General features: G+C 41.3%; 1 protein-coding gene and 1 pseudogene across 6 annotated transcripts; both read right to left on the reverse strand.

The window, feature by feature from the left end:
- Positions 1-1,447: 1,447 nt before the first annotated feature.
- LOC121138495 lies at positions 1,448-2,264 on the reverse strand (annotated as a pseudogene).
- A 116-nt stretch (positions 2,265-2,380) lies between these two features.
- On the reverse strand, positions 2,381-29,776 carry LOC121138496 (polypyrimidine tract-binding protein 1-like). Of its 6 annotated transcripts, XR_005875469.1 has the most exons (5): positions 29,406-29,776; positions 15,385-15,441; positions 15,026-15,120; positions 6,352-6,463; positions 2,381-3,142 (listed from the first exon to the last, which is right to left on the reverse strand). XR_005875469.1 is itself a non-coding variant. In XM_040741179.1 (4 exons), exons 2-4 carry the CDS (start codon positions 15,400-15,402, stop codon positions 2,545-2,547), a joined length of 495 nt encoding a protein of 164 aa, XP_040597113.1. In that variant the 5' UTR covers positions 15,403-15,441; positions 29,406-29,776; the 3' UTR covers positions 2,381-2,544. The 6 variants fall into 6 exon arrangements, 2 of the variants coding, with proteins under 2 accessions (XP_040597113.1, XP_040597114.1); XR_005875468.1 differs by lacking the exon at positions 6,352-6,463 and having other exon boundaries at positions 2,381-2,901; XR_005875470.1 differs by lacking the exon at positions 6,352-6,463.
- Between the last annotated feature and the right edge of the window lie 36,311 nt (positions 29,777-66,087).

Consider the following 66,087-nt stretch of genomic DNA (forward strand, 5'->3'; position numbering starts at 1 on the left):
TTTTGGTAGATTTATTTTTAGCATTTCAGGGATTCTACATACTGACTTCCAGAGTGGTTACACCAATTTGCATTCCCACCAACGGTGAACGAAAGTTCCTCTTTCTCCTATCCACACTAGCATTTGTTGTTGATGGTTTTGTTAATTTTAACCATTCTGACTAGGGTGAGATGAAATGTCAAAGTTATTTTAATTTTCATTTTCCTAATTGCTAAGGAAGATGAACATTTTTGAGGTATTCAGCTATTTTTATTTCTTCTGTTGAAACTTTCTGTCTACAAGCCTAGCCCACTTTTTAACTGGATTGTTTGTTTCCTTGACTCTTTGTTCTTTGGGTTCCTCATATATCTAGATATTGATCCTCTGTCAGATGTAGCTGGCAGAGACTCTCTCCCATTCTGTGGGCTTCCTCTTCACTTTATTGTTTCCTTAGCTGCAACAGAAGCTTTTTAGTTTTATAAGGTCCCTGTTGTCAACTGTTGATCTTGATTCTTGAGCAAACACAGTCATGTTCAGAAAGTTCTTTCCTTCACCTCTACTTTGTAGAGTACTACATATGTTCGCTTGTAACAATTTTGATGCTTCTGCTTTCAAATTGAACTTGTTGGTGTACTTGGATCTTACTTTTGTGAAGGGTGATAGGTATTAGACTAATTCCATTCATCTGTATATGGTCATACAGTTTTCTGCCAAGTGCCACTTCTTGAAGATGCTGTCGTTTCTCTGGTGGTTTTTTTGTTTCTGTTTTTGTTTTTTGCCTCTTTATCAAATATCAGATGACAGTAGTTATTAGTACCCATGCATGGGTCTTCTATTTTGCTCCATTGGCATACTTGTCTGTCTTTATGCCAGTACCATATTGTTTATGTTACTATACCTCTATAATATATCTTGAATTTGGGAAGAGCAACCCCACCAGCATTGTTCTTTTTGTTCAAGATTATTTTGGTTATCCAGGGTCTTTCCTGGTTCCATATGAATTTTAGGATTTTTTTCTATTTCTGTGAAAAATGTTGTGGAGATTTTAACTGGAATTCCACTGAGTCTATAAATTGCTTTTTATAGGATGATCATTTTCACAATATTAATTCTACCAATCCATAAGCACAGAGTATCTTTCCACTTTCTTGTGTCTTTCTGGATCTCTTTCTTCAGAAAGTTCAAGTTTTTATTATATAAGTCTTTCACATCCTTGACTAGGTTTAATCCAAGATATTTTATTTCTTTGGCACTGTTATAAATGGGAGTGTGTCCATGATCTTTTCCTCAGTGTGTTTGTTTTTGATACATAGAAAAACTACTGGTTTTTGTAAATTGATATCATACCCCACCACTTTGCTGAAATCGTTGGGGGTTTCTAGAAGTTTTCTGGCAGAATTTGGGGATCTCTTATGTACAGTGTCATCATCTGAAAATTCAGATGATTTTTAAAGTGACTTGGAATGACAGAAGCTGTTGTCCAGTAACCAGACAGTGGACTTGAAGGATGCTTGCAGGCAATGGTGCTTGCCCAGGTTGTGAATGTGCAGCTTGGCTGGGGCTTTCTCCACTCCTTCCAATAGACTTGCCTGGATCAGAGCATCGTGTGGTCCTTCTGCTGGAGGTGATGGGTCAGAAGGTTCAGGGTGGAGTGAATGAGGCAGAGAGCAGGAAGCCAAGGCTGCAATCACTGGAAGAATTTGAAGCCCTTGGCCATGCCCCTGTTGCTTGAGAAGAAGTTCTTGAGGGCCTCCTTCTGACACTGAGGGAGGGATGTTGGAGAGGTATGGTAGACAGCAGGTAGAAGTACTTGAAGCCCAGCTGCTCGAAGCAGCGCAGTGGTGAGCTGTCAGAGTACTTGGCGAGGCTCCAATCTTTCTGACCCTCATGAGGCAGCAATGTACTTTGATGCATTGATGTTATAATGCACACTGGCTTTCCATGCAGCTGTGGCTTGTTCAAGGTGGCTCATGGCCGGCTGGGTCTGGCTGCTGTCTTCCCTCTGCACGAGCATATTCTCTTCCTTGTTGAACAAGATTTCCGCATAACCATAGATAGCAAAGAGAATAAAGGGATTTGGGTGTGTGACTTTCAATGTTCCGGTTGTTGACCAGTAAGGTGGAATCCCCAGCACCTATCAGACTTGGAATTGCGATGGATGCAGCCTGCTACAGCTACAGCTACTGCCAATAGTATGTGTAATGGAGGTTCGAGGGGAAGCAGTCAGCAGATATTAGGGTCAAAAAGGACAATGTTGTAGCCATGACCTGGTCCACAAGTACCATCTGTCTCCCCCAAGGCAGGCCTTGCAGAGCATAGTTATGACTGTTGTGCTTAATGTTGCAGATGGTGTCCTAGTCAGTATTCTGGCGCTGTAATAAAACACCATGACCAAAAGCAATGCAGGGAGAAAAGGCTTTATTGCAGCTCACACCTCTAAGAGAAGTCAAGGCAGGAACTCAAGGCAGAAGCATAGAGGCAGAAACTGAAGCAGAGGCTATGGAGAAACACTGCTTACTGGCCTGCTTTCATGGCTTTCTCAGCCTGCTTTCTTAGAACCCAGGATCACATGCCCACAAGTGGTATCACCCACAATGAGCTGTGTCCTTCCACAACAACCAACAGAGGAAGTCTCTCAACTAAGATTCCCTCTTCCCAGGCGTGACTAGGTTTGTTGTCAAGCTGACAAAAGTCAACCAGCACAGTGAGCTTGGAAGAGTTGTTGTGTGGTATGCAGCAGTCGCTGTAGATGTTCTGGCTGTCCAGACGCAGTTGAACATCCTGGATGCCCATGTGGAGGGTATAGTGCAGCAGCACCTGGGACTGGCCATCCTTAGTGAAGATGGTGATCTTGGGGAAAGTGCCAAACTTGAAGAAGTTCTGGTGCAGAGCATCCAAGGTCGCTGGGTAGCAGAGATTTTTCTATGATGAAACAGAGTATAGGCCTCTGGTTAGCCATCACATCTTGGTGTCCATGGCCTAGCTGGACATAGTTGTCTGGCAGCACAGCACTGGCACCACCGATGTGTAGTAGTTGATCATGGTGTTGGCAGTTTCCTGCACGTTCATCTCCATGAATGCTTCTTCCCCTTCAGTATGAGAAGGCTGCTGAGCTTCCAAAGAGCAGTGTCAGGTGTGGTGGCATACAGCTACAATCCCAACACTTGGGAGACAGAGGCAGGAGGATTAGGATTTTAAAGTCATCCTCAACTATGTCTTCTCTCAAAACACAACCAACACAAGGACCAATTCAATATGTAGACCAGGATAAGATAACTTCTGTCCTAAGGTTACACCATATGTAATTTTAAATACTTGAGACAAGTTTATAGATAGCTCTTAACTATTCGAGTTTTTATGCCATTATGATAGATCCACTACTTCCTTATTAAAAAATCTATTATCTGAGCAAAGTTCAGCTTCAGAGACAAACCTGACCCCAAAATTTCCAATAACCAGATGTGATCGCATTCTCTCGATCATCTATGACTCACAATTATCAGTATCTTTTTTGGGAAACACTTGTGAAAATTAATTTCATTTGCACTTATGTGACAGCATTTTGTTAGCAATATTTGGTTTGTTTGGGTTTTTTAGCATAGTTAGATAAAATTTGTTTTGCCTTTAATTAATAATTGTAACAGCTGCCCTTGAAATTTTTTCATAATTTGTTTCTCAGGGAAATGAGAAAACGGTGAGGCTCAGTCATGTTTTTAATAAAGATGGCTAGAGACATGACAGTAACAGTCAGGAATCCCAGCCAACCAGAACTACACAGGAAGTTTGAGGCCAACCTGGACTACATGAGACCCTGTCTGAAAACAAAAACAAAAACAAAAGAACAAAGAAAGATGCCTAAAGCTACAGGCTTTCCTGTCATTGTTGGTAGTGGTTACTCAGAGTGGGGGTATTGTTTTGCCTGACTCAGGCCTTGTTATGTTTAGCTTGAGAAGGGAAACAGCATGAAATATCTACATGTGGTTATGTCATTTACACATTAGACTAAAGATGGCTCGCTGTATAGTAACATTCTAAACTTAAGGAAGAAGACACTAGTACATATGAATTCATCTTCCAGTTATTCAACAGGGATTCTTTGTGCCTTCAAGATGTCTTAAAGGAACTTTATTTTCTGTTCCTTGAAGTGTCAGTGTAATATCATCATATTATTTTACTCACTCATCCATAGATTTTTTTCTAAGAGATGCATATTTTTCTGTATGCTAATTGTATTTGATAAAATCGTGTTTTTGACCCTGCATACCAGCTTGACTTTGCTCTAGTTCTAGGTTAATTATTTGAAATATGAATTTTTCCATAGAGTGTGACATTTTTTAATACAAATAATATGGTTTGCTGATGGTGGGACAATAGAAATTTTAAGTAAAACCATCAAGGTGTCATATAAGTACCGTGCGCTAACAGATTGCGCCACTAGAGAGAGTTGGTCATGGGGGAACAGGAAGTTGAGTGGGGGGGTAGGATAGGGGGAAGAGGGAGTCATAGGTTAGAAGACAGATCAGGCACCAGAGTGACCTCTAGTAATCTAAAGGGATGACACCAATTGGCAAGCTAAGCAATAGTGGAGCGACCACCTCGAATGCCCATTCCTGATAGTGAACTTGATGTCTATAACCATCCAGGAGCCTTCATCCAGTGACTGATGGAAGCAGAGGCAAACACCCACAATTATTAAGCACTGAACTGAACCCAAGGAACCCAGTGACAGAGAGAGAGGAGTGATGAGCAAATTGGCAAAGAATGGGCTGGCAAAACCAGCAGAGACCAGGGGAGAGCTCTTGGACCCCAGACTGACAGCGGGGAGGCCAGCATGGGAATGATCTGGACCCCCCCCCGAAGATGAGTGTTAGTGAGAAGGCCTGGGCAACCTATGGGGCCCTGAGCAGTGGATCAGTGTCTATCCCTGGAATACAAACAGTCATTGTGTGCCCATAGCACAAAGAGGGATGCTCTCTCAGCCTGGACTCTTAGGGGAGTGCCTGGACCCTACCCTGAGTGAAATGACAGACTCTAGATATCCCCTATGTGGAAGGAATTAGCAATAGGGTAGGAGGCTGGGGGGGATGGGGGAGTGCGGGAGGAGGGGAGGGAGAGGGACCTGGGATTGACATGTAAAACAAGCTATTTAAAATTAAAATAAAAAAATTTTTAAAAACCATCAAGGTGAACTGAATCCTGCAGCAGGGGTACCACACTTGTGAGCTTTACCCGTAGGAGTAAAGGGTGATTCTCACAGTGATCATCCGTGGTAAAGTCCCGTGTTTCTGGCAAGAAGAACAGGACAGAGGACATTTTGGAATGTGGCAGATCATTCTGTTCTTGACAGAATTTTCCAGAAAGTCAAACTGTTTTACCAGAGCCTAAGCTATTGATGTTTCATGAGAGTCCAAGCAACCTGAAGGAAGGAAAATGCTCAACTCCTGTTCCCTTTGTGAGGAGGTAAATATCAAACTTCAAAGTTCAGAGACAGGCTCACAAAAAGACTGAAATCTTATCATAGGAATAGACTACGTGTGTTCTCCCTCCTCCACACTTGACCACCATAACCCTGAAGGACTGTTTACAGAAGTTATGACCAGTTTTACAAGGTACGCTGAGACAAAAAAGAGAAACACAGATTGAAGATACGGGAAATTTAAGAAACAGACTCAGATATGGCAAGGATGTTGGTATTGTTAAAACAGAATTTTAAAACTTTTATAACTAATAAGGTTTGAAAGTCAGTTTTACATACAAACTTTGATTGGAACAAAGGATGCCCAGAAATCTGGTTAGATCTTATTGTAGAAAGATGCCTTTGAAAGTGAAGGATTGTTTCATGATCTTGATGGTGATGGTGGATTTTATGAATACATACAAATGTTGAAAGAGAAAATGGTACACTTGAAAATGTATAATTATTTATAAGGCAATTGTGTCTCAGTAAGCAGCATAATTGTTCTAGTAGAAGCAAGTTTCTCATAACTAAAGGAAGCATTTACTGTGTATGTATTGCAATAGAATATTGATTCAGAGTTGGAGTTACTGGCATAACCCAATGGACAAAAAGACAGAAATAGACATGTGCCCAGAGACACATGCACATGGATTCCTTTCATTCACAGAGACATCCTGAAGCAATGCACCCCAGAACATACCAAGTACTGGTATTAGTATTTACGTTTTTGTTTTGTTTTGTTTTTGTTTTGTTTTGTTTTTTCTTTGTTTTTGAGACAGTCTCATTTCGACCAGCCTGACTTGCAAGTTGCCATGTGGTCATGTCTAGCCTTGAACTCCTGATCCTCCTGCCTCCATCTCCCAAGTTCTGGTGTAACAAGAATATGCCACCATACCTGGAGTACTAGTACTTACAAATACCATTTTATGCTAGAAGAAACGGGATTTGCAGGAAGTACTCAAAGACTAATGGCAGCATGGTAAAGGAACACTCAAGCTAACTTGAAGGATCTCCTCTTTACCAGATCTGGAAAATTAAAGCATCAAAATATATAATGATAGAATCCAATTATAACAAATTTAACAAAACAATAAACCACAAGTCAGTATATATGAACACAAGTTTTTGATGGAACCATAGTTTCAAAGCACCTTCTAAGAAGATTCTTACCTTTATTTATTTTGTGTGGGGGATGCTGGAGAGATGGCTCAGCCGTTAAAGGCTAGGCTCACAACCAAAATATTTTGTGTGGGGGAGGGCAGTGGGCATGCACATGCCATGGCACAAGTGTGGAGGTGAGAGGACATTGTGCTTGCAAGTTGGTCCTCTCCTTCTAGCATGTGGGGCCTGGGGTCAAGCTCAAGGGTTAGGCTTCAAGGCAAATGTCTTTACCCACTGAGGCATCTCACCAGTCCCAAAACTCTTTTTTGTTTGTTTTTGTTTTCCAACACAGGGTTTCTCTGTGTAACAGCCCTGACTGTCCTGGAACTCACTCTGTAGACCAGGCTGGCCTGGTACTCACAGAGATCCACCTGCCTCTGCCTCCCAGGTCCTGGGACTAGAGACATGCACCACCACTGCCCATCTGTGCCTCCAAATTCTTAATGATTGCAAGCATTGTCATAGAACCTCCTGTATATTCCATGCTGGTAAGGTGATCCAAGTAACATCAGCAGTAATAGGAAGTACTTAACAGTATAGCCGCTGATAAGGGCAATTACAAAAGCACGGCATGCCTATGATAGCCCTGCCAAGAATTCACGACTTCACCTTGATTATGAGCAAACCAAAACTAAAGCATACTTTACAAAACAATTAGCCTATATATTCAAGAGTGTTGAGACTATAAAAGTCAAGGAAAGGAAAGACAATGGAATTATTCTCAACTGATGAACACAAGATAAATAAAATCTTACTATGTGCCACATGATTGTAACTTAACCCTTTCTATGTGAAGAATATTATTGTGGCAATACATGAAACTGAATGAGTGATAATTACACAGTGACAACACACATTAATATAATTCACTTCGGTGGTTGCACTTGAGTTGTATAGGGGACTGTCCTAATTGTAAAACATCGATGTTAAAGTATTCATGCAGAATTGGACAGATGTCATATGATTTTAGTTAGTAGGAATAATTTCGAGATTTATTTTACATAAAGACTATCGTTAAAATTGTTGAGAGTAAGTGTTATATGTTCTCAACACAAATAATAAATAAATGGTAATTCTATATAGTCATTCTATAATGTGTGCATATTTCAAAATAACATGTCACTATACCATAAACATACACAATTTTTATTTACTTATTTATTAAAATTAAAGCAAATAAGATATAAAACACTTTAAGCATCACAGAGTAGAATTCATTGTCCCTCCAAGACAATGACAAGTTCTTCTCTACTTTTTAGTGCTGGGAATGGAACCCAGGGCCTCATGAATGCTAGACAAATGCTCCTTCACTAAGCTATACCTCCAGATTAGATAATTGCTAGTCTTACTTTTATCATGCATTGATTTACCTGTTTTAGGCTCTCATGGAAATGAAACTATGCCACAAAATAAAAGTATTCAGAATTATACAGTATCATGTTGACAACTTAATTGCAAGTGTTTCAGGGAAAAACATTCCCATACTTTCAAATATTATTTAAGTTTGCAACAAGTGACAAGATTAGAAGTCTCAACAAATACATAGACACTGTTAAAGAAAACCAAGTAACAATTTTAAATAAATTTTTATTTTTTTAAAATTAAAATATTACATAATTTTCTTGTCCCTTTCTTCCTTCCAATCTTTCCCATATGCCCTCCTTACTACCTATCTTTCTTTAATCATCTTGTTGCAGATATATATATATGCATATATATAGATACATAAATTTGTAAATCCAACCTGCACAGTCTTTTCATTGTTACATGTATGTATAGACTATCACAGCTGATCACTCACTGTTGGATAACCAATTAGGGAGCTCATCTGTGGGGAAGACCATCTTCCCACTCTCAGCAGTTCTTAATTGCCAAGGTCCTTGTCTATGGACAGGGTCCCATGGGATGTATTTACCCCTTCCATGTTGGTATGTCTATTAAAGGTATACTTGTTCAGATCTTGTTTGGGCAACCATATTGTTGAGATATCATGGGTAAGGCTTTGCTATCATTTCTAAGAGACACGATCTCACAGCATATTTCCTGGTCCTCTGGCTCTTACACTATTCTTCAATGATCCCTAAGCCTTGGATGCAGGAGTAGTGTTCTAAATATGTCAGTTTGGTCTGGGTACCCCACAATCATTTGTTCTCTGCATTTTGGACCAGTTGTGACGTTCTGTAATAATTTCTCTCTGTTGCAAAGAGAAGTTTCCTTGATGAGGGATGTGATGGTTTGAACAAGAATGGCCCCCATAAACAAATCAATTTAAATGTGTGGTCATTAGAGAGTGTTGCTACTTGACAAGGATTAGGAGGTATGGCCTTTTTGGACTGGGTGTGGCTTTGTTGGAGGAAGTGTGTCACTAGAGATGGGCTTTGGGGTTTCAAATGCTCAAGCCAGGCTCAATGTCTCTCTTTTACTGCTGCCTGTCAATCAGAATATAGAACTGTCAGCTACCTCTCTAGCACAATGTCTGCTGGTATGCCACCACACTTCCCACCATGATGATAATGAATTAAATATCTGAACTGTAAGCCAGTTCCAATTAAATGTTTTCCTTTATAAGTGTTGCCGTAGTCATGGTGTCTCTTCACAGCAATGGAACATTGACTAAGACAAGAGGTAAGAGCTAAACTTATCTGTGTGTATATAGATGAATATTTAGAATGTAATTAGAAATTGTAGCTGGTCCACAGGGAGGGGGATTTCAGGTCATATCCAGCTCAGATTCTTCAGGGTCTTTTCTGAAATGCCTGGTATCTTCAACAATAGGGACTTCCATTCAACCTCTAGTAGACAATCAGGAGCAACAGCAGTAGCCTACATTGTTTGGGGGAGTCTCTTCGTTTTCCCTGGCCAACAACTTGAAAGGGGTTTCTAATGCCTGGTATTAGGAATTTTGTTAGATAATCTATGGTTCTTGTGGAGATTGTTATCATTCCAAGTGCCATAACTTCCTATTTTATCCAATTTCCCCTTTCCCTTCATATCACTTTAAGTTGTTGAACATAAGCGATTGAATGGAAGTCCCTATTGCTGAAGACACTACGAACTTCATACAAAGGCCCTGAAAACATCTGAGCTGACTGTGCCCCAAAATTCTCCCTGTGAACTGTTCCTGTGTCTTGTACTACTGTCCCTCTCCGAAGTCCTCTTTTACTTTGCTGGTTTCTGCAGTTACTCCACGATATAAACTCACATCTGAAGATTTGGAGCTAGGAGCATCAGATGAGAGAGAACATGAGATGTTTGTCTTTCTAGGTCTGTTACCTCACTCAATATAGTATTTTCTAGTTTCATCCATCTACCTGAAAATTTTGTGATTTCATTTTTCTTTACAGCTAAATAACATTCCATAGTGTACATGCACCACATTTCCGTTATCCCCTCATCTGTAGAAGGACATTTAAGCTGTTTCTATTTTCTGGCTATTGTGAATAGGGTGACAATGAAGAAGCTTGGGCAAGTGTCTGTGGAGCAGGATGTCAAGTCCTTTGGGCATAGGTCAAGGGTAGTGATACACACTTACAGCTTCAGCTACTCAGGAAGTCACAGTGAGTTCCAAGCCAGCCTGAGCCACACAGTGAGACCATGTCTCCAGAAAAAACTGAAACGGTGAGCCACATCACCTGACAGGATACTTTTGTCATACTTTTTTTCCTTTACTTTAAAAAATGTGTCTTACTTTAGTGCAGTGGTTCCCAACCTGCCTAATGCTGTGACTCTTTAATCTAGTTCCTCATGTTGTGCCGACCCCCAACCATAAAATGATTGTTGTTGCTACTTCATAACTACAATTTCGCTAGTTATGAATCATAATGCAAGTATCGAATGCACAGGATACTGATATCCCAAAAAGGTTGCAAGCCACAGTTTGAGAATCGCTGCTTTAGTCCTTTAAATATATTCAAAAGACAATTTGAGCCCAGGAGTTGTGTGTGTGTGTGTGTGTGTGTGTGTGTGTGTGTGTGTGAGAGAGAGAGAGAGAGAGAGAGAGAGAGAGAGAGAGAGAGAGAGAGAGAGAGAGAGAATTCATTCTGTAAGTTCTGTTATTCTAGAGAACCCTGACTAATACAGATGGTAAGGCTCTATTACTGAAGACACTGTATAGTTTGGATGCAGGGAATAAAGCTGAAGGACCCACACAAGGGCAGGGGTGTATCTGTTATCCTAGTGCTGGAGAGGCAGAGACAAGGGGCCCACTGGAGCCCATTGGCCCACCAGTCTAGTAAATCAGTGAAAGACTCTGTTTCAAAACCCGAGGTGAAGAGCAATCAGGGAGACCTTCCGCATAGGCCTCCGGCCTCTGCACTGACTGGTAGACAAGTCATGGAGATCCCCTCTCTCTCCACCTCAGCACTTAGATTACAGGTGTGCTGGGCCCAGCTTTTTATGTGGGTGCCAGAGATTTGAACTCGGGTCCTCATGCCTGTGTGACAAACATTTTGACTAAGTTATCTCAGCAGCTCCCAATATTTTAAAGAATAAAATTATCATAATAGATACCAAAAAGAGCATTCAAAAACTCCAAACTCCATGCACAATAAATGTTCAACTAGGAACAGATGAGGTATGTCGATGAGATGAATGGCATACATGAAAACCCACATAAATAAGAAAGAAACATCTACTCTCGAAACTCCTAGTCAATAAAACAGAAGTTCTAACTAGTGAGATAATGCAAAGAAAACAAATCCAGAACATTCTGTTTAACTGGTGGTGCACACCTTTAATCCCAGCACTCGGGAGGTGGAGGCAGGCGGATCTCTGTGAGTTTGAGGACAGCCTGCTCTATAGAGCTAGTTGCGGGTCATCCAGGTCTAAACAATGAGACTTTGTCTCAAAAATCCAATTTAGAAATAAGAAAACTTTACATCTATTCCATGCCAGTGTGATCCTTATTTTTAAAATTCCCAACAGTTTATCCAGGAAAAAAAAACAATCTAAAGGATGGATTGAAGAAGATGATGTTTAAAATGCAATTTGTAGAAGCAGTGGATAGAAAATCATCAAAGATGTATAGAAAATGAAAACAAAGCACAACTGAGAATATTCACCAATTCTAACATGTTGAGAACAGAACACTCAGCATCAGCATACACATCATCTTCAATTGTGCAAGAAACACTGGTCCAGGAAAACCATACTCAAGGTTATTAAATAATCTTAAAAATAAAAGAATAGAAATCATACAAAGTACCTTTTCACACAGCTGAATTAAAGTAGAAAAAATAATAGAAACATAACATTAAATTTTGCAAATACTTGTGAACAAAATACTTCTAAACAATCCACAGGTCAAAGAGTACACAGATGAAGTAGAAAATATTTTGACCTTTATAAAAATGAAAATGCAGCATTTTGCAAGTTGTATGGTTCTGCTAGCCATATCTTAGAGGGAAAAAGGAAAAAACAAATCTAAACCAAGCTAAAGAGGTTAAGAAATAGGGTTAAGAAAAAAATAAGTAAAATTTAAAACCAGAAAAACACTGAATAAAATCAATTACAGGAAACACTGACTCTCTGAAAGAATTAAAAATATTGACAAACCTGAAAATACTGACCAGGAAAACGAATAAAGGTCCAGTTAACCCAAATCCTGAGTGAAATGGGGCATATATATCATTACAGAGCCTGAGGATATTATATGCATAATTAAAAATACTTTAAATATATTTTGCACTTAAATTTGAAAAGGAGAGGAAATGGACTAATTTCTCAGATACTATAAATCACCAAAACTCATCCATGTCAAAATAAATAAATCATTCTATAACTTGTAAAAATAAACTCTTTACTTCCAAGTGGCTTCGATAAAGCTACTAAATATTTAAAGAGGATATAATCTCAATTCTTCCCAGTCTCTACTAGAAACAAAAGAATTAATAATACTTCCTAGAAAAATGTATGGGGCCAATATTAACTTAAACATACAAAGGCATTACAGAGTAAAGAAAACTATATTAAAATCTCCCACACTTACAAATACAGAAATCTTGAAAACAAAAGGTAGCTAATTACATACAGTAATATATAAAAATAGTAATATCTCACAAGCAGAGATTATTCTGTGAATATAAATTTGTTTTAATATTCTCAAAGTAATCAATGTAATCCACAACATTAGCAATGTAAATAAGTCAAATCATAATCATATTAATTGGTGCATACCAGATTAGAATAAATCAAACATTTATTTATGAAAAAAAACTCCCAGCCATCTAAAACTAACTGAAAACTTCTTCGTCATCATCATGTCTCCTCACCTTCTTATGTCCAATTCACACTCGGATTTTAGCCCCAAGTAATGAGGAAATGTGCCACATCAAATAATTTGCCCTCAAAAATCTAACAGTTGGAAAACCTATTTGAATGTTTGGTGGATCTTTCAAGATCCACTTGGAAACTCAGTTCCAAGGAAGTCAAAATGAAGAGGTAAGGTTAAATGAGAAATGTCCTGGTGTTTTACAAAATGATCTACCCACAAGGCAAAGTGGAAGAAATCTTTGGGGCCCGGTAATGACATAGGGCCCACTGAGCAAAGAGAAGCACATAAATGCAGAAGACGATATAAAGGTGTAAGGCGAAGTGCTGAGAATGAAGTGCATTCCAATCCTTCTGAGCTTTCTTTGCAGAAGATCTAGTTTCTTCTCTTTTAGATTTCTTTATTACAGAAAAATAACGAATACAAGCTCAGTCACTCCCTCACACACCAAGAATGTCGTCATTCTTCTTGATGACATAAACAATAGCTCCTTCCTAAGAAGACAGTTTGTCTTCCTTGTCTTTTGTCTAAATCGCTACAACTAGCAGGGGCAGGAAACAAAACAGGATGTGAACAAGAGTACTATCCCTAGAAAAACAAAACTAAATAATCACTCAAATGCAGCAACCTTCTAAACATAGACTAAAACTTATATGTATATAGTTTCTGCTTTATGACCATCCCTATAAAATGAAATCAATTTTCCAGAAGCTGGCTTGTAAACCGAGTATAAATGCAAAAAGAAAAAAAATAAGAAGAGGAAAAAGGAAAAGGCACTGCCATCACATTTAGTTAAACTTACATTCCATAGGTGATGGGGAAAGTACATTAGTGTCGACAAAAACACATAATGTGTAAGAAATGTTAACGTTTAAGCGTTATAATCACCCAAGTGTTGTGAAAAACGAGTGAGGGATGAGGCAGGCTAAAAGAATGGCAGATCCATGTCTCCTCTCTGGAGTTTACTCACTGCATGATGGTTAAATCCCCACAACTTAAAAGCATGAATGAAAGACAATCTACTAGTTTTCACAAAGCCCAGAGGTTCCTCTGGAAAATACCTATTGTAGAGACAAGGGTACTGAAAAATCACAATAAGCTAAGTAAGAGTTGCTCTATTCTTCAACATGAAATGATGCTTTATAACAGATTGAGGAGACTGGGCTTTCTTGGTCCCAGGAGGGAGGGCCGTTGCATGCTGCCTGGAAGATACACGAGTGGAGAAGGCCCAGCTTCTCCTCCCCATCCTAGCCCACCCCCTTCTTGGGCTCAATCTGTCAACAAGGCCAGCTAGTCCGGAAACTAATACTGACATTAATTTGGGCAAACAGGTTAGTCAAGATCCCATAAATCCTGGGAGTTTTAATCAACTCAGGCTAGTTCAGTTGCCATTCAATTTGCACTGGGCCTCGGTGCTGACAAAAGGGGAAGGGCTGTACTACAATCAGAATTAAAGGGGTCAATGGTCCTGGACAGTGCAACAGCAGCTGTAGCCCCCACCAGGGTCCTCTGGTCCCAGGGTACAAAAGACAGAATGTACCCCAACTCCTGGAAGGGTTCCAAGCACAGGGGCAAACCCCCATCCCACACAGGCACTGCCACAATTTCTGTTATCGGCAAGAGCCAAGCTCTGGGCATGTGTCCATGTTCTAGTTGTCCCTGTCTTCCTAAACAAACCCACATGCCCTATACTACAGCTCCGTGGTACTGTTTTGTTTGTCTCTTCCTGACTTTTGACATCACAATGCTCAGGAGACAAAAAGCAATGAAGCCTAGTATAGATGCTGTGCTTCCTAGCTGTGTGGCATGACACTGCTCCTCTGCTGGATTGAAAATGGACTAGCTGACAAATAATGGCCTTCTGAGATCATGGATAATATTTATAAGCATCACAGGTAATAAATACTATGTTCATCCTCAAAAAAAGAAAGACAGTCTACTACATATTCTTTCAAAACATAGATCTAGGCTGGGAGGTTGTGGCTCACACTTTTAATCCCAGCACTCAGGAGGCAGAGGCAGGCAGATCTCTGTGAGTTCAAGCCCAGCATGATCTACAGAGTGAGTTCCAGGATAGGCTCCAAAGCTACAGAGAAGCCCTGCCTCAGGGAAAAAACTCGATCTAGTTGTCAAAGAAACTGGCAACTAAGCCTGATTACCTGAGTTTCATTCCAAGTCCTGCATGGTGCAAAGAGAGAACCAATACCCATAGGTTGTCCTCTGACCTCCAAATGGGCTCCATGGCACATGTGCCCTAAAAAGTAAATAAATAAAATGTAAAAATTAAAAATGTATACTGCATTATGTCACCAATTTAGTTTATCCACAATAATAGTGTAAAAGTGCTAAGAGAACGAAGATGCCCCCACAAGGTCTTCTGTGACTTTCCCCCCCTTAAATCACTTGATATGGGTCTATAAACCATTAGCTCATATAATTTCTCATTCCCAGCATTAAATTTACCTACAGTTTGGTTACATTTGGATATCTTACTATCACTTTGTAAAATCCACCCAACCTTTGCCGTCTTCATCATTTATCTGTTGCTGTGACAAAGCTCCACGATCAAGGCAACCTATAAAGAGAAGCATTTAATTGGGCTTACCATTTCAGAGGGTTAGAGTCTGTAATTGCAAAGCAAAAGCATGTTGGCAGGAACAGTTGAGAACTCACATCTTGATCCAAAACCACAAGGCAAGGAGAGGGTACTTGGGATGGCAGGGGTCTTTTGCAACTTCAAAGCCCACCCCCAGGGATGAATCAGTTTCTCTTTCTGTTACAGTTTTTTTGTTTATTTATTTTTTGCAGTTTTTAATTTATTTTTCACATTCCAATCCCAGTTCCCCCTCCCTTCCCTCCTCCTGCTCCCCCCATTGCCCCCTCCTCCCATCTGATGCATGGAAAAGGTAAGGCCTCTCCTAGGAAGTCTACTAAGTTGAGGCAGGACCAAGGCACCTCTCCACTGCCATACCCCTGTGTCTACGCTGGGCATGGCATCTCTCCATACAGAATGGGATCCACTAAGTCAGTTTGTGCATTAGTGTTAGATCTTGAACCCACTGACAGTGGTCTCATATATTGTTCCAGTCATACCATTATCATCCATATTAAGAGAATATAGTTCAGTCTTATTCAGGTTCCCCATTTGTCAGACCTGAGTCCGTGATCTCTCACTAGCTGGGGTCAGCTGATTCTGTGGGTTTCCCTATCATGGTCTTGACTCCTTTGTTCATATTATCACTTCTCTCTCACTTCGATTGTATTCCAGGAGCTTGGCCCATTGGTTAGTAGTGGATTTCTGCATCTGCTTCCATCTGTTTCTGGAAAAGGGTTCAAGCTTCTCTGGGGTTGTGGATTGTAGGCTGGATATCTTTTGCTTTATGCCTTGTATTCATTTACTAGTGAGTACTACTATATTTGTCTTTCTGGTTTTGGGTTACCTCACTTAGGATGTTTTTTTTCTAGTTATGTCCATTTGTCTGTGAATTTTGGGATGTCATTGTTTCTTAGTGCTGAGTAGTGCTTGTGTAAATATACCACACTTTCCTTATCCATTCTTCAGTTGAGGGGCAGTTGCATCAATTTCTAATTCTTCCCAAATAGTTTCACCAGTTGAGGACCACATATTCAAATGCATGAGCTTATAGGGGCCATTCTCATTTAAACCACCACATTCGTCTCAATTCAGTGAGTAGATGTAGACTCCAGAAAGGAGACATAGATCTGCTGTTCCTATAGCCTGCCTCATTTCTCCAGCCATTTGCATGTACAAACCATGCAAAATTCCTCCTGGAAGATAGATGTCTTTGATTCACAATTTTCCCTGGTAGAGGCAACTCCAATGGCTTCCACTTGGCCTTTCCAACCAAAATAACCTTCACTCCACAGGTCAAGGAACCAATGTGGGAATTCTGCTAAGTTCTAAGTATATCTATCCCAATTATGCATTCTGGGACTGGAGAAGTAACCACAGGATGAGTTTGGGGACCCACTGGAACTACTGTGAGTCAGACTTCAGACACATCTCCATCAATAACCTGACCTCTATAAGCCCCTACTTTAACTGGAGGGCCACAGTCTTGAGGACTCCCGGAATTGGAATCAGCATCAATTCTAAACAATTATCCAATAGACCTCAGAAAGTCTGATTGTTTTCTTTTCCCAGTGTACAGTTACCCTTATAAAGAGCTGTAGGTCCCTCTGGGAAAGGATGAGACAAAGGTATTTTTTATTTTTTATTTAAATTATAAACAAGCTTGCTTCACATGTCAATCTCAGCTCCTTCTCCCTCCCCTCCTCCCTTGCCCCCACCTCCCCAGCCCCCACCCAATACCCATTCTGCTCCCCCCCAGAGTTTGTCATTTCGTTCAGGGCAGGGACTAGGCCCTCCCCTGTGTGTCCAGGGTGAGAGAGCATCCCTCATTGTGGGATGGGCGCCCAAAGTCCATTTGTATGGCAGGGATATATACTGATCTACTACCCAAGGCCCCATAGATTGCCTAGGCCTCCTCACTGACACCCACATTCAAGGGGTCTGGATCAGTTCCATGCTGGCCTCTCAGCCATCAGTCTGGGGTCCAAGAGCTCCCCCTTGTTCAGGTCAGCTGTTTCTGTGGGTTTCACCAGCCCAGTCTTGACCCCTGGGACAAAGGTATTTTATCAAGATCCTTTCTCTAGGGGACCTGGGTGTCCCTTCATTTAAGGGATTCACTTTGCCTACACTGACCATTGCAGGTTAAGTCATGTGGACACTGTGTTGTCGATGCTGTCCATCCTGATAACTATGATCACCTTGCCTTTGACAATTCAGTGCTGCCACCTGACCCTTGCTACCTCAGGGCCCAATTAAACCCATTGCGTTTGATTCATCGAAGTGAGCAGCAAAGCCTCCGGCCATAAGGTCTGGCACAAGGAAGAGTAACAAGGAAACACTTCAAATGTGCTAGTGCTCCTCTCACCATTTTGCATCTTACAAGATTAGTGAAGGGTATGTCTTCTAGGCCTTCCCATTGTGAATGTTAGGATTTACACAGCATACCCGCTCTAGCATTGCAGTTTCTCTAAGCCTTACAATACCTTCATTAACACTAGGCCAAGGGCCATCAGGCACCTCCAATTCCTTTTCAATAGGCTATCTTTTGACAAATGCTTCATCACACAAACTTTTGACACGTTTTTAACTGTGTAATCTTCCATATTAGACCTAGAATCTGTCGTGGGACATTTGTACACTGTGTGAAGGTGTATTGCTGTGATTGGTGTAATAAAAACTGAATGGCCAATAGCTAGGCAGGAGGTGTAGGTGGGATTTCCAGGGAGAGAAAGGAAGAGGAGGGGAATCTAGGTGGGCAGGAGTTGCCAGGACACAGAGAGGAAACAGGAGGTGCAAGATGGAAGAGAGGCGATGCCATGTGATAGAACGTGGATTAACATAATGGGTTAACTTGAGTTATAAGAGCAAGTTAGGAACAAGCCTAAGCTACAGGCTGAGCATTCATAATTAATAAGTCTCCATGTCATTATTTGGAAGCTAGCTGGTGGAACAGAAAAAGACTAGTTACAAGAATCTCCACTCAGAGGGCCCATATCAATAAACTCAGCCTGATCCAGTTTTATGTTCCTTCCACCGTTATCCCACATGTTTAAAATCCGTTCTCACATTCATTCCCCAAACTTATGCTTGAATTAATTAGCAAACTTGTTAAGCTCTTTAGTAGGTAGCTTTACCTCCTCATGGATTATACTTTCTACTTCCCCTCAAGGAGCCTTAAGTCTGGTTACAGGTCTAGAGAGAACTATTGATGGGCTCTGAGGGACATCAGTATTGTCTTACCTGATATACTGCTGCTTTAGCTGACAATGGAAGATTAATTTCTTCAGTCAAAAATGAGAGGGCAGCCGGGCATGGTGGTACAAGACTTTAATCTCTGCACTCAGGAGGCAGAGGCAGGCAGATCTCTATGAGTATGAGGTCAGCCTGGTCTACAGAGTGAGTTCCTGGACACCCTGGGCTACTATACAGAGAAACCCTGACTTGAAAAACGGACTCCTAACTGGTCAACCTGCAGAGATTACCCTTAAATAGGATAGGACCTCTGTGTCTCAAGCCCTGCAAGGCTCAGGGATCATCACAGGAAAGGAAGAGAAACGAGTCACATACATATAGGAGACAGAGCAACCTGGGGAGAAGGGCTTTGAAAGTGTCTGCTGCACACAGCAGGCCCATTGCATGTAAGAACTCACAGTGACTGTGGCTATACACAGGACCTACATAGGATTAGAATAGTCACCATTCCAGCAATAATGAGAAAGGGGCTTATGAACTCCCACCCTTAACTGTGGAAGTATTGACAGTTGATGCCTTCTAGGTGAGGGAATGCCAGTTCTCATCAGAGATGCAGCCCTGGGTAGGTTGCCCATGCTCCAAGAATGGATGGCCCTACATTCATGCCCATACTGGCAGCACCAACTGGACATGAGGACATGAGGAGAGAACACTACAAACTTCCTCCAGACACAGGTGGGAAGCTGACTGCTTCCGTGCCTCACCAGGAAACTGCTAAGGTTCCTGAGGAATCAAAGGAAATAAGAATAAAGTGGACAGGGGAAGAAAAACTATGGTGGCTTCGAAGGTGCTAATATATGTCAAATTAATAGCTTTTGATGGTCCCGAGGTTATTGTAAAAAGAGAACACACTAGCATCAGGAACAGTAAAGGCCATGTTGAGGGGACTTTCTTCCTTTTGTTCCTCTCCTTCTTAAGGAAAATTTAGTGGTGTGCTGTCTTAAACAACAAAATACAAAGAAACCATTCACAAATACTGACATTCATAATAACAAAGAAAATTACTCCATTGACTGACCCAATCCTTTTACAAGACAAATGTCTCCCATTCTTTTGCTTTTAGAAGAACTTCATAATGGAGTTATTAGCTGACACATAATAAAAAAGATTTTTGAAGACAAAATATTGGAAGTACAGTCAATATTGAAAAAATTACAGTACCTTATACAAATTGATCAGTATAAGGTGAGTGAGTGGTTTTTAACTTATTATTTGGCATGTTTAAATTGTTATTACTACTTAATTCCTGACACTGTATTTTCTAGTATTTGGCTGACTTTGATGGCTCCAAAATAGAACAACAGAGATACCACTAATGACAAGAAAAATCCAAGGTCTTATGAGAAATTGAAATTTGATGTGCAGTCCTAAACAGGTTCTCTATTCCATACCCTTTCCTCCCAAGACTTGGGGCTTGCAAAAGAGATGGCAGAAAGGGTTATTAGAGCATAGATATGGGTGACTTAAAGCAAGCAGTATTTTCCAAACATGGCAGAGCAGTCATACATGTGAATGTACAAACTGTGCGTGCTCAAGTCAGACATAATCCCAGCAGGAAGAAGAGAGGAGGTGGCCATGAAGTCCCACCCCTAGATGAGCCACTATTGGCAATGGATAGCTGCTAGGAGAGGAAGAGTTGGTTCTCTTTAAGAGTATGGCCTCTGGTAGGATGACCACAGTCCAGGGGAAGGTCTAGAGATTTTGCAGTGGGTAAGATCAAAGATGTTCAACAAACCTGTGATGATGACATGTGCCTTTAATCCCAGCACTCAGGAGGCAGAGGCAGAGTTCAAGGCCATCCTGGTCTACAGATTGAGTTCCAAAACAGCCAGGACTTTACACAGAGAAGCCCTATCTAGAAACAAGCAAACAAAATAATCAAACAAAAGACTTCCAGATACAAAGATCTGAGTATTCTGTCGCTGTCAAAGCTATCACGCCAATATCTCACTGACCGGGGGTCAAAAAAAATTCTCAATTCCTTGTCACCCACATGGAACTTTCACTCAACTTTTCAACACTTCTTCCTACAGAAATGACATGTTAAGGTTCTCCTAAAATGAGAGACAAATGCAGGCAAAATTAAGGCAGGAAGAGACAGAATAAATTCAGCAAGCGAGAGCAGAAAATTTTCCAAGCCTTTAATAAGTATCCTTATAGAGGACAAACACTGTGCCTCTGAAACTACATCTAGTGGCATTCTTAACTAAATAAGCAAGCCAGAGAGGAATAGAAGTAGTGTTATCAAAACAGAAGAAAGTGTTTCAGAAAATAGTAAAACTAGTTAGATATATTTACTTAGCCAGGCATTGGTGGCACACGCCTTTAACCCCAGCACTCAGGAGGCAGAGGCAGGCGGATCTTTGTGAGTTTGAGGCCAGCCTGGTCTACAAAGTGAGTTCCAGGACAACCTCCAAAGCAATACAGAGAAACCCTGTCTCTTAAAAACAAAAAAAGGATATACTTATTTATATCCTTTATGTGTATAGATGTTTTGCCTGCATGTATGCTTGTGCATCATGCGCATGCCTGGTGTCCACAGAAGAAAGAAGAGGGCACCCAATTTCCTGGAACTGGAGTTATAGGTGGTCATGAGTACCTATGTTGGTACTGGAATCTGAACCTGTGTCCTTTGGAAAAGTAGCAAGTATCCTTAACCTCTGAGCCATCACTCCAGCCCAAACGAACAAAACTCTTTTTTTGTGTGTTTGTTTGTTTTTTGTTTTTGTTTTTCAAGACAGGGTTTCTCTGTTGTAGCTTTGGAACCTGTCCTGGAACTCTGAAGACCTGGCTGGCCTTGAACTCACAGAGATCCGCCTGCCTCTGCCTCCCAAGTGCTGAGGTTAAAGGCATGTGTCACAACATTCCGGCTTCATAACGACCTCTTTATATTATTTTTTACTTTTTGTTTTTGAGACAGGGTTTCTGGCTGTCCTGGAACTCTCTCTGTTCAATAGGCTGGCCTAGAACTCAGAGATCCATCTGTATTTTGCCTCCAGAGTGCTGGATTAAAGGCATGTACCACCATACCTGGCTCATAGCAACTTCCTTACAATTATATGCATACACTCTAAAAAAGCAAACTAGTGTGGTATTGAAATTAAAAGCAGGCATTCAAACCAAAAGAATAGTATAGACCACCCAGTAGCAAACCCACACATTTCTAGCTGATTTTTATAAATGTGTATCAGAAAAGCATATTTCCAAATGGTAAAACTGAATATTCACAGACAAAACAGTAAAATTAGGCATTGTCTCTCACCATGCATAAAAATCAATTCAGAATGGAAGTCCTAAAACCTTCAAACAACTACAACAAAACAAAGGAAATGCTATATGTTATTGATCTGGTCAAGGATGTTTTTGAAAGAAAACCTCAAAAGCACAAGTCAATAAAAACACAAACGGGTGAAGTGGAATATTGCAAACTAAAAATTTCCTGAAGAGTAAAGGGCCTTAATCAACAGTAAAGACACAGTTGGTAGAATATGGAAATATTTTCAAACTATATATGTGACAAATGATTAATGTAAGGATTGATATAAGGAACTTCTATGACTCAACAGCAAAAAACAATAAGCTAACTGTAGAACAGGATAAAGGCATGAACAAACACTTCTGAAACTATGACATACAAATGGCCAAGCATATAAGAAAATGCTCAGTATTAACCACCAGAGAAATATGAATCAAAACCATAGACAATAGCATTACATCTCAGCTGAAATGATTATTATCAGAAGGGCAAAAAGAGTTTCTTTATGCCCACTTCTCAGTGCTGGGATTTTGTTTGGTTTGAACTTGTACAGGTCTTGTGCACACAAGCTGTCACAGTCTCTGTGACATCTATGAGCTCGTCTACATATAAGTCTTGTGTCTATAAACTGTTTCCTTGTAGTCATCCACCACCTATAACTCTTGCAATCTTTCTGTGTCCTTCCTCTTCCACCCCATGATTTTCCTGTGCTTTTTGTTTGGGGTAACTTTTTTGTCTTATTGACTTTTGGTTTGTTTGCATTTGAGGGGTTTTTGCTGCTGTTTAAGGAGTTTTTTTAGCTAGATAGAGAAGGGGAAAATATGATGAATTTGGCTCGGTAGGGAGATGTGAAAGACCTGAGAGTAGTTGGGGGGAGAATATGATCAAAATACATATTGTATGAAAAATTAATAATAATAAACAGACAAAAATAGTAATTTCTAGAAAGGATATGGAGAAAGAGGAATGATTTCACATTTTTGGTGTGAATATAAATTAATGTAGTCCTGTGGAAATGAATATGGCAATTTATGAAAAATTAAAAATACGATTACTGTATAATCCAACAATCCTACAAGCCTTGTGTTTATCTTCACACTGTTCACAATAACAAAAATACACAGTTGGTCTAAATGCTGATAAACAGATGAATGGATAAAGAAAATATACTGTATATACATAATGGAGTACCAGTTAGCCATAAAAATTAAATCCTACCATTTGCAATCACATGAAGAAGAAGAGAGCATTAGGCTAAGTAAATTAAAACAGGCACTGAGGGGAAAATACAACATTCACATCACCTAGAGAATACTTTAAAGGTTGGTATTATAGAACAGTAGTTAACAGAGGTTGGAGTAAGTAGCAAAAGAGCAATAGCAAGTAAAATGTTATAGCTAGAAAGAATAAATTCTGTAGCACTGTGTGATGGCACACGCCTTTAATCCCAGGACTTGGGAGGCAGAAGCAGGTGGATCTCTGTGACTTCGAGGCCACCTTGGTCTACATAGGAAGTTCCAGGACAGCCAGGGCTGCATAGTGAGATCTTGTCTTTAAAAAAGAAAAGGAGAAAAAGAAAGAAAGAAAACAAATTCTAGTGTTCTATTACACAATTGAGTGTCTATGGTTCAGCAAAAATCATATATTTCAAAACAGCTAGGAGAAAGAAATGATGGTTAAGAGAGAAATGTGTTAACTGCCCTGATTTAATAGCAGACCATCGCATTATATCCTATAGAGTTATACAACTGTTATGTATAATTTTTCAATTTTTATTTAGCATGTGTATAGGTGATTTGGCTGCATGTGTGTCTGTGCACTGTGTGTGCCCAGTGCCCACAGAGGCCAGAAGAAAGCATTGGATCCACTGAAACTGGGGTTATGCAAGGTTGTGAGCCACTGTATGGGTGCTGAGAATCAAACCCAGGTCCTCTGAAAGAGTAGCAAGTACTCGGATCAGGCAGTGGTGGCTCATGCCTTTGATTCTAGCTCTCAGGAGGCAGAGGCAGGAAGATCTTGGAGTTCAAGACCAGCTTGGTCTACAGAGTGAGTTCCAGGGCATCCAGGGCTACACAGAGAAACCCTGTTTCAAAAAACTAGCCCCTGTATAACTAAAACTTTTTAACTTGCTTGGTTTGGTTAAGACAGGATCTGACTATACAGCTCTGGCTATTCAGAACAGGCTAGCATTGAACTTGGCGCTGTTTCTCCTGCCTGTGCCTCCCATATGCTGGCCTTACAAACCTGTGCCACCATATCTGTCTCAACAGAATTTTTGAAAATTATAGATGCATCACAAATGGCATCTTTTCAATCCCTACTGCCAGGTTCCGGTCTTGACTTCCCTCAGTGACAGAGTGTGACCTGAGATTTGTAAGCTAAAATAAACCTTTTCCTCCACCACCCCTGCAAAAATGGAATGCTTTCAAAAGAACCTTCAAATAACAAATATGAATGTGAGTACACAGAAACAGAGAAACAAATGTCTGAATAAAGCCTGGTATGCTAGCACATGCCTGAAATTCCAGCACTCAGGAGACTGAGGCCGAGTGATCTTCGATTACAATCTAACTTGGGCAGATCCTGTCTCAAAAAATACAGAAACAAGTAAACAAACAACAACAACAAAACCCCTTCTGCTCTGTTCTGTGGAAGACATTGTCTAGCGACCAAAAACGAAGTCCTAGGAAGAGAAAAAATACTCACAAAAGGTATTTGATAAAGGACAGCTATTCAAAATAGCAAGAAGACCTCAGTACACAATTATAAGAAAATAAGCATTATTATTTTTCTCTTGGACCATGTGAATACTTGCAAGTGCTCTGCATCACACCAAATCACCAATCGTAATGACTGAGTCTTTTAAAACTAGCAAAATGTTAGGCATGCAAAATGGTTCACTGGGTAAAGATACTTGCCTCCAATCCTTACAACCTGAGACTGATCTCCAAAATCTACACATTGGAAAGAGAGAACTGACTGCTGCAAATTGCCCTCTGACCTCCACAGGCATGACAGAACATGCATCCACCTACATTCGGTCACACCCACACACACCCACACACACACACACAATACATGTAAAAATGGAGCTTGAGAGATGGCTCAATGGTTGAGTAGTTGCTGCACAATCGTGAAGGCTAGGGTTTAGATTCCAACCCTCACATAAAACCTAGATGTTCCAAGCATGCCTGTAACCCCAGCGTCTAGCCAGGCAGAGACTGGAAGATTGTGATTGCTTTGCTAGTTTCGACCTTGCTGAAAAAACATGAGCCACAGGTTCAAAGAGAGACAGTGCTTAAAAAGAATAGATGGAGAATAGTAGAGGCTATCCGATGACTTCTTCCTGTCTTTGTAGTTATGAGTTTCAGTGATGAGCACTTACACATCCATGAATACCCTTCAAACACATAAACTAAATAAATAAATAAAATTGCAATTGGCAGAATACCTAAAAAACACCTCATCAAAGAAGATATTTGTTATCACTTCAGTACATCTTCCTTTTATCCTCTTGCCTAGCTCCCAGCCTCTGACTAGTCTATGTTCATATCATTACTCTGGATTCAGATTTGCTATCACCTATGAGAGGCAGCATGCAATAGTTGTTTGTATAACTTCTTCTGCTTATATCATTAGAGCACCAAAAGTTCAAACAATAATTAAATGCCACTCCACTATTAGAACTGTCTAAATCCAAAGTATTGAAAGCATCAAGGGGTGGTGAGAACATAGGAAAACAAAGCTCTCAGGCACTGCTGGTAGGAACACAAAGTGGCTTCAGAAAACAAGTTCAACTATTTCTTACAAAACTAAATATGTGTTTACTTTATGATCCCATAATGACACCCCTGGTACTTACTCAAATGAGATGGAACTTGTATTAATCAAAAGTCTGCACATAAACACTTAGAGCGGCTTTACTTGTAATTTTCAAATCTTGAAAGAAATCAAGATTCCCTTTAATGAGCAAACAAACCCTAGCACAAATGCTATTCAATAATTTCAAAAATGAGTCTTCAAAACATCAAAGAGCTTTGGACAAAGTGCATATTACCAAACAAAGACATAATTTTTAAAGAATGTATTTCTAGCCGAACACCAGTATCATGATAAATATTGAAATGCGAGAATTTCTAATAAAGCCAGAAAAGGGGATAAATCCACTTCATCACCACTAAGACTATTCTGAATACACTACATTCTACAATGGATAACAGATTTGAAGGAGTCACAAAATTTGAAACAGACAATAATCTTATTTGTTGATGGCATGGCCACATAATTTGAAAGCATGATGGGATCTGTAGAAAGCATATTAGAAACAATAACGGATTTTAGTGATGTGCTAATAATCATTATTCCATCACAAGTACAGATGGTAATGGGGGAGAATTCCTATACTGCAACAACCAAAAAGAAGAAATATTCAGAAGATCTAGGAAACTTGAAAATGGTGCTGAGATTAATACCACTCTTGAGCATATATCCAAAGGATGCACACTCATACCACAAGGACATTTGTTCAACTTTGTTCACAGCAGCATTACCGTAATAGCCAGAACCTCGAAACAACCTAGATGGCCCTCAACAAAAAATGGATAAGGAAAATGTGGTACATTTACACAATGGAGTACTACTCAGAGGTGAAAGAAGAATGACATCTTGAAATTTGCGGCCAAGTGGACAGAAATAAAAAAAATATTCTGAGAGAGATAGCCCAGACCCAAAAAGACAAGTATGGTATGTACTCACTCATAACTGGATATTAGAAATAAAGCAAAGGATAACCAGCTTGCACTCCACGACTCCAGAGAAGCCTGAAAACAAGGAGGACCCTAAGAGAGACGTACATGGATCTGCCGAGGAAGAGGAAATAAAGAGCTTCTGAGTGAATTCAGAGGGTGGCAGAGGGGAAGGGGAGAGAGGAGGAGAGAAGGGGTGTGGGGAGGAGAACAAGAGGGAATGGGATGGTCGAGATGGAGGAAGGACAGAGGAGGAGAGCAAGGAAAGAGATATCTTGATTGAGGGAGCCATTATGGGGTTAGGAAAAATACCATGGCACTAGGGAAATTCCCAGAAATACACAAGGATGATCCCAGATAAAACTCTAAGCAATGGTGGAGAGGGTGCCTGATCTGGCCTTTCCCTGTAATCAGATTGAGGAATACTGTAATTGTCATCATAGAACTTTCATCCAGTAACTCATAGAAGCAGATGTAGAGATCCACAGCTGAGCATTGGGCAGAACTCCCAGAGTCCAGTCGAAGAGAGGGAGGAGCAATACTAAGAGCAAAGGGATGAAGACCAGCATGGGGAAACCCACAGAAAAAGCTGACCCGAGCTAGTGGGAGCTCACTGACTTCAGAGTGACAGGGAAACCTGCATAGGACCCAAGTAGGTCCCCTGAATTCAAGTGACAGTAGATAGCTTGGGGACTTTGTGGGGTCACTGGCAGCGGGACCAGGATTTATCCCTAGTGCATAAACTGACTTTTTGGAGCCCATTTTCTATGTGGGGGTACCTTGCTCGACCCCTACACAGTGGGGAGGGCCTTGGTCCTGCCTCAATGTGGTGAAGGAACAGACTTCGTTGACTCCCCATGGGAGGCCTTATCTTCTCTGAGGAGCAGATGGGGATGGGGTAAGGGGAAAGTGAGGAGAATGGGAGGAGGGTAGGGAGGGAGTACTGGGATTGGTATGTAAAAGAAAAAAGAAAAAAATGATGCCGAGAACCAGAAAGCACTTGAGTAATTAGAAGCCCAGCCCTTCCTTTGGGCTAGGAAGACTCAATGTCACTGTCAACCAGATAACAATCTTCTCCAAAACTGACAGACACATTCAATATAATCTCTATCATACTCTCAATGGATATTTGGGAATGATAAGGTTCACATGGAAAAATATGTGGAAATACAAAAAAAAATTCCTGGAAAAGGAATCAAAGGACTGTTACCCTACAAAATATGAAAATGTAGTATAAAGTTACATTGATTAAAACAGGATGGCACTTGTACAGACATAGACACTCAGATAGATAGAGTCGAAGATAAAGAACAGAAATGAACAGCACATATGAAAACTCAATGAAAAGAACAATATTTCAGTTCTACAGTTCCAAGAAATTATTCAATAGATCATACTAAAACGGTAGACACAGCATTTGAAGGGCAAAGCAACTGTACCCCTGTTCCAATTCTACCCCAAAATAAATTCCACATAGATCAATGGCTTGACTGTAAAATTGAAAGCATGAAAGTACTAGCAGAAAGGTTGTATAAACCACTTTTAATATTAGTATTTGAAACTAGTAACATCTATGTAAGGCATAAAATGAAACCCAGATTCCATAAAAGAAATGACCAACAAACATGGCCATACATAACTTCAAATGAAGTTGGTCATCACATATATGACAAGAAAAGTCAAAGACAATGAACAGGTATGGGAAACATTTGGGAAGATATGTATTTGACAAGAGTATTTATTCAACACTACTTCTTACAATAATAAGAAAAAACAACACCCACTAAGGAAAACCAGTTTACATAACTTCCACTTTATGCTCATACTGCCATACAATATGGTATTACTATTTTAATGAGGTTCTGATACATAAGATGTTATCCATAAACTGTTATGTATTATATAAAAAAGTTGCAGAATGTCCATTGGTTTAAAAAAAGTATATGATCATACTTATCCTTATATAGAGATGTATACATGATTTTAGAGTCATAGGAAATGCATTGGAAGATATGGAAGAAATTAGTTACGATGCCTCTGGGGATTGACATTGGGAGAGAAGGATTGACTAAGGACTTTTTTTAGTTTATACATTCATTTGTTCATCAAATAGCAGTTTAAGTTGTTCTATGAAGGATCTTTTAGGTCCTGAGGATTCAGGTGAGGCTTCAGTTGCTATTTTTGAAGGGGAACTAGACAATAAGCAAATCATACAAATGAACAAGAAAATTTCAGGCAGTGAAGGGTCTATGTGGAAAAGAAAAAAATAATATGACAGAGAGCAGTGGGGAAACAATTCGGGTGGGTGATTTCACGTTGTGAAGTTGACCAAAGGCCTCTCTGAGGAGGTGACAAACAAGTTGAGACTTAAAGGACATGAAGGAGCCAACCACCAGAAAAACAAGAGGAATAGCAATATAACTAGAAAATAAAGGGGGAGTTGGCGTAGCCGATTGACAGTCTGATAGGGTAAGATCAGATGCGATTAAGCCTGTATTTTCTTTCACTTTTTTATAAATAAAATACTGGTAGCAATTTTAAATGACAATGTTACACTGCTGCTTAAAAAATAAGTTCAAAAAATAAAAATAAATAAATTCAGAGAATCAGATAGACTGAATAAATCACTTAGTCAAGTTCATCTCATTAAGCCTCAGTTTCTTCATTTGTAAAACGAGGAAAAGAACACTCACCTCAGAGGGGACGAAGCACAAATTAAATGAAATCTATGTAAAGGGTTGCTTTGGTTGGGCCTCTTTTGGATGCAAGAAACAGGCACCAAATGAAGCCAGATCAGGAAGCAGAAATCCAAGGGTAGGAATTCAAGTACAAATAGAGCTCATTGTGCCTGGAGCTTCGGGAAATGTCTAGACGTAGCCTGAACCTCTGTTCTAGAAGTTTGTCGTTAATAAGACTCATCCATGTTACATGTCTGCTTCTCTCTGCACAACTGCCCCATGCTCCTTGTTTAGTCAACCACATTTAGCTGTTCAACAGGCACTTGACCTAGTCCATAGCACTCCCAACCCAACTAGCATCTTGGTGTACTGGACCTCTCAGCTTAGCTCCCCACAACTAACTGGCAACATCCCTCTGCATCTCTTATTTCACATTCCCAAGGAGAACAGATCGGATTGGCCCACCTCATCTACTAAAGCTGGACCATTCACTCATAGGTGGTGGCACTGGACTTGGATCAGATACTGTGCCCTAAAGTGAAAGATGTAGTAGGTAGTTACTCCTTGCTGGACTATTTAGCAAGAGTTGTCTGTAAGTAGAACTCCCAGACTCCACACACAGAGAGATGGAAGAATGCCAGGTAAGAAGGCATCTATGATGTATGTAGGTAATGATGTAACTGGCATGTAGTAACGATGCAACAAATAATCAGAATTATTAAGAGCAACATTATGCCACCTCTTACAGGAAGCCTTCCCAGAACTCTGTCAATCTTTCTCAACTTTCCCCCTCGGGTTAGAGTCCTAAAAACAGGAATCATCCAAGACTTTCAAGGTGGAAAACACTATGCTGGGTCCTGAAAAGGGAACACACACACACACACACACACACACACACACACACACACACACACACACACACACACACACACACACAACAAAGCAGGCCCTTGTCCCAGACTGAAGGAGCTCCCGGGACGCTCACAGCAAGGTAAAAGGCAACAAAAGCCACAGGGATCCAGACAGGGGACCCTGGGAGTTCAGAGAAGGGCAGGCTGTTGTTTATTCATATGTACGCCTGTCTCCTAGCTACCTCCCCTTAGATGTCCCAAAGGCCCTTAGAACTAAACATATTTAAAACTGATCTCATCTACTCCCTCCCAAACCTGTTCCTCATCTCAGATTCCCTCTCAGCAAGGCAAATTCATCTTAGCCACTTGCTCAAGCCTGAAACATGAGCTGCCGTGGCTCACCATGTCAGCTGTCGCAGTTGCTAAAGTTGTCCCTGGACCTTTGGTGTGTGTTTGCCTTGCCCCAAAGGTCAAGACTAATAATAAAGTTGAGCGCGGCTGCAGGGCAGGAAAATTAAACCCAGCCTGGAGACAGACTAGACCCAGCGTCACCAGAGTCGATTTCTGATTTGACCTCTGATGTCAACCAGTATGATCCCTTTTGGGAAAGCAACTTAACAAAAGCTTTAAAAAACGTTCATGGTATTTTCCCAGAGATTCTGCCTCAAAATCAATGCACACTCCCAAGGAGCAAAATTGTTCCTTGCAGGGTCTTTTTTTTCCTGATCAAGTACTGCAAAGTTGTCTTGACATCTAACAAAAGTAAACAGGTTAAGCACAGCTGTCTGATAGAACATTCTACAGCTATTACATAGGGATGAAGGCACTGGAAATTCTATAGCAACAGGGAAAATTTATTATGCTGTAACTAAGGATACAAGGTTATGTGTATACTGTGATTGTAACAATGTAAAAAGTGTGGGGGCTTAGGATTAGCTAAAGGACATTTAAATTTTCTTCTCTATGCGTTAAAAAACAAAGATCCAAACATTGTCATTTGTGAATTATCCTCTAGCTGTTGATTTATTTAGTCAGTCTCATCTTTCAGTCAAGGGTCTTAGTCATATGTCAGTTTTCTATCAGTTCTTCGCTAAGTGCTGCTCTGACAAAGACGAGTCACCCAGCATCCATTTTCTCTAGTATGTCAAGGCAGGAAAGGTAGCAGATACAAAAATAAACGCTTTCAAAACCTGTGTTGCAGACTACATGGATCCCACTTGCAGTCTTTTGCAGGCACGGTCACCCCCTGGTGGCCACTCGCCTGGCCACCCTAGTGTGGCTCTATGGCTGCCTGGACAATCGGTTCACCTCTGCCGGGGGGGCGGGGGACAACCCCAGCTATTCTCCCTGGCGTCCAAAACTCCTCCATTTCTGTCCTGCCCACCCCCTGCCCAACTATCAGCTTTCTGCACCCCTGACGCAAACTCCCCACCAGGCTGCGCTCTCACACCTCCCCTCCCCAAAGCCTCCTCCAGCTGCAATGAAGTCTTTGTCACTGGTTCGCATGCGCCCTCGCCATCGACCAATGATGGAGCCTCACTGCCACAGGCCTCAGGGTCCCCCCTCTGATGTTTTTCCCTTGATTGGAAAAAAATGGAGAAAACCAGTACTAAAAGGGTGGTACCTCCAAACTCGCGGATCTAAGAGACAGTGACATACAAGAAAAGCTTCAATCCCCTAGACTGCTTGTTTGGCCATTGCAGCCCTAGCTCTGCAGCACAGAAAGTCTGCCCCTGACTGAGCCGGGCACCCTGCCCCTCCAGACATCCAGATGAGACCCCGCCTTCTTTGCAGCTAGTGGGCTGAGTGTCTGGCTAGTGATTGCACACCAGGGAGGGCCTAAGGCAAGGGTGATGCAATCTGGAAGCTAGTGGGGGGGGGCATGTGGTGAAAGAGGTGCTGGGAAGAAAAAGGGTTCCTGCAGTAGCACTCCCATCAGTAGCCCCATTTCTATAGACGCATACAAACTCCAGAAGCCTACCTAGGGTGATATGTCAGTCAGCATCGCCTAGAGGGTTTGTCAAAGCAAGGACTGTTGGAAGTTGTGAACTGCCAGGGGTTCTGTGTTCATAGATTAAAATGAGACCTGAGAAACTGCGTTTCTAACAGTTCCAAAGTCGGCTTCAGGGACTACACTATAGAAACCTCTGATGCAGTTGTTGGGTTTTGGAAAAAAAAAAAACAGCAAGTGGGGGGAAATGTGTTACCTTGGCAGGAAGATCACAAGTTTGAGGCCAGTGTGGATACTGAGTCAAAAAAAAAAAACTATATAAACCTTGCTAACTTTCATTAATAAGAAGCTGAACATCACTGGGGAATATGTTAGTTTATGAATGTAAAATATGCCACACACTTACAAGTTGATATTGAAAGACACTCAGTGATGCTGAACAGCTCCTCACTAAGCGCAGCACTTTTCATTTGCTGCTGTGTCATTTTGTCCAGCAACATCCAGGAAAATGGATCATACCTAGCTATAGCCAGTGCATAACAGGATCTGGTACCCAGGATTTTGTCATTAAGTGTGGGTTCAATTGTTTCATTTTATTTTGTTGATTCATTCTTTCCTTCATTTTGAGTTTTTGTTGGCTTCTTAGTCAGTGCTGTTACGTAGCCCAGGCTGGCCCTTTAGATTGTGATCCTCCTGCCTCTTGCCTCCCTCCTGCCCCCATCTCCTGAGGGCTAGGATTACAGCCATGAATCACTATGACTGGTTTATGTAGGGCTTTTTTTTAACAGAATTAGTCCCAGTTTGGTGAAGCAAACAAAAATGAGGCAAGCTGGGCCTGGTAGCACATGCCTTTAATCCTAGCACCTGAAAGACAGACAGGAGAATTGCTGCACATTTGAAACCAACCTCATCTACATTGCAAGTCCTCAGCCATTTCTGGATACATAAACACAAAAGAAGGTTGTAGAAGCTCAAGAGTGGAGGACGGACAGGCTTCAGGGTAGAAGTGAGACCTGAAAGGTAAGTAAGGGCTTGCATAACATGAAGAAAAGGTCATTTCAAGCAAGCTGAGTAAACGACAAAACACATCGCTTCCACGCTCTAGGACTTTACAGGCCAAAGAATGTGTTTTAAAACTGTAGACCAGGTGTGGTGGCACACGCCTTTTGATTCCAGCACTCAAGAGGCAAACAGAGGCAGGTGAAGCTCTGTAAGTTCTAGGTCAGGCTGGTCTATAGAGTTCCAGAGCTGTCACACAGAGAAACTCTGTCCCAAAAAAACAAAACAAAACAAAAATACTCAAAAGAAAAAGTGTTAATGGTAGAATTCCAAAAGCATGTGCTCAGAAAAGAACTGAGCAGACCCTAAGCTATTACCACGAGCTGATTCTTAGGCCAGCACTGCCCTAAATACAGCAGTTTTTGCAAAATTAAGAAGATAAATTTTCTTTTTTACTTTGACATTTTTTACAAATTTGGTTTTTGGTTTGAGGGAGGGTTTTTCGGAGAGTGAATGTGTGTTTTGGCTCCTTATGTTTAGGAAATCTCTATTAAAATGCCAGCTAAGAAACAGATACTTCATGGGTACACACATGGAATAGTGTTCACAAAATTAGTTTAGAAAAGTCACTAAACAAACACATTATTAAGGCTTTCAAAAACAAGCAGAAAAACCAGGTTGGAGGAAAAGGGACTATAATTTACAGCATTAACATTTTAGGACACATTCAAATGTATTCTTCTTTGTCTGGTCTTGAACTTAATATAAAGCCTAGGCTGGCCTAGATGTTGGGATCTTTCTACCTCAATCTCCAAAGTGCTGGAATCCCAGGAATGTGCCACCAAATCCATCTAAATGTAAGGTTTTCCACAACAAATAAAAATCACAATGCATGGAAAAAATAGGAAAGAATAACCCAGTTAAAGGAGCAAAATGAAGAGCTGGAGATATGGCTTAGTGGTTAAGATCACTTGCTGTTCTTCCTGAGGACCCCAGATCAGTTCCCAGCACCTGTGTCAAGCAGCTCAAAAACTACCTGTAACTCTGTCTTGAACTAGTCAAATGCCCTGTTCTGGACCATGTGGGCATCCACACATAAATGCCCATATGCATACAGAGACACACACAGATACATAAACAAAAGGAGCCAAACAAATTAGTAGGAAGCTCCCTTAGAAAATAAAACAATAAGATTCACCAAGCAAACACTTTAAAAACCGTTGGTTTGAATATGCTCAAATACCTAAAGGGAAACATGGACAAAAATCTAAAAGAAAAAATTCTAAATTATATATGTGAATATTAACTTAAAAGATAGAAAATATGAAGGTAAACCAAAAAGAAATGTTGGTTATGAAAACTATGGTAACTGAAATAAATCTATCAGAGACATTTGAACAAAAGCTGTAAGTATAAAAATTAGAACAAAAATAAATCTAGTATAAAAGAGAGAAGATAAGGGTTGATTTTTGAAATGGTAAACTCTTTACTAGACCAACAAAGAAGAAAGAAAAATTAGCCAGGCAAAGGTGGCACATGCCTTTGACCACAGCACTTGGGAGACAGAGGCAGGCAGATCTCTGTGAGTTCGAAGCCAACCTCGTCTACAGAGCTAGTTCCAGGACAGGCTCCATAGCTACTGAAAAACCGTATTTTGAAAAAATGAAAGAAAGAAAAATTAAATATATAAACCCCAACTTGAGGGCCAGTGAGATGGTTCAGCATGCAAAGGTGCTTGCTGCCAAGTCTGACTAATTGAGTTCGATCCCTGAACCACACACGAAAGGAGAAAGCCAACTCACTCACTTCGTCCCCTAAACTCCATACATGTACATACATCACACACATTCACAAATAAATAAATGTACAACTTTTAGTCCAAAGTTAAACTGGAAACATCATCACAAAAAATAAGAGAACATTATAGACAATTACATGAAAATATAAGAATAACAAAGACATTGATAGTCGGGCGGTGGTAGCCCACGCCTTTAATCCCAGCACTTGGGTAGGCAGAGGCAGGCAGATCTGTGTGAGTTCAAGGCCAGCTAGGTCTACTTAGAGATTTCCAGGACAGCCAGGGCTACACAGAGAAACCCTGTCTCAAAACTCCCCTCCCCCCAAAAGAAGACATTGATAAATCTCTGCAGAAAAATTCAACTTCCCAAGGTTGAATCAGGAATAAATAGCAAGAACAGATCAATGACATAGATTGTAATAGTAATCAGTAATTATGAATCTCCCACTTCCCCCACAGGCCCAGGACAAGGTGATTTCACAGCTGAATTCTACCAAACTTTCAAGCAAGAATTCATCCTAGAACCAGTGAGATGGTTCAGAGGATAAATGAACCTACCGTTAAGACTACAAGACCTAAGTTCAATCCTCAGGGACCACATAGTGGAAGGAGAGAACCAACATCTAAACACCCTTGACCTTCACATGCACACTATAGCACACACACATGCCGCGCCTGCTGCTCAGCCTGAGTCGGAGAATGTGGCGAGGGTGTCGGGATTGATGACACAGAGACCAGAAGGCTCTTCAAGAAGGCTCTTGTTTATTCCTATTCTGGCTGGTTATTATATACCCTGACACCAGAGGTGGAGGTGGGTGGTCTGAAGAGGCGGTTATTCTTTGGGAAAGGTCGAGGTCAGGGTGGTTCCCATGGGCCAGCCCTTTTCAGGAACTTATTGCCCCGGGCATTGTACTGTTTTTAGCAAACATGTTTTTAGTAAACATTGTCTTACAGCTGCCTACTCCCAGGCTGATGGGGAAGTGGGTCTCTGAACAAGGTCTGGTGCCCCCACACACACACAGACAAATAATGTCGGGAAAAGAATAACAATACCTTTTTAAAGTATTCCAAAAAGGAAGCATCTATTGGCAATAGATAACGATTAACACAGATACCCACTACTGGCCAAGGTGTAGAGAATAATAGCCTGGAAAACCCTCAGCCCTAAAAGGGACATCTATACCGCAATCCCCTTCTCACAATTTTCAGGGATCTTCACGGTAGAGGGGGGCAGAAAGACTGTAAGAGCCAAAAATAGTGGATGAATCCAAGGAAACAGTAGCCTCAAGACACTACAGGGCAACTGCACACAAGAACTCACAGCAGTCATGACAGCATGTGCAAGGCCTGTGCAAGCTCAAACCAGAACAAATCTCAGCATGGGGAGGAGAGGTGAATGAACATTAAGTCTCACCTCTAGTCAAGGAAATATTGACAATTGACAGCTGCTGGGAGAGAAGTCAGTTTTCCTTAAAGAGTATAGTTACTGGCCATTGACCAGACTCCAGTGGAAGGTGACAGACACATCCATGGATATATGAGCAGGACAAATTGGACTTGATGGGTGAAGAAAAAAAAGAGGACACAAAGTTGGGTAGGTAGGAAGGAGTTAGGGAAGGGTGAATACGGTCAAAACTCATGGTTTGAAAATCTCGAAGAACTAGTTTTAAAAAAAATACAAGAGGGGCTGGAGCGGTGGCTCAGCAGTTAAGAGCACTGGCTGCAACTAAGAATTTAGACAGTGGTGGAGGGGCTGCCTTTGATGCCCTTCCCCTATGATGAGACTGATGACTACCTGGGTTGCCATTCCTAGAGCCTTCATCCAGTAGCTGATGGAAGCAGAAAAACACAGCCACAGCTAGACACTGAGCTGTACTCCTGGAATCCAGTTGCCAAGACTGTTCTGGAGAAACCTGCACAAATAGTTGACCTGACCTAGTGAGAGCATGGAGACCTAGTTATAAAGCTGGAGAACCAGCACTGGACCAAACCAAGCCCTCCTCTGAATGCGGGTGCCAGCTGGGAGGCCAGGGCAGTCTATGGGACCTCTAACAGTGGAGCCAGTGTTTATCCCTAGCTCACAAATGGACTTTGGGAGCCCATTCCCTGTGGAGGGATACTATTGCAGCCCAGACATTGGAAGGAGGGCTTGGGCCCTCCCCCAAATGATATGACAGACTTTGATGGTCCCCGTGGAGGGCCTCAGTATCCCTGGGGAGTGAGTAGGGGTGGGTTGGGGAGTCGTGGGGGGAGCATAGGAGATTGGGAGGATGAGGGAATGGGGGAATTGATATGTAAATAAGAATGCTTATAAAATATATTATAATATATATATATATATATATATATAGAGAGAGAGAGAGAGAGAGAGAGAGAGAGAGATTGCACTGGCTGCTATTTTAGAGGCAGAGTTCAATTCCCAGCAACCATATGATGGCTCCCAACCTTCTTTATGGGAATCTTCCCATTCTAAGCCCAAGCCTATCTTGGAGTGAGAGTTTAAGCATGGAAAAAAAGAAAAAAAATCCTGGGTTGACACACTTCAGTTAACAAGAACAGTTAGCCAGAAGCAGAATTACAGAAGCCAAAAGCAAGGTTAGTACATTAGAGACTTTCCTAGAATATGAACTTGATTTTGGTTTTGACAAGTCTACAAGCTAAGTTTTACAACCTGACTGGCACTTCCATCATGGAGTTAGTTATGCTAAGGTCTGGGGCCCTGTTATCATCCAACATTGCCTTTATCCACAGCTGACCTGACAAGGGTTAGCTCTTGAATCCCAGGCTGATCAAGACCCCTTGAATGTGGTTGTCAGTGAGGAAGCCTAGGTAATATATTGAGCCTTGGGTAGTAGATCAGTATTTATTCTGGATATACAAATGGACTTTGGGCTCCCATCCAACAATGAGAGATGCACTCTCACCCTGGACTCTTGGGGGACGGTCTAGGCCCTACCCTGGATGAAATGACAGACTATGGAAACCCCCATGTAGGGCCTCACCCTCCCTGGGGAAATGAGGGGTGTTAAGAGAAGCTTTCCTTGAGAGGAGCCTTCCCGCCTGCCTGGTTCTAGATCGGCATCAGTCCCAAATAAACACACAGGAGGCTATATTAATTATGAAGCTGTTGGCCTTGCTTGTTTCTTACTGGCTAGCTCTGACTTAAGTAATTACCCCATAATTGTTAATCTAAGTATGTCTCTTACCGGAGAGGTTTCCGGGCTTCCTACCCCAATGGCGTTACATCTCGACTCCCTTGTGTTTCTCCTTCCCAGAGTTCTCCTGGACTCCTAATCCCTCCTATCTTGGTTCCCTGTAGGCTCAACAGTACTTTATTGACATAAGACTTCCCCAACAGAGGGGATATGGGGGGGTTGGTGGGAGGGCACGGGAGGAGAGGAGGGAAAGGGAGAGGGACCTGGAATTGACATGTGAAGCAACCATGTTTCTAATTTAAATTTAAAAATAAAATATAAAAAATTATTCATGTTTTATTTATCTTCTTATGTGCATTGGTGTTTTGCCTGCAGTTATGTCTGATGGATCCCCTGGAACTGGAGTTACAGACAGGTATGAGCTGCCACGTGGGTGCTGGGAATTGAATCTGGGTCCTCTGGAAGAATAGCCAATGGTCTTAACCATTGAGCCATCTCTTTAGCCCCCAGCTATTTGTAACTTATGGCAATGACTAATGTATATTCAGGTTTACTGGGGAGGTATATTTTTTAATAATAATTTATTCTTTGAGAATGTCATATATGCATGCAAACCCATATCTTTCTCCCTCTTCCAACTTCCCCAAGATCTCCAAACACATCCCCCAACCTACTTAATGTCCTATTCTTTTTATTTTTATTTCATTATTTTATAAATAACCCATTGAGTCAAATTAGTACTGCATGTATGTGCCTGGGTGAAAGCCATCCACGGAAGCATGAGCAACCTACCCATGGCCACATTTCCAAAGAAAAACGACTTTATATCTTCTAGCAGCCATCAGCCACCAATAGGTTCGTTGCTTCCTGACCCCATGTCATCCCTGCTGGAGTTGCCTAATTTGGGGCAGGTCTTGTACAGGTCACCACAGCTCCTGTGATTTCATGAGTGCAAGGGCCATGTCATATTCAGAAGGCAGCATTTCTGCTCTCCTCCCATTCTCTGGCTCTTGTGCTCATTCCATCCCCCCATCCACAATGTTCCCTGAGCCTCGGGGAGGGAGTTGAAGCATATATTAAGGAGCTGGAGAGATGGCTCTGTGATTAAGAGCACTGGCAGTCCTTCTATAGGACCCAGATTCACTGTCCAGCACCTAAATGCAGTTCATAACATTCTGTACCTCCAATTCCAGAAGATCCAACTCCCTCTTCTGGCCTCCTTGGGCACCAGGCACAGACATATATGCAGGCAAAACATCCATATACATAAAATAAATACACTTCTTTTAAAAGAAATGAGCTGGGAGAGGGGTCAGGAGGAGAGGAGGGAGGGGAAATTGCAGTCGGGATGTAAAAAATAATAATTTATAATGATAACAACAATAAAAGAAAGAAGTCAGGTGGTGGTAATGCATGCCTATTACCCCAGAGGCAGAGGCAGATGGATCTCTGTGAGTTCTAGGCCAGCCTGGTCTACACAGGCAGCTTCAAGATAGGCAGGACTACATAAAGAAACTCTTAAAAGAGAGTCAGAGATCCAGTCAGAGCTAATCACTCACAGTCACTAATCATCATCATTTTAACCAGTTCTGAATCTCTCAATAAACCAAAAACAAGCTTCTCTGCCCAAGGTTGAGAGCATCAAAAATCTATGGATATAAACATAAGCATTTAGAAGCAATTTAACAACATGGCCCTTTAGCAAAATAATAATAATAGGCTCCATCCTAGGTCCTAAGTCCTTCCAGCCTTAGACTTTTGACCACGTTTACAGGACTGCACATTTATTCCCTCCTATACAGCAAGCCTCAAATCCAACCTGAAAGTGGTGGGTTATCCCCCTAGTAACCTGTTGTATGGCATGTTCCTCGAATTTCAACATTCCTTCCAAATTGAAACATGTGTTGACCGGGCATTGGTGGTGCATGCCTTTAATTCCAGCACTCGAGAGGCAGAGGCAGGTGGATCTCTATGAGTTCGAGGTCAGCCTGGTCTACAAGAGCTAGTTCCAGGAGAGTCTCCAAAGCCACATAGAAACCCTATCTCTAAAAAACAAAAAAGAAAAGAAAAGAAACATGTGTTGCAGTAGGGAAGTTGAGGCTCAGAAGCCTCAGGAGGCAAACAAAAGGTCACATATGCAGGTGAACAAATAAAAAACCATGGAGCTTGGGGCTGGAGAGATGGCTCAGCTGCTAAGAGCCATCTGGCTGCTCTTCCAGAGGGCCCAGGTTCAATTCCCAGCACCCACACGGCAGCTCACAACTGTCTGTAACTCCAGTTCCAGGGGTTCCGACACTGTCACACAGACATACATGCAGGCAAAACACTAATGTACATCAAATAAAAATAAATCAGTTTTACAAACATGGAACTGCCTGCAAACTGCACAGGGAGTCCTAGAGTTGCTGTTTTGAGGAGTCCTCACCCATTTTGGGGTGGGCTTTCTGGTGATGCAGCTACTTTTGAGTTATCCCTGATCCTTGTATGTAATCCCTTACACATACTCCTGTTAGTAACTCAGATTTTAAAAAAAAATACATTGGATCACCAAATTGGACATTGGTACAATTGTTATTTTGGTCTGTTATGGGCTCCCTTTCTTGGATAAGTGTGTGTGTGTGTGTGTGTGTGTGTGTGTGTGTGTGTGTGTGTGTTGAATTACCCCAAGTCTCGCACGACAGCACAACAGTCATGTTACAATTTCACCAGAGACCACACCTTGCCTGAAATATGGGTATTGTAGTATGTGAGCTCCAGCCCTGATTAAGAACATTGATGTGTTTTTCTCTCCTGGCTGCCTGCATAGCACCTTCTGGCACTGGAAAAGCTAGCCAAAACCAGGCATTGGTGGCAGTCGCCTTTAATCCGAGCACTCAGGAGGCAGAGGCAGACAGATCTCTGTGAGTTCAAGACCAGCCTAATCTGCAGAGCCAGTTCCAGGACAGGCTCCAAAGCTACACAGAGAAACCCTGCCTCGAAAAACCAACCCCCCCAAAATACAGTAGGTTTCCAATGGCTTTTCCATAAACGCTTCATTTTGGTTAACCCTCCCTGCTTCCTACTCTCTTGTTTCTACATCCCTTCACCCCTTTGTTATTTAAACCCTTCTTTCCCCAGTATTTTCCCTCTCTTCTCTCATTTTACCTAGTTACTAGTATCTCCCTTAGTGTACCCCTCCTAGAGCCCCCTTTCTAGTTTTTTGACTTCTACCCATACTCTGATTTAAATACAAAAAAAACTAGCAATTCAAAAGTAGTATTTACACATATAAGAGAATATGTGGCATTTGTCTATCTGAGTCTGGGTTACCTCATTCAATATAATATTTTATTTCATACATTTCTTTGCAAATTTCATAATTTCAGTTTTCTTCAGAGCTGAATAAAATTCCACTGCATTTGTTTTTCCTTATTCATCCATGAGTTAATGATGGAATGAAGACTGATTCCATTTCCTACGAGTTGTGAATAGAGCAGTAATGAACATGGATGTGCCTCTGTGTTAGAATGAAGCATCCTTTGTATACCAGGAGTGGTACAGCTAGTCCTATGACAATCCAAAGTGGCTCCACCAGCTTAGACTCTCACAAACAATGTACCGGGCTTTCCCTTTCCCCACACCCCTGTCAGCATTTGCTATCGTTTGTATTTCTGGCAATGGCCATTCTGATTATGTGAAATGGATCTGCTAAGTAATTTAAATCTACATTTCCCTCATGGCTAAAGATGTTGAACAAATTTTAAGTGCTTCTTAGCCACACAAGGATGGAGTGTTATGTTTTGAATGGCCCACAGACTCAGGTGCTTGAACATGTGGTTCTCAGCTTCAGGACTTGGGGCCAGCCTGCAGAAATAGGTCACTAGGAACAGGCTTTGGAGGTTCTACACAGCTCTGATTCTATCTGTGCTTTGGGTTTCTGCTGTGTCCCATGCCTTTTTTGCTAAAATGAACTGAAACATCTGAAACCATGAGCCAAAATAAGCCCTGCCTTTTCTTACTGTAAAACTAAGTAATACAGTGATAATGATACATACATTTAAAGAGTAGGATGTGGTAAAATTCCCTCTACCAAACGTATCAGTCCATTACTTTTTGAAAATTTAGTTTTTGATATTGCATTTGTTTTTAATTGGATGTAGATAAGTGTTTCCACTCATGTATGGCTATGTGGCGTATGCATTCATTTAATTCAGCTTCACACAAGTTTTGAAAACATAGGCAGAAAACAGCCAAATTCTTTGCCAGAGTGTAACCTAAATGGTCTTAGTTCGAGTTCCTGGTAGACTCCCCATTCCCATCTGAATCCTCACAGCACAATGTTTGCTATCAACATTTGTATAAACATTCTGGTCTTTTGTCCTTCCAACCAAGATGGCCTGTTAACCTCTGCTGATGCTCGCTGGGGCTTCTCTAGCCTACAGCTCCAAACTCTTCCATATTCCTCCTGGAACAGGTGTCAAAATGTGTGCATCATGTGACCAGGATCAATCATAGCAAAAGACTCCCAGTGCCAAGTTCTCCAGATTTAGTTGCTTTTCTCATTGCTGTGACAAAAAAAACTGAAAGGAACAGTTTAAGAGAGGAGGGGTTTGCTTAAACTCATAGTTTCAGAAATTCCAGTCCATCCCAGGAAAGGAATGGTATCTAGAACAGCAAAGCAGAAAATGCAGCTTAGAACCAGAAATCAATGCCAGTGACTTACTTCTTCCTGCAGAGCCTTCTTCTAGGTGCCATATATGGAGCCATGGCCATCCATTCTTACCAAATATGAACTCCACCATAGCTCCCTCATGATGGACTGAAATCTCTGAAAATATGAACCAAAACTAACCCCCTGGGTTGCTTATGTCTAGTAGACTGATATCTTCATCATAAAAGATAATGCAGCTATACAGAGAGGCAAGACTATACAAGATATAGGATGAAGATGTTGAAAGACAGAAGCTTCAGAAGACATGATCTCTCTGGCACCATGATCTTGGGTCTCTGCCTTCAGAATTGTGAGAAAATCCATTTCTGCTCTTCAAGACCCATATCCTGTGGCTTTTTGGTCTTGCAGTCCTAGGAAACCAAAGCAGAAAGAAGTAAATTAGTTCCATTTATAAATGACATTATTTTCTATATAGAAAAGCCCAAAGAATTCTGAAGAAAGTTATTGAAGTAAACAAACAAAATCAGTAAAGTTACTGAGTTCAAATACAAACACACACACATCTGTTGGTTCTAAATGCCTATAATGGATGAAATTTAAGAAAACAATTTCAATCACAACCATATATAAAGGATAAAATAATTGGACTGGAGAAATGGCTCAGAGGTTAACAAGTACAGGCTGCTCTTCCAGAGGACCAGAATTTGATTCCCAGCACCCACATGACAGCCCACAACCAACTGTAACTCCAGTTCCAGGGGATCTGATGCCTCTTCTGGCCAATGTGAACACTAGGCATCCATACGGTGCACACTTACACATGCAGGAAAAGCACTCATAAAATAAAAATAAAATAAAAAATGTAAAAAAACTACAAAGTATTACTGAAAAACCAAAATGACATACTGTGTTGAGGAACACATGCTGTTCTTGTAGGTGTTTCTTTCTTTGTTTTGAGACAAGGTCTTGTCATGAAGCCATGGCTTATCTGGCATTCACTATGAACTCAGAGCAATCCTTCTTCCCCAATGTCTCAAATGCTGGGTTTACAGGCATGTGACACCACACCCCGAAAAGCTACTACTCTTTTTGTTGTTGTTGTTTGAGACAGGGTTTCTCTGTGCAGCCCTGGATATCCTGGAACTTGCTCTGTAGACCAGGCTGACCTCAAATTCACAGAGATCCACCTGCCTCTGTCTACCAAGTGCTGGAATTAAAGGTATATGCCACCACTGCCTGGAAAACTTATTATTCTTTTCTTAATAATTTATTTTTATTTTATGTGCATTAGTGTTTTACCTACATGTATGTCTGTGTGAGGGTGTTGGATCATCTAGAATTAGAGATACAGCAAGTTCTGAGCTGCCATGTGGATATTGCAAATTGACGCAGGTCATCTGGAAGAAAGCCAGAGAGTGCTCTTAACTTCTGAGCCACTGCTACAGCCTCAAACTTACTATTCTTCAGATGCCAATCTTATCCAAGGAGATGTCTAGAGTCATACAATCATCATTACAATTCCTTCAGCATAGTATTATTACAGATCACATTTTGTAATATCTGAAATTACATATTAATCATCTCAAGGAAAAGCCCTTTGAGCATAGCAATCTGAATTAACTACTCAAATTGGGAAAGAGCCCTGTAGATTGAGGTAGAAAAGGCAGGAGGTGGGAGTGGATTTGGCCTATTTCCAGGGCAGGGATGGAGAGCAGGGAGAAAGTTCAATGAGGCAGTAGGGACCAAACCATGCAGAAGTTTGTTATCTGTGTAAGGAATGCAAATTTTTAATTGAATGAGTTGGGAGTCAGAAAATTATTTTGAGAAGGAAGACAGTATCTGGTTCCAGTTTTAGCTTTCTGATCCAGAGCAGACTTTGAGGGGTAGAAAACCTGAAAGATAGTAAGGCCACTGATCCAGGTGACCAAAGCAATAGTTAAGCATGTGGTAAGAAATGATAGCATTTGTTCTTGTAATTTTTTAAGTAAAGACAACACGTAGTTGAATGCCCCCCCTGTCCCCGAGATTAAGGTAGAGGTGACAAGATGTAAGAAATAAGGCAGGAGATTACAAACACCAGGTCAAAAGAGACTTTGAATTCCAGCCACAGTAGCTTAGTATCTATCTTTTAGGCAACAGGGAATTGCAGAATTCTGAGCATAGGGTAGATTCTGTCATATCTGGATGTTTAGAACCTACCCATAACAGCTTCTATGAAAAGCAAGCTGGATATCTAAGTCACATATAAAGAAATATAGCCCAAGGGATACGAGGATAAATAAAGAGGGTACAACTTGCAAGCTCTTAAATAGGCAACGTGGACCTGATTTGGTAAAATAAATTATGGAGGTGAAAATTTGGTGATCTATTCATTCAACAAACCCCAGCTTTAAAATACCCCAGTTAAAATAGTATACATAGCATATTCTTTTGTTTTGTTTTTTTTTGTTCTGTGACAAGGTTTCTCTGTGTAACTCTGACTATTCTGGAACTCACTCTGTAGACCAGGCTGGCCTCAAACTCACAGAGATCTGCCTGCCTCTGCATCCAAAGTTCTGGGACTAAAGGCATGCACCACCACTGCCCAGACAGTACACATAGCATATTCTATCCCCCTCACCATGGTTTATTTTTCTCCATTGTATGCATAGCCTTACACAATATTATCAAGTCAGCCCTCTATATCTGCAGTTTCTGCATCCCCAAGTTCATCCAACCACAGATTGGAAACTCAAAAAAAAAATGCATCGATACTGCTTATGTATAGAGCTTTCACCCTAAACAGTACAATACCACAGGTATTTTATGCTATTTGCATTGGGTTAACTTTTACAAGTCATTTTAAAATGATTTAAATATAAAACTATGCATGACATGCTTTATATGTAAAATCTTGGTTTATAGGACATAAAATCAGAAGAACTATTTGGACAGAGGAGGAAGTGAAGAGAAGGGGAGAAAGAAGGGAAAAAACAGGGCAATGGGGGAAGATATGATTGTATACATATATAAAATGTCATAATTAAATTCATTGCTTTATATACTAAAATAGTAACAAAGTAGGCAGTAGGACATGCAAAGTCTATATGCATATGTCATCCATTCTTATAAAAGAACCTTGAAGCTGGGCGTTGGTGGCGCACACCTTTAATCCCAGCACTCGGAAGGCAGAGGCAGGCGGATCTCTCTGAGTTTGAGACCAGCCTGGTGTATAGAGAAAGTTCCAAAACAGCCTCCAAAACAATACAGAGAAACCCTGTCTCGGAAAACCAAAAAAAAGGAACCTTGAGCATGTATAGATTTTGGTATTTGCAAAGAGCTCTGCAGTCAGTTCCCCATAGATACCAAGGGACAACTGTGTTTCCTTAATGACTATAGACCCATTAGATTGTAAACTACACAAGGACAGACAGCGTATGTATCTGGTCAACCATTTTATCCTCAATGCACAGAAGAGTGTCCAACATGTAGGAAGGACCAAAGACACCCTTTGAGAAGTTGGAAAACCATATGAGGATCTCAAGATTACTTCTGGCATCCCTGAATGTTTGTGACCAGTTGTCATGTAATTAAACAACACAAACATGTTATTAACACAAGTCAGCAAGTAACTCTGTTTGGTTTTTTTGTTTTGTTTGGGGGGATAGGATCCCACATAACCCAGACTAACCTCAAACTTTCTATACAGCTGAAGCTGGCCTGAATTCATGATCCTCCTACCACCACCCCACAGTGAGATTACAGACATGTAATGCCACACCCAGCATCACTCCATCCTCATATAAGAAAGCATTCTGAGAGCTATCTGGAATGAAAATCTTTTTTTTAGATTTATTTATTTATTATGAATGCAACACCCTGCCTCCATGTATGCCTGCATGCCAGAAGAGGGCACCAGATCTCATTATGGATGGTTGTGAGCCACCATGTGGTTGCTGGGAATTGAACTCAGGACCTCTGGAAGAGCAGTTGGTGCTCTTAACCTCTGAGCCATCTCTCCAGCCCTGGAATGAAAATCTTAAGGCAGGTGTGGTAGCCCACACCCAGCACTTGAGAGGCAGAAGCAAGAGGATCATTGAAAATTTGAGACCAACTGGTCTGCACGGTGAGATCCAGATCAGCTAAAGAGAAGATACAGTCTCAACAGTATAGAGAAAGTGATTAATTTTGACCACCTACGTGGTCTTAAACACCCATCAGGAAAAAATAACCAGGATTAAAATGATCAGTATGATTGTTTAATAGTTTAGAGACTGAAGCCCTTGGATATTACTTAACCAGCTGAACTGTTATCTGAACTACTTATCACTAATGATTCTCATATACATACATACATACATATATACCAGATACAGGACAGGACCTTGGCTCACTTCAGCACTACAGTGTCTATCTGCAGCTGAGAAAAGCAGGCCTAGCTTCTCCCGTATGGAGACCAAATCTAAAACAAAACAAAGGAACAAAAAACCTGTATTTACTAACAATAGAACAAGAAAGACTATCACATTCTGGAAGAGCATTTCTCACAGCTTTAATGTGTCCTTCTGCACCCTTAACACCCATGTTCCCTGATTAAAGGAGGTTCCAGATACCCCGGTGTCAAACACACAGCTTTGGGGAAATTATTAGGGATATCCAGGTGATATCCCTGGGCAATACTGGGAAATCCTATAAACAACAAAAAAGTCTGGGTGGTGGCACACCTTTAGTCTTAGCACTGGACAGACAGAGGCAGGGAGAACTCTGAGTTTGAGGACAGCCTGGTCTACAGAGCAAGTTCCGGGACAGCCAGTGCTGCACAGAGAAACCCTGTCTTTTTTTTTTTTTTTGGTTTTTCGAGACAGGGTTTCTCTGTGGCTTTGGAGGCTGTCCTGGAACTCACTTGGTAGTCCAGGCTGGTCTCGAACTCACAGAGAGCCGCCTGCCTCTGCCTCCCGAGTGCTGGGATTAAAGGCGTGCGCCACCAACGCCCGGCGAGAAACCCTGTCTTGAAACAAAGAAAAAACCTGATAGGATTATATTTTTTTCTTTTGGATTGCCAATTAGATGCTGATGTCTGGTTGTGAGCTCAACAGATGGAATCTGGATGTCATTCAGGTTTGGCCAGTAGTGTCCACTCCCAGCAGAAATTACATCTGTAAACAGGCAAAGCACAGGCAGAGGAGCAGACATCACATCTGTATACAGACGGAGACACAGGCAGAGGAGCAGACATCTCAACTATACACAGGCAGATGAGTGGACATCACATGTGTACACAGGCAGAGGAGCAGACATTACATCTGTACACAGGCAGAGGATCTTGCTGAGAAGGAACAGCTATTTAACTAACTTAGCAAGTTTCCATGGATTTCTTCCTTATGCAGGAGTCTGATGTAACAGACAGCTAATTGCACAGTTCAAACACAATTTATGTCCATCTAGTTTAAAGAGAAAAACATTTATCTGGCCTTATCCTTCTACAGGGCTCTGGTACAGAGAACAACAAGCTGAAACTTCACACTAATGAACAGCAGCCAGGGGAATAATAATGTGGAAGGATTTTTCTCATTAATTTTGTCTCAATGTTTCCCATGAGGCTGTAAGCAAGGAGACCCAGTGGCTGAATTCTGAATTTATACTAGCCTGCAAAATGTGTCTTGAAAATTCCTTTTTGTTGAGACAGGATTTCTTGGTTCCTGTTCTGGATCTCACTCTGTAGACCAGGCTGACCTTGAACTCACAGAGATCCACCTGCCTCTGCCTACTGAATGTTGGAATTAAAGATGAGCACAACCACTGTTCAAATGGGAAGAGAAAGTAGAGGGGATATCCAGTAAATTGGGGCCAGGGATGAAGGAGTAGAGGTAAGGGATGGGATGGTAGAGTTGTGGGCAGGACAGAGTAGGAGAGTGATGCAGGAGAGATCTTCATAGAAGGGACCATTGTAGGGTTAGGGGAAAACCTGATGCCAGGGGGGCTCCCAGGAACCCACAAGAGTGACATCAGCTAAGACTCTTAGCAATAGTGGAGAGGGTAGCTGAACTGACTTTTCCCAGTAATCAGATTGGTGACTGCTCCAGTTGTCATCACAGAGCCTTCACCTGGTAACTGATGTAAGCAGATGCAGAGATCCACAGCCAAGTACTGGGCTGAGCTCAGGAGTCCAGTTGAAGAAAGAGGGGAGGAATTGTATGAGCAAGGTGTGTATGGGGAGCAAGATCGTGATGGGGAAACGCAAAGAGGCAGCTGACCTGGGCTTGTGGGTGCTGGCAGACTCTGGACCAACAGCTAGGGAGCCAGCATGGGATCAGCCTAGGCCCTCTGAATGTATGTGGTAGTTCTGTAGCTTGGTCCTTTTTGAACCCCTAACATTGGGACCAAGACCTGAACCTGATGCTTGAGCTGACTCTTTGGAACCTATTCTCTATGGTGGGATACCTTGTTGAGCCCTGATGCAGCAGTGGGGAGCTTAGTCCTGCCTCAGCTTGATGTACCGTGCTTTCTTGGTTCCCATGGGAGGCCTTACTCCATAAGGAGTGGATTGGAGGGCAGGGGGAGAATGGAGGAAAACAGGGAAGGGAGATTGTGCTTGGTATGTCAAATAAATTTTTAAATGATGGAAAAAGGTATCTTGAGCTCTTTTTTTGTGTGGGGGGCAGTTTCAAGGCAGGGTTTCTCTGTGGCTTTGGAGGCTGTCCTGAAACTAGCTCTTGGAGACCAGGCTGGTGTCAAACTCACAGAGATCTGCCTGCCTCTGCCTCCTGAGTGCTGGGATTAAAAGCATGTGCCACCACTGCCCGGATCTTGAGTTCTTATTTCAAACCAATGGTCTACTCCATGCTTTACATCTTACTATTTATTTATTTGTTTGTTTGTTTTTACGAGACAGGGTTTCTCTGTATTGTTTTGGAGGCTATCAGTCCAGCCCGGCCTCGAACTCACCAAGATCCGCCTGCCTCTGCCTCCCGAGTGCTGGGATTAAAGGCATGCACCACCACCGCCCGGCTCATGCTTTACATCTTATAGTGTACAGTGATGACAAAAAAGTCACCATCTGCGGGGCGTTGGTGATACACACCTTTAATCCCAGCACTCGGGAGGCAGAGGCAGGCGGATCTCTGTGAGTTTGAGACCAACCTGGTCTACAAGAGCTAGTTCCAGGACAGCCTCCAAAGCCACAGAGAAACCCTGTCTCAAAAACAAACAAACAAACAAACAAATCACCATCTTGTAAATGCCTATGGCAAAGACTGCCGAGGTTTCTTTGGATGGTTTCATTGTCTGTTCTCTTCCTCTAATAGGGGTAAAACTGCCCCAACTCTTTTTCTAGGAAGTAGATGGTACTAACAGTCTCACTTATAGTCTGTTATAGATGCTATTTCATGCACATATCACACGCCAAGTATGTATGTAGCATCATAGAGCTTTCTTATATTCTGGATCTTTCCTATCAGGTAAATTTTATCATGGCCCCTTTTCTGAGGCATGTGAAGACCTCTTTTACATTGTCACTTTTGCCAGCTCAGGAGCAGTTAGGAATCTGTGCCTAAAACCACTAACAGCACTTAGGGTGACCTCTAAGAAGGGGGAATGAGGAACTAGGAGCTAGACAGAACCCCTGGTAGGCTGACAGATAGGGAGAGGGGCCATAGCTAGGGAATAAAGATGGTGAACTTCCAACATGGCTGCCTTCCTCCTCACCCTCCTCACCTTAGACAAAAGCCTGACAACTTAAAGCTAAAGCAAAGGCCTTTTCCTGCTGCTGGTAGGGCCCGTGCTGATGGCCAGACTCAACAAGTTCTAGGCCAGATCAGGACATGTTACACAACAGATTTGGGCCATCCATCCATCCTGTCTTTCCTCAAACTCAATGGCCCTAAATTAGGGCATGAAGACCTTCCAGGGGCTTTAAAAACACATCAGTCCAATGAGGTGTTTCACTTTAGCTTCCCAAGGCTCACCCCCCTACTTTACCAATGGTCTTTTCTATGTGTGTGCTCCTATTTGCATCCTCATGCCTATTAAATGATTTTCTTGACACATTGGAGGTGCAGCAGGAGATATTATCTTAAAACAAAACAAAAACTTTGGATGTATCAGTGTTGCTTGTGCTTGGAGTAGAACCCATGATGTGGGAAGTCCTGTGCATTTATCAATAAAGCACTGCTGGCCAATAGGGAATCAAGATAGGTGGGACTAGGAGTCCAGGAAGACTCTGGGAAGGAGAAACACAGAGAGTCGAGATGTAACGCCATGGGGTAGGAAGCCTGGAAACTTCTCTGGTAAGAGACATACTTAGATTAACAATTATGGGGTAATTACTTAAGTCAGCGCTAGCCAGTAAAAAACAAGCAAGGCCAACAGCTTCATAATTAATATAGCCTCCTGGGTGTTTATTTGGGACTGATGCGGCTCTAGAACCAGGCTGGCGGGAAGGCTTCTCTCAAGGAAAAAACTTCTCTTTACAAACCCAGGCCACTAAACACACTAAACAAGTGTGGTAGCACTGAGATATCCTCCCAGATCTTGTTTCATTTTATTTCTCATGTCTGAGTATTTTGCCTGCATGTAGGTATGAGTACCATGCTTGATGCCCTTGAAAGACAATAGAGAGTTTCAGATCCCCTGAAACGAGAGTTGATAGGTGGTTTCAAGCTGCCATTAGTGGGAATCAAACCTGGTCCTCTGTAAGAGCAGCAAGTGATCTTAACCACTGAGTCATCTCTCAAGGCCCAGTACTCATTGTATGTTTCCTTTATTAAAATCCCATCATTTGATGCATAAATACACATGTACATCCAGAATAGAAACTATTGGGAAAGAAACCAGACAAGAATTTCCTACAAGATTCCCATCATCTTACCCTGGGGCAAATGGCGTAATTAGTGTACATATGACAAAACCTGTTATGTGGATAGGAGTTCACAGCTAACTTCCCTACAATTCTTTTGAAGGGTTGGTAGTTAAGACAATGTCTCATGCAGCCCAGGCTGTCCTGAAACTCAAATTCACTATGTAGTAGAAGACGGCCTTGAACTCCTGACCCTCCTTTCTCCATTTCTTTAGTGCTGAGTTTATAAGCTTGTACTAAACCTGATTCTATTTTTTCTTGACCTCACCACATTCCTTGACCCAAGGCTACAGGACAAATGTTTCTCAACTGATGACAGGAAGCATGCAGTATGTATAAAGAAAGGGAAAATCAAATGAACCAACTATCCTCAGAATTTTTTTTTCAGGCAGGAATCAGAACTTTCACGGTGGGGCACAGTTTCAATGAAATTATTCCATTGCTTATACCAAATCTTCAAATCAGGGAGCTAATCAATAAACCTGGAACATTTTTCAATACAGAGAAAGCAAATCTTCATGGTTTTGAGGTATCATCTTCATATGAGTCCCCTATGCTAGCAAAGCTGGTTAAAAATTATCTGATATACATGAAGTTCAAGAGAAGCAGTTTGCCTTTTCAGGATTTCATGAGTTTTAATTTCCAGCATTTCCACCCCGTTTCCTCCCTCCAAGTCCTCAAATGCCCCCACTCCCTGTCTACTTCATCACCTCTTCTTTAATTATTATTACCTATATGTTCATGTACACACACACACACACACACACACACACACACACACACACGGGTTGGTTGTGTTGTAGCTGTATTAACTGTGTTGGGTAACTCATGGTGAGTTCTCTGAATCTGACCAGTTGTTGATGTCTGTAAAAGTCTCTCTCTGCTGCAAAGGAAGTTTTTTTATGAGGACTGAAAGCCACACTTATCTGTGGGTATAAGAGTAAGTATTTATAATGCAGTTGGCATTTATACTGATTTAGGAAAGTGGCAGTAATTGGTTCCACTCTATGTCCATGATTCCACAAGCCACAGGCAGTTGATTAGGTTTCCAGTACCAGGCATAAATTCCCTCCAATTGAGCTGGTCTGAAGTACACTTAAATGACTATTAATTACCCCCAAGATACAAGTGCCAATATTGTACCCTTGAGGATAACCTTACCATGCTGGTCATTGTTATGGTTATGGGCTTAAAGCTGGGTGAGATTATCGATTGCTTTTCTGCCTTGGCAGTTTGCAAAGCATGAAGAAACTCACATGCAAAGAATTTCCCTTAGAGACTTTCTTCCTTCTTCCTTCTTCCCAAAGAGACACCCAGCTATATAGACTTCATTAAGATGCTCTCTTACACTGTGCCTTATGGCTTTGAGATGAACAAGGACCACAGCAACAGATGTGCTATCATCGACAGGGGAATGCCCAAGAGGCCTCAACCCTGCTCAATAAAGAGTGATGAAAGTGGGAAAAAAACTTTCCCCAAGAAAGAGCATATCACTTGGTTATCCAATACCAAAAGTCAGCCCCCAAAATATCTATGTAAGTACCACTATACAGTCTGAGCAGGTTGTATATATTTAGGAATGTATGTGTGTACATATAGGTGGCTAACAACAATTAATAAAAAAAGAAGTCATGAATTTGACAAAGAGCAATGAGGGGTATGGGCAAGAGTTTGGAGGGAGGAAGGAAAGGAGAAAATGATGTCATTATATTATAACCTCAAAAAAACAAAAGAAATAATTTTGGAAATCAAATGTGTAATGAATCCAAGTTGTTTCTGGATATGCTCGCTTATGTTGCACTAAACACAAACATATGCATTTTCACTGGGCAAGCCCTCATGTCACACACCAATAAACACTGCTTGGTTCTATAAGTTTATGGGCTGTCTGCATTTAGTGTTATTTTTTAATTACAAACTTAAGCCACAGTGGTCCCATAAGATACAGGGGGTTATTCTAATTTTTTTAATCTGTTGAGGTTTGCTTTATTACAAAGTATGTGGTCAATTTTAGAGAAGGTTCCATGGGGTGCTGAGAAGAAGGTATATTCTTGTGTGTTTGGGTGGAATGTTCTATAGATGTCTGTTAAGGCCTTTTGAGTCATAACATCTGCTAGTTCCCTTATTTCTCTGCTAATTTTCTGTCTGGCAGACATGTCCAGTGGTGAGAGTGGGGTGTTAAAGTCTCCCACTGTTAGTGTATGGGGCCTGATGTATTATTTAAGCTTTAATGATGTGTCTTTTACAAATGAGGATGCTCATCAATCTTGTTTTTCCAGACAGGGTCTCTCACTAGGACCTGGGGCTCTCCATTAGGTTAGGCTGGCTGGCCAGGGAAATCCAGTCCATAAGATGCATGTTTTTATTTTATTTGTGAAAAACTTTAGATGTATAGAAAAGTTGCAAAGACAGCAGAGTCCCCATGTACTCCATACCTTGTTCCTTGTGTAAGGTCCATGACATGAGTGAGAATTAAGAAAGTAATGTTGCTAGGCTGTGGTGGCACACAACTTTAATCCCAGCCCTCGGGAGACAGATGCAGGAGGATCTCTGTGAGTTTAAGGCCAGGCTGGTCTACAGAGAGAGTTCTCTAGGATGCCAGAATGGCCAGGGCTGTTACATGGAAAAACCCTACCTTGAAAAACCAAAACAAACCAAAAAAGCAAAACAACACCAGATATGACAGCACACGCTTATAACCCCATTACTTAAGAGGTTGAGACAGAGGGATCAAAAATTCAAGGCCACCATGAGAAGCATAGTGAGTTCCAGGACACTCTAGGCTATTTTCGGCTCTGTAGTGAGACCTGGTCTTAAAAAGCAAAAGTAAACATTTTTTATTTACAAACTAAGCAAGGTTTGATGGTTCAGACCTATAAATCCAGCTCCTCAAGAAGCTGAGGCAGTGAGAGAAACACAAGTAACCTGGAAAATTTACTGAGATCATATCTCAATAAAGAAAAACCAGCACTTGGGAGGCAGATGCAGGCAGACTCAGCAAGTTCAAAGCCAGCCTGGTCTACATAGTGATTTATAAGACAGCCAGGGTTACTTCATGAGACCATCTCTCAAAAAAGTAAAATAAAACTGATGAATACTTAAAATGTAAAGTTCCTTTAAGACCTTCTGAAAGATATCTGGAAACCAGGCAAGTAAGGCACATCTAGAGGCCACTGCATCTCTAAACGGAAATGAATCTCCTAATTTGGGGAGCAATTGTCACCTACTAGAAGATGTAATGTTCCCTTCTACCTGGGTTATCAGCTAATTTTGACATCACCTTGGACAAATGTCATCTGCAAAATTCCTACCAGGCCTTAGACGTGTTGTCCTCTGTGTCACTGTGTGTGATATCACTGGGTTATTATGGAAACAAGACTGTGTTGTCATCTTTGTCACTGTGTGTGATATCACTGGGTTATTATGGATACAAGTCACTCACTTTCCTGTGGGAGTGGGGAAAGGGTAAAAAAACAGGCAGGACTCTGTGTCCCAGACAAATCGCAGCAGCTGGACATCAGTATTCTCTTATGTAAGCACGAGGACATGTCCCTTTCTTTGTTGCCTGCTTGGCCAGGCTTTCTGCACAAGTTGTCACAATCCTCCATCTTTACAGACTAAATTAGGCTGGAGGAGGCAGACTGGTGACAGGAAGGCTTTGTAATCACAGACCTACAAAGCAAAAAGCTGATGCTGTGGCAGTGCAGAGAAGGTAGCTTTGATCTTGTATTTGCAAATACAACAACCTAAAATTACTACATTTGCTTCATGTTATTTCTACAAAACCTGAAATTCATAATATGATTTTAAGGAAACAAGTGAGCAGATTCCAAAATAGGTGTGAAATGCTGATAAATGAGATGTCCATAGGATCATCGAAAAAATGCAATATATTTCTGTCAATCTAGAATATTCCACGCTAAGCAGCACTGTGATCACACATAGGAATGTTCACACTGACGAAATGAAGGCATCATAAACTCTCACCTATGATTGAGATCAAAGAAGCAAAACCCTGATGCAGAGCTGTGAAGGGCATCACAAGGAGGAAGTTGTGCCCCCAGCAAAAGACAGGTGAGCTTGGAAATGGCAGTCAATGGATCCAAGCATTTAAGGAAATCTATGGGCAGCCATTAACTGACCATTATACTCACCCAGGAGACCCTTCAGTGGCCACATAGGACAAATAATGAAGACTTTACAAAATTAGATCAAAAGCCAGGCATGGTGGCACACATCTTTAATCCCAGCACTAGGGAGGCAGAGGCACATGAATCTCTGAGTTTGAGGCCAGCCTGTTATACATAGTGAGTTCCAGGACAGGCAGGGCTACACAGAGAAACCCTGTCTCAAAGACCACCCCCCAAAAAAAATAGTTCCATCACTCAGGAGGCAGAGGCAGGCAAATTTCTGTGAATTCAAGACCAGCCTGGTCTATAGAGTGAGTTCCAGGACAGCAGGGACTGTTACACATAGATACCCTGTCTCAGCCAGGCGTTGGTGGCTCATGCCTATAATCCCAGCAGACAGGAGGCAGAGGCAGGCGGATCTCTATGAGTTCAGGGGCCAGCCTGGTCTGCAGAGAGAGTTCCAGGACAACCTCCAAAGCCACAGAGAAACCCTGTCTCAAAAAGTAAACAAACAAAAAATCATTGAAGGCAGTGAACAAAAACAAACAATAAACCAGGCAGTGGTGGCTCATGCCTGTAATGCCAGCAACTTGAGAGGCATAAGCAGGCAGGTCTCTGTGAGTTCGAGGCCAGCCTGGTCCAGGACAATGAAGGGTTACATAGAGAAACCATGCTCAAAAAAGCCAAACCAAAAATAAATAAATAAGATAAAAATAAAAAAACCAACAATAATATACCAGAAAGCGAAAAATCAAAGTGTCAGAACTATCATACATCATGTAAAAATAAAATTGTGTGTGACAGGACCTATCTATGTAGCCCTGACTCACTATATAGATAAGGCTGACCTCTCAAAGAAATTATCCTGCTTCTGCCTTCTGAGGGCTAGGATTAAAAGCATATATCACCATGCCCAGCAAACGATATATTTTTTAATTTGAAGTTTTCAGCACAAAATTATAAGGCCTAAAATAGTAAGAAAGTATGTTTTCTAGACAGGAAAAAAGCAATCAGTAGAAACTGGGGAGGGAGCAGGCTTTGGCCTGAGATAGGGTTCAGCAGGTAAAAGTCCTACACAGTAAACATCATGCTAAACAGAAAAACTCAAAGCAATTCACCTAAAATCAGGAATGTAACAAAGCTGTTCACTCTCTCCATACCTATTCAATATAGTACTTGAAGTTCTAGCTAGTACAATAAGACAACTGAAGGAGATCAAAGGGATACAAATTGGAAAGGAAGAAGTCATAGTATCTTTATTTGCAGATGATATGATAGTATATAGAAATGACCCTTAAAAATCCCACCAGGGAACTCCTTCCACTGATAACACTTTCTTGCCAGTAGCAGGATACAAAATTAATTCCCCCGAACTAGTAGCCCTCCTATATACAAATGACAAATGGACTGAGAAAGAAATCATGGAGACAACACCTTTCAAAATAGTCTCAAATAATATAACATATCTTGGGGTAACTCTAACCAAAGAAATGAAAGACTTGTGTAATAAAAACTTTTAAAGCAATGAAGTAAGACATTTGTTGTTGGTTTTTGAGACGGGGTTTTTCTGTGTAGCCCTAGCTATCCTGGTACATGCTCTGTGGACCAGACTGGCCTTGACCTCTGAGATCCGCCTGCTTCTGCCTCCCAAGTGCTGGGAATAAATGTGTGCACCACCACCACCCAGCTGAAGAATATGTAAAGTTCTCCTATTCTTACAAATCATTAGGATTAAAATTGTAGAGATGGCTATCCTCCCAAAAGCAATCAACAGATATAATGAAATCACTAAAATTTCAACACAATTCTCCCCAGAAATTGAAAAAAACAATGTTCAGCTTTATATGGAAACACAAAACACCCAGGATAGCTAAACCAATTCTGAATAATAGAACAAATGCTGGAGGTTGTACTATAAAGCTATAGAAATAAAAACAGAATAGTACTGTATAATAACAGAAAAATTGACTATCTGAATTGAACTGAAGACTCAGACATAAGTCCACACACCTAAAGATACCAGATTTTTTTTACAAAGAAGCCAAAATAACACACTGGAAAAAATCAGTGAATGGTGTTGGTCAAACTGGGGTGGGCATGTAGAAGACTGCAATAGGTCCATATTGATCACCCTGCACAAACTCAATTGGGAATCAATCAAGGACCTCAACATGAAACCAGATAGCCTGAATATGAGAGCAGATAAAGTGACAAAGCAGCTTGAATTCATTGACACTGGAAAAAACTTTCTAAGCTTGACGCAGGAATTAAGATGGACAATTAATAAATGGGTCTGCATGAAACTGAAAAGCTTATGTACAACGAAGGACACCCTAATTCACGTGAATAATCAGTGCACACAATAGGAAAATTTTATACCAACTATACATACGAGAGTGGGTTAGCATTTAGAATATACAAAACCCTAAAAAAACCTTAAACATGAAAATAATTTTTAAACATGATTTTAAAATGGAGCAAGAGCCAGGTGTAGTGGTGCATGCTTTTCTAACCCATTTCCCTAGAAGTTTCCTTGTTTGTGTCCTTCTCTCCATTTACTTACAGGAAATCCCTTTCATCTGTCTTCAGTCTGTTGTTTCTTTCTGTCATCTTCATCTTTGATAACCACATTTACCAACTTTTTCTTTAAAAGTTCAGGTTTATAATCACCAATAACAACAATTTGATGTTTTTTTTAAAATATATCACATATTATATTGTGTGTTTATGCATGTGTTATGCACATGTGTGGAGGTCAGAGGAGAATTTTGGGAGTCTGGTCTTTCCACCAAGTGTGACCCAGGCTTAGCTTTCAGGACCTCTGGATTGGTGGCAAGAGTCTTCACCTGCTGAGCTATCTTGTTTCCCACTTAGGATTAGCTGAATTCAGGAAAAAGGAAGGGGGACAGTGGACTACAACCTAACCTATCACTGGCACATCCTGCCTCCTTGACAGCAGGCAGATACAGCACTTCCCTTCACCTCATATAAGACCTCTCTAGAGCGGGACTATGAAGTTGGATGGGTAGGGAGCTGGAGGAGATATGAGAGGAGTTGGGGCAGGGGAAATAAGATCAAAATAGACTGTATAATTTTAATACAGTATAAAATCCTTTTTGTGTTATTGATTATCCCAAACAAAAGACCACATAAAGACATAACCAGGAAAATATGATCATCAGAATTTGACTATCATGGCCCTCTAACTGAAGTTCTAGTGTCTACTTTGTGAGAAATAATTGTGTGTTGTTTAAATCTTATAAGGTTAAGTGCTGTGGTACAGTAGCCTAAAGAGAGACAATCGACAGCACAAAGCATTGGGCTTCATTTTTCTGTGATTGTCTCTATGCAGAATTTCCCAAGAGGACATAAATGAGGATGTTCAGAACGTCACTCTTTGTGGCACTGTCATGCCCAGTAAACATAGGTGTCCTTGAAAGCAGGAAGGGATTGGATGACAAAACTGGTGTGTACGTTCTAAAGGGATATTGCTACTCCATTAGAACTAAAGAGCAGCCAGGCAGTGGTAGTACATGCCTTTAGGCCCACCACTCAGGAGGGAGAGACAGGCAGAACTCTGGGAGTTTGAGCAATTATCATGATGAATTATATTTCAGACCAACAAATTAATTAGAGCAGCAGCATTTATTTCTCAAAAACACATGATTCAAAAACACCATAATAGAAGATGTGTTACAGGGAAGGAAATGTGTGCCAGCAATACCACACACACACACACACACACACACACACACACACACACACAAACACACACACACACACACACACACACACACAAGAACAAAAGAAAAAACTTTAAAAATAGTAAAAAAAAAAACAGTGAGGTCAGTGTTCAACTGCTGAATAAACGTAGACATACATTACTCTACAAAAGCTTCCAATTTATCTCAAACTCTGTTGATTAGAACAGGGCAGCCAGAAACATACTCTAAAGTTTTTGAACCTAGGAGGCTCTGGACGGGAGGTATTGGCAGAGGGATTTAATAAAAATCCATCATACACTTACATAAAAATTTTCAACAATAAATAGAAAAAATGTTCTAATGAAAATCAGTCACCTCTCATGACAAATTTAACAGGTTGGGGAGTACTTATTCATAAAGACCTGGTTTTGTTTGTTTGTAGGAGATTCACCAGCTAAAGAGTCCTAAATTTGATCAAATCACTTTTGGAAATATTTTCAGAATGATAATATAATGCTCCCTAATGGCTAAGGGAAAGACAAACCAGTATGATCCACTGAGTAGGGGTGACACAGGGAAGAGTTTGGAGAAGGGGGCTTCCTGCCACGTCTTCGTCTATAATGAGCATTGCCTACAGGAAAGAAAAGTTGTTTGGGAAGTAGCTCTTGAAGAAGCTCACCAAGAGCCTCCTGTCTCCTGACAGACTCTCTTCCTTTACAATCACAGTGCCCCCCTCCCCCGCGAGGTATCAAGGTGGTGCATTCTGACTTCTCAGGTACATCCTGGTTTCTCTGGAAGCCCACCCCTCAACCCTGTGCCCAGTGCCCAGAGAGGTCAGAGGTGGTGATATATGATGCTGGAAAGGTTCATAATGGCTGGTGAGGCTGTGCTGACCAATCAGGGCTGAAGGGCGTGGCCCTGCATTGTTTGGCAGCCTAGATCAGTGGGGTGCAGAGAGCTGTGGGTCAGACCACTCCCTGATGGGCTCCGTTATGGATGTTAGTGAGGAGACAGTGGAGACTAATACAGATTTAGACCCCTCAACCTCACAAGAACAGCAAAGGAATGCGGTGATTTCCAGTCAGAATTCTCCCTGCGCACCTGGCACAGCTGCAGGTCAGCCGATTTCGGCAAGACGTGGAAATGTGAGACCACTAGAGCAAAGTATCCTTTCTTCTTCATTTAGCAGTTTCCCTTCCCTGGGACGCTTGTCTCTCCGTGGCCTGGCATGGATTTACTCCTCAACCCAAACCTTTCCCTCACAGTGTCCCGTTCACATGCTTATAATCATTGTGCTGTCCTTGCAGGTTCAAAGGTTTTTAAATAGACAAAGAAGACACCGGCGACACGGAATACCAAAGAAAAGACTCATTGAGAGGTATCTGAAAAAAGTTGTGAGAGGTGGGGGAATGCCATCTGATCAAAACCATCAGCATAACGTGGAGCTGTGCAAGAATGATCCTCAACAAGAAGAGTCCTCACCAAGCACCAGAGAATCTACTGGTGACATGACCAGCCCTGAGACTCAGCGTGATCAAGACCCCTCACCTCCTCAGAGGTCTTGATTCTCTGTCACGGCCAGTCATGGACAGTGGCAAGTCCACTGACAGTTACCACAGAATCCTCCTGTGGTACCGTAAATAAAAGCAAACAAACGTGAGCAGATGAGTTTCCTGTGGTCTGTGGTGGGCTCTTGGGAGAAAGGGTGGTAGATGGACTGGTTAGAGAGGGGCATTGGTTTGTACAGGTCTGGAAGCCTGACAACTGGTCTACCTACAGCCTGGAGATGACGGATATGCACTGTTAGCAACCATGCAGAAGTTCAACTTGTTCCTGATGCTTTATTTCATGGGACAGGATGTGGGGGTAGAAAGAGCTGGTGTGTCCTTGTCCATTTGGAAGGGGCACAGGTGGGTGGGAATGGTTTATAGGGTGCAGGTATGAAATGCTACATCGGGAGAGGTATGGGGACAGCAGTACCAGCCTCCGCTGAACATCCTGGAGGCCAGCCTCCTCCCAGTGTTTGTTACATGTCACTTTGTGACATAATGCACTTACAGGATTCAAGAGAGCCCAAGATATCTCCTTACTAAAAACAAAACAAAACAAAACAGTAACACCCCAATAAAAGGGTGATTTCAAAACATAATAAATACAGCATTGATTTGCCCAGTCCTTATCAGATTTGGTGTTTGGAAGGGCAGTGTATATTGTCTGCTTGTAGTGCAGGTCATAAAACTGGGGGCTTGGTCTACAGAGAGTTTTAAAAGTACTCACCTGCCCTAAAAAATATCCTTACTTTGAGTGTTTCCCAAAGTTACTTATCTTTAAAAAGCAGATGGAAAATCCTCTGATAAGGGTCTCTTCAATGCTTTATAACATTACTGGTTTCATCAAAAACAAACATAAGAAGGATGGACATGAAACTCATAAGGATAGAGTTGTCACTGGAAGACTAAACTGGTGTGTTTCTGTTTCAATTGCTGGGACAAACTGCCATGATTATAAACAATATGGAGGGAAGAGTTCATTTTACCTTACAGTTCCACAACATAGTACATTGCTCAGGGAATTCAGGACAGGAACTCAAACAGCAGAGGAACCTGGAGCCAGGAACTGATGCAGTGTCCATAGAGGTGTGCTGCTTGCTGGCTTGCTCCTTCCTGTCTTCTCAGCCTGATTTCTTATAGTATCCTGTGCCATCCATCCAGAGGACAGCAACATCTGCAATGGCTTGGGCCCTCCCACACCAATCACTAATTAAGAAAATACACTACAGCAGGGCGTTGGTGGCGCATGCCTTTAATCCCAACAATCGGGAGGCAGAGGCAGGCAGATCTCTGTGAGTTCGAGGCCAGCCTGGTCTACAAAGTGAGTTCCAGGACAGCCTCCAAAGCCACAGAGCAACCCTGTCTCGAAAAATCAAAAAAAGAAAATACACTACAAGGCAGGGCGGTGGTGGCACACGCCTTTAATCCCAGCACTGGGGAGGCAGAGGCAGGTGGATCTCTGTGAGTTCGAGGTCAGGCTGGAGCAACAGCCTCCAAATCAATACAGAGAAACCCTTCCTTGTAAAACCAAAAAAAAAAAAGAAAGAAATACACTACAATTTTGTCTATAGGCCCATCAATCACACCTACAGATTTTCTCAATCTACAGACCACTTCTCTTGAACTCTTTTCCTCGTTGTTGGTTTGTCTTGTTCATAGTTTGTGTTTTATATATTATTTTCTTAAACTGTTTTACAAATGAATGAATGAATGAGTGAGTGAGTGAGTGAGTGAGTGAGTGGTGAGTGAAAGAAAACCTAGCCACCAGGATAAAATTTAGCAACAGAGCTGTCCCTTACACTTATACCTGCTGCAAAACGCAAAACTAAGATTTCTCCATACACTGAATATACAAACCACTCCAGGACAGGCCTCATGCCCAGCATTTAATTGAACTTCCCAGTTATTTTCTGTGTGTGTTTTTATTTGGTTACACTTCAGTGGTTTTGGGGGAGAGATATTTGTTTTCTTGTTTTGGCAGAATTTTCTTTTCAAATTGTGTTTTCTGTTTTTTACTTTTTTGAGAAATAACCTGAATTTGAATGTTTAGGGATGGGGAGGGATCTGGAAGGACTAGGTAGAAGGGAAGAATATGACCAAAATAGATAAATTTTAAAATTGTTTAAAATAACATAAAATAGTAAACAGGAATATAAATTGTGAAACACTAAAAAAGGAGAGAATCCATCTTCCTAAATGACTATAGCATGTATCAACTGACTCTGGTTAACTTAATGCACAATCACAACACAATCCAACTACAACACCTTCCTTTATCATTTTCCCCTAGATGGTATACTAATATCAAAATGAAATGCAGTACAGCTTTGTAAGTTCCCCAGTGTCCAAAATTTCAACAGGTTAAAGTTTAGTTACTTTAAACATGCAAAGTCTTATTCAGAGTTTAAAGTTTCTCAGAAATACAGAAGTGTCTCTAAAAGATTTCCAGTCCTTCAACTTTGAGTTCCTATAAAACAACAACAAAAACAACAAATTTATTATTCTGTGGTGGAATAACTAGGCTAGCCATCAAATGGACTACACATCAAATGCACTTTGCCATTTAACGTATTTTCCCAAGGATCAGGCACTGGTTGGGATTTGCTTCTGACTAGGCTGTCTTCCTGAATCCTTTCTCACACAAATCCCAGCCTCCCAAGAGCAAGTTCTGAGCACTTTCTGTCCTCTCTCCTACCACATTTCCTGCACTTTGAGGAGGGGGATGCTATACAGGTCCTATCTGTAAGTGAGGATTCACAGATCTTGAACAGTAACTATATTAACTGTGACACATTGCAATAAGGAGAGTCTCTGTCCAAGACTGAGATTAGAAGAAATGCATTGAAATAAATATAAATACCTAGAAGACAGTTTGACAACATGACCACTTGTCAACATCATCAAAAGATTCTCCCCTGGAGTCTGTGATTTCCTTACCCATGGTTTTTGGTCATATGTCACATGAATACACTCCTGCACATCAGACCTCAGGTCTTATCAAGAGAGCAGTTGGTTACCACTATTATTGCCCCAACGGGCACATCTTGCCTGGAAGTTCAGTATTGCAACATGCAGAGTCCAGTGATAGAAAAGCCAATCTTATGTCTCCCCCAGCAGCCTGCATAGACTTCCAGAGCTAAGGACGTTATCCAGTAGGGAGGCAATTTTTTGGTCAGTAATAATTGATTTGTGTATTCTGCAATCAAAGTATGTGATGTCTTCATCATTAACCTCTTGTCATCTATTTATGCTTTGGTAGGCAGTCAAAAGCAAGGGCAAGAGGCTGTGTTAGTTTGTTTGCTTTAAGGCCTCTGTCACCAGCCATACAAGGAAGCAGCTGGTGATTGGCACCTAAATTTTCTCTTCTTAACGTTTATTTTTTATAAGCAGCACTAATCATCCAGGCAGGGTATCTCGGTGTTGTGGAATATTCACCTTTAGATGTGTTATATAAGTTTATGCTGTGGAACACTTGTTCAATGATGTTAAGACATGATGCATTGTTTTATGTTGCATTTGTTCAACGCTGTGAAGCTGTGTTAGTTTGCCTGTCTAAAACACCTGCTTGATGTAATAAAGAGCTGAATGGCCAATAGCTAATCTGGAGAAAGGACAAGTGGGACTGGTAGGCAGGGAGAATGAACAGAAGGGTTTAAAGAGAGAAGGAAAGGTAAAGGAGAAAGAAAAGAATGGGGCCTGTCACCGACGTACAGAGACACACCTGAAGTAAGAAGAAAAGTAAAAGCCGGGTGGCGGTGACCCTTGTCTTTAATCTGTGAATTCAAGTCCAGCCTAGAATACAAGGGATAGTTCCAGGACAGGCTCCAAAGCCAAACAGAGAAACCCTGTCTCGAAATTAAAAAACATAGCAGTGGGATTTCATGCAGTTTCATCCTGTATCTTTAGTTGTAGTTAACTCAGTCGTTGGCACTCCTTTTCCCTCACCTTCAACTTGCATTCCTGTTTAAATTTTGGTTCTAATCTTCCCCCTGCCTCATTTTCCTGTATCATATGTGTTTCACTATCCCCTCTCATTATAATATTTTCCTTTGGATGCAAGATCATAGGTTCTCATGTAGTTCTTTCACATGTTGTTCACAAATCAAGCCGTTTGATTTTCGTGATTTTGTATATATTTAATAATTTATTCACTTTGGTATTCCTTAAACATTTCCAGTAAGTATACAATATATTGTGATCATATCCATTCTCCGTTGCCCCCTCTACAATTTCTTGCAAAGTCTCCATATTTCCCTCCTGACTTTATATGCTCTTTATTTTCTGTCATTTCTAATGCACTGAGTCTAGTCAGTCCTTCCATGGATGTAAGACTTTCCACTGAAGTGCAGGTGACCGAGAACATCTGCTAATAGATCTCAGCTAAGGTGGGGGACTCAGGCCCTCCTCCTCCATCCAATGTGGGATTAGTGGTTGGTTTCTTCCTTTACTAGTCTAGAATAAGTCATTAATCAATATGATCAGAAAGCAGAGATTTCACTATGGACATAAACATATCTTCTTTTAAAATTGTTCTCTTGTAACTAATTTATGGTCACGGGGTCTTAGCTCAGGCTAGCATCTGTCTTGGTATGTAGGTGGAGCTGAACTTCCTGATGCCAGATAAATCCACACGCTTAGTGTGGGGATGACAGACATGTGCCACCACATAAAAATGGCCTTTTAAATTCTTTCTTCACTTAATTGCTCTGGAAAAAGAAAGAAAGTTGATGCTTGATTAAGCCAGAATTTAGAACAAGGCCCATCAGGATATCTTTTTCAAACTACTGGTCATCAGAATTTCTAGAACTTCTTAAGGAACTGATTCAGGAATACAGGTCAATCACTAAATCTGACACAACAACGTAATATTCTAGCCATCTATGATCACCCAGACCTTACCATGATTGACACTTGAGAAGAGGGAATGGCCTCTGAAATTTTTTAATTCATTGATTACATCTTTTAAAACAAATTTTCTGAATTTGAAAAATGAGTTATGATATACTACCATGCATTCCTCCATGTGTTATCCCCTTAAGACACCTACATCTTGGGTTTCAGTTTTTCTGTGCATT

This window comes from Mesocricetus auratus, unplaced genomic scaffold, assembly GCF_017639785.1.
Source record: "Mesocricetus auratus isolate SY011 unplaced genomic scaffold, BCM_Maur_2.0 contig_13306_pilon_obj, whole genome shotgun sequence".
Classification (NCBI taxonomy): domain Eukaryota; kingdom Metazoa; phylum Chordata; class Mammalia; order Rodentia; family Cricetidae; genus Mesocricetus; species Mesocricetus auratus.

What these genes read in the sequence shown, in the direction of transcription:
- LOC121138496 (XM_040741179.1), bottom strand. Translation starts at nt 15,402, where the DNA reads ATGATGAAGACGGCAAAGGTTGGGTGGATTTTACAAAGTGATA. An exon ending in GTGGATTTTACAAAGTGATA is followed by an intron (nt 15,121 to 15,359) that starts GTAAGATATCCA and finishes TTTACTTTTTAG; the next exon opens with GGCACATGTGCCATGGAGCC. An exon ending in GGACTTGGAATGAAACTCAG is followed by an intron (nt 2,902 to 15,025) that starts GTAATCAGGCTT and finishes GTTTCATCATAG; the next exon opens with AAAAATCTCTGCTACCCAGC.